Consider the following 72,089-nt stretch of genomic DNA (forward strand, 5'->3'; position numbering starts at 1 on the left):
CAGGGGACAGAGCAGGTGATTCCTCCTATTCCCTCCTCATCCTGACCTTGGAGATGGGGAAATGGGGCCCAGAGAAGATAAGTGACCAGACTGTGACCAGATTAGATCCCAAGTCCCTTGCATCCCACAGATGAAAGCAAGAATATAGAATATTTTGCCAAGGGTGTTGGAAAGCCATGGCCATGAGACACATATTACAAAATGGCAACTGACTTAAAACTGCACATAAGTACAGATGCTCTTAAAAGCCATTTTAGCTGCCCCATCACCCCAAGTGGTCCCTAGCCTTCTGCCATCTTGAAGTCGGCTTTCTCCTATACTTTTTCCTCCTCTTCCTTCTCCTCCTAGCTTCTCTTTTCCTCCTTCTCAAAGATCTGAAAAATAATCTTTCTCATTTTCCCACATGGAACAGCTTAACCATGATTTTTTTCATCGTTTGAGGATCCCAAGAAGACCAGTACACCTTCTCTGTATTTAAAAATTCCTGCATCTTTGAGACTCAGACAAGTTATACCTGCCTCTCTCCACCTTTGTTGTAACCTCCTGGAAACTCTCCTTCATTCAATGAAATCTTCAATCCCAACTTACTGACTTCATCCTGAATGATTTCAGGTCAACTGCTGATAGCCACATGCGAGGAGGAGGTAAGAGGTGTGGTGAGAGTGGGGAAAGCTTTAAAATTAAATAATTGATGCAAGTCGTGGAGGAATGAGTCAGCTAGAGAAACACATGTCCAGCTCTGGAAACTCCAGTTGAGTTGATGATAGATATGTCAAGAAATGGAGAATCCAAGATGTGAAGAGTCATTCAAGTACTTTCTTCTCTAATCTCTTAATCAACTTTGTTAGTTTCCAAATTGCTGGTGTAACAAATTACAAATTTAGTGGCTTAAAACAACACAAATATATTATTCTTATAGTTCTGGACATGAGAAGTTCAAAGTGAGTCAGGAGGCTCCAGGGGAGAATCTCTTTTCTTGCCTTTTCCAACTTGGGGATGCCACCTGCATTCCTTGGCTCATGGACCCTTTTGGTTAAGACATGGATGTCTCTGGGAGCGCCATTATCCTACCAGTCACCCACTGGGAGGGTCGCTTCCTGAACTTTATCATCATCTGAGACTGCTTTATCCAAACCCACTAATCCATGCACCCCATTCCCCCTGAATCCTCCTCTCCACCCAGCTTGCCCACCCAAGCATCCCACTGCAACCATCCTTCAATCTCATCAGGACTTTCAGTTCATCCACCTCTCCTCTTCTCCCATCCATGAGCCCCTCCTGCCTTCCCTTTCCTCACTTCATCAGCTGGATCCTATGATCTATCATTACTCTGCTGCCTAACTCCTCATCTCTCTGTCACATCGATTGGCAGTAATGCAATCCTGAGTGAATTAACCATCTTCCTCCTCCATGCTGTCCCTGGGGAACCCCGGCTGGGCAAAACCACACAACGGTAACATGTAAATCTTCAGTGTCCAACACTAACTTCACCATGAGGGCAAAGAGAAGCCAATGGAGGGATTTAAGCTTAGAAGTGAACAAATCGGATTTATGTTGTATCAACAGAAAGATCATTTCTGCAGCAATGTGGAGAAAGGATGAGAGGAAGGAAGTAGAGAGATGAAGGATGCGCCCTCTTCACCACAACACCACAGCTTATTTTCAGTATTTCACGGTTAGTTCACAATCAGCATTCTACTCCTTCCTTATCTCTAACGTTCATACAATCCCTCATGTCATTTGTATACATGTCTGTCTCCTTGGCTACATAGGCAAGAAGTTTAGGCAGAGGATTCAAGTTCAAATTTAATCTCTTCACGGGAGATTATCATACTAAGTGAAGTAAGTCAGACAAAGAAAGACAAATATCATATGATACCATGTATATGCGGAATCTAAAAAAAAGAAAGATAAAATTAACTTATTTACAAAACAGAAACAGATTTACAGACTTAGAGAACAAACTTATGGTTACTGGGGGGAAAGGTGGGGGGTGGGGATAGATTGGGAGTTTGGGATTGACGTGTACACACTGCTATATTTAAAATAGATAACCAACAAGGACCTACTGTATAGCACAGGGAACTCTGCTCAGTATTCTGTAATAACCCAAATGGGAAAGGAATTTGAAGAAGAATAGATACATGTGTATGTAAAATAAAATAAAATCTGAAAAAACAAAATTTAGTCTCTTCACTGATAAGCTGTGTGAATTTGGTCAAGTTGCTTAACTTCTCTGAGCTTCAATTTCCTGCACACTCAGGAAAAATACTGAATGGATAATACCTGTGATCAATAGCATTATAACATTCACCCAAAAAAAAGCCTTGCAAGCTATTTAACACCCTATAAGTATTACTTATTATCATTATCCCTAGTTTATAACTCCTTTGAGAATAGGGGTCATACTTTCTCTGTGTTTTCATCCATCCCTCCCAATGCTTCACACACTGGAAGCAGTCGATAAATGCCTTAAGAGATTTAAAAAAAAGCTATTGCCTATCACACTAGTGATCATTTAAAGAGGCAGTAAAACATTACCAAGAATGCCCTTTTAAACCTCTTTCTCCCTCCATGATGATCTTTGCTCTGGTTTGATTTTCTCTCTTCTGAGAGATTCCCCCTGACCCACATGCAAAAATTAGTCTATTTACAGAGAGGCACCGGCCTCCTGATGCCACAGCCCAGATGACCAGACAGTGAAGTGTTAGAAGGCCCTGGCAAAACATCAGGATCTTGAGAATTTCTTTTTGATGCATTCAACAGGCTAATCCAGTGCCTCTTTGTTCAGACAGTTTGGTTTATGCTGCTCTTCTGAGATTGTTGTCCTTAATTACTTTTGAAACCAGGCCTCCTCTCAGAGCCATCTGGTATCCCATGTCCCTGAAGCAACCCCCTTTTCCCAGCACAGGCAGAAGCAATCACTCACATGTCTAGGCTCAAATATTGCCTCAGGATTACTTGTTAATTTTAAAAGACACTGAGGCACCTGGCCAAGGAAGCTGTCACAATCTATAACAAAGGGCCCTAAAGGATGGGTTGTTTGCTATTTCGTGGGGAGGAAGAAGCAGATAGAACTAAGCCGATCCCCACCCCAGGACTAGAGCTCTTGCAACTTTGAGGCTTGGACCTGCTGAGTGATGCTACGTCTAGAAAATTCACCTCTGGGCCTCCAGGAGTCATCGCTCAGCTTTCACAGTCATCACTTAGGAGGGCACTACAGCTGTATTGTACTGGTTTGTTGCCATGGTGGTCAGAACAGTTTGGGGGGGTGAGGGGACACACCCAGAGAGTATAAAAAAGCTCATGAGAATGGCAAAGGCCACCTTCTCTCATAGAGCAGCGGCATCAGCAAAAGTGGAACATCCCTGTGGGAAACTCTGGGGGTCCTAGAAGCCTGTGCATCTCTTTGGGAATGTCTTGTCATGTCTCATGCTTTGTATAACTGGCTTCTCTCCCTGAAATTTAAACCTTGAATAGAGGGATAAAGAAACTGCAAAACTATGGGAGTCCATCCCATCTGACCCTGTTCTGCTTCCTACCCTCAGGAGCTGCCTTGATTCTTACACCTGGTTCTCCAGCCTCCATCCATCTGGAGGGCTCCAACAGCCTCCCTTCTGTGAGAAGTAGCCAGAGCTGTTTTCTGAACCTCATAATCCAGTCCTTGGGGAATGTGTAGATGGTATAAACGTCCAGAAAAGAGGATGACTCCTTGAACATATTTGCCCCAAATGATGTGGGACTGGACTGCTTCGCCTCTCCCTCTGCAGCAGATATGCCCTGGGTGGAGAATACACGCTCTCTATCCCAGATCCCTAGTGGCAGGACAGAAGTTGCTGGTAGAGCTTCGAGCTCACGGATCTTTGCCTGCCAAGAGGATCTTCAGTCCTACTGTCACCTGTTCGCATGGTGAGCAAGAAGAGTGACTCTCAGAGGTAGAACCATTTGCCAAGAGAAATTCGTGGTCTTTAGCTATCCCTGAAGGAATAATGTCTATCCTGCACCATTGAGATATGAATTCCTGGAGGATGGAAAAATGCAACTCTCACCCACAACTTGGAACAATTATTCTTGCCCCAAGTTCTTTCTATCCACCTCAAGGGGCATACAAAATCCCTTTAACTGTGTTTAATTTAATATATGTGGAAGCAGATCTGAACTCTCCAGCTCCACACTTCTCGTACCCTGGTAGAGAGCCTACAGCTTCCTTAATGAGCTCTGAGTTGGGAGTCCAGTCCTTCCCCCAGCAGAGAGCCCAGGGGTTCCCCAGGAGGCCCAGGAGTTCCCGGGGCATTCTGCACACTTCCGCTTAGGGCACTGTATCAGTCAGGGTGGGATAACTGACGTAAGAAACAACCCCCAAATCTCAGTGGCATAATACAATAAAGTTTGTCCTTCACGTCACAGTACAACCCAGGTCATTTGGAGATGTGGAAATTTCTACTCTCTGCAGTCATTCAGGGACCCAAGTCCTTTCCATCCTGTGGCTCCACACTTGTCTCAGTGCTTGGAGTTCTCTCCATTTATCCAGTGGATGGTGAAAGAGAGAGTGTATTGAGAATTGCAGAGGAGATTTTTACGGGCCATGCTGGGAATCATGCTACATTGCTTCTGCCCACATTTTATTGGTCAGAACTCAGTCACATGGTCTCACCTAACTGCAAGGGAGTCTGGGAAATGTAGTCTAGCTTCATGCCCAGGAAGAAAAGGAATGGGGCTTGGTCAACAAAGAAATGCCACTGATCCTTAACGTTTGTGTTGTCACGGATTAGGGTCTGCCTCCCCTGGGCTGTGAGCTCCTCCAAAGAAGGAACTGCATTCATATTCGCTTCTCTGAGTCATGAGCTCCAGGTTGCAAACCCAGGCTGGGTGGTCCAGAAGGTGGCATCCCAGAGGTGGACATCACAGCTGAGCACACCAGCACTAAGCTGCCAGGCACCTGGCAAAGACAGGCAGATCATGACCAAGGCCACCAGTTAGGAGCCTGACAACCACAGCAGACCCTGAGGGCTTAGGGCAGAGACAGGAAGAGAGCCTAGAAGAACCCTAAGCCAAGGAAACAGCCTTCAATGGCAGCAGGGAGAGTTCTGGGAAGGGCAGCAACCAAGCCTGGATTTAGGGTTTATAAAGAACTGTCTCACTCATCAATATATTAACCTTCACCACAAAAGAGGTCGGGCCTTAATGTACCTACTTTAGAGATATGGGAATAGAAGGATTTTCCCGCCAAGTCTCCTGCCTAAGGGACTACATGAACCTACCATACTATTCTTTATGTTACTAACCCATGAACATTCCAGGGCACATCGCTGTGGGGACTTCTGGGGAGATGGGAAGCCCCTGTCTCTCTCTCTCTGGAAGTGCTCTGTGCTGTGTCCTGCTTCATGTTACTGGGTGACCACGTATGCCTGGCAATGAGTTACATCACCCAGATGTGTTTGAGGGATCTGTCTCTAGTTCTCAAAATATTTTACATCATTGACTACATTTTAAAATCAAGACATTTTACCTAATGGGGAGTCCTGGCTTTTCTTTTTTAAAAAGTCAAGAGGTCCAGCCACCATGGGTCAAATTCCCACAAGGTGACAATCACTCAAAGCTGAGTAACAGCTGTGCCATTGACAGGACGTGTGTCTTTCATGTCCCCACAACTCCCACCTTCTGATTTTTCTTTTTTCTGAACTGTGTTACTCATTTCACCCTCCCCCTGGCTCTTGTAGGCATTTGAGTTTATAATCTCGGTCCTGTGCATTTTCAAGCCTTCAATCACTTATTCCCTCCATCAGGCATTCAGTCCGTCAGCAGGTGTTTGCTGAGTGGTTGTTCTGGGCCAGGTTTGTGCTAGGCAGTGGGCATGAAAACAAGATATGGCCCTGCCCTCAGAGAACTCATAGTCTGGAGGGAAAGATAAATACAGAGACACAACATTGCAGGGAATTTCCTGGTGGTCCAGTGGTTAGGACTCTGCACTTTCACTGCTGAGGCCAGGGTTCAATCCCTGGTCTGGGAACTAAGATCCTGCAAGCTGCACAGCGTGGCCAGAAAAACACACACACACACACACACACACAACGTTGCAAACAGGGGATGTTCTATGGATCCCAGATGTTTAAACTTGTACAGATACACTCGGTGCATGACCCACATCCCCTTGGGGACTCACCAGTCCCGGACAAGGGGGTGGTTTCCTACTACAAGCACCTGCAACTCCCCACTTAGTGTCCTTTGCATGCAGGCTGGAAATACTGAAGAATAAATGTCCCCAGGAACAGCCCTCAAATGACTGACCTGAGTTGGTGGATAAACACCCCAGTTCCCTCGCCCTCAGGCGGGATGACCGTGATGTGGGTTCTACGCTACCTACCAGAAGTTCCCCAACAGCCAAGGCATTAGCTTGCTCATTAAGGCACCTTATACTTTCCCTTCCCTGTGCCACTACCTTGGTCCCCTACCGTCGCTTCCTCAGATCACTTCCCAGGGAAATCACATGCATTCACACCCTTATCTGCTTCTGGGGGAGCCCATTCTGAGCCGTGTGCCCATAAACAAATGGGGTGCAAAGCCCTTACAGCCTTGCAGAATCCACTGACCTCAAATGGAAATTGACTGTCAATTAGTCTGGAATGGGATAAACCCAAACAATTCATTAGCTTTCCTTTAAAAATAATCATTGCAGTAATCATGCTAAAAAATAATGAAATGTAATAATTATATTAAACAAACTAATATAAAAGAATAAATAAATAATAAACAGAATAATAAAAAGGCTGCTTGAGCAGGTGCACTTGGGTCTGCTGGTTTTTATCTCTTTGTGATCTTGCTACACATTAAATCAGCTCATTCAGTCCCTCTGTAGAGGGGCCCGTAGCTGCTGTGAACTTCCTTTCAGTTACCCACTTCACTGGTTCTTCTCAAAAGAAGGAAGGCCTGTGAAAATCATGGAGGAGATCAGGACTCAGGAGGGACTGATGTTTGGGAATCATTCCAGAAACTTTCTGTGTGTTATTTCATCAGTTCCTCCCAACTTCCCGTAAGGAAGACAAGATCATCTTCACTCTCCTGGTGCAACAGGGACTCTGGGGCGTCAGGTGACCTGCCCTGGATCACATGACCCAAATCCATGTGACTCAAAACCCACCCTCTGGCCTTCTCCTCAGGCTCTGTGTGTGTGTGTGTGTGTGTGTGTGTGTGTGTGTGTGTGTGTGTGTGCGCGTCTGTTGACTAGGACGAGGAGGGAGGGAAGAGCAATAAGACCTAACCTTGGGTCTTAGAGGAGCCGCGGTGCTGGGAATGGCCATTCAACCTGCAGGTTGCTGCTTCCCTCTGGTCTGGAAAGTGTCCAAAGGAGAATAAAGGCAGAGCGTAGGTGTGAGATAGGAGGACCAGAATCTGGAGCAGAAGACACAAAGGGAAATCTTCCTTCCTTCCTCCCTCCCTCTCTCTCTGTCTCTGTGTCTCTCTCTTTTTCCTTCTTCTTTCCTTCCTTCCTTCCTCTCTCTCTTCCTCCCTCCCTCCCTTCTTTCTTTTTTCCTTTCTTCCTTCCATCCTTCCTTTCCTCCCTTCCTCTTTCTTTTTCTTTCTTTCTTCTTTCCTTCCTTCCTTCCTTTCTTCCTTCCTTCCTTTCTACCTATCTATCTATCTATCTATCATGAGCAAGGGCTCAAGGGAGCCCAGAAATGTCTGAGGGCTTATTTAAGAGGGGTTAATTCTTTTTAAATAATCTGATAAAGGCTCATGCACTAATGCTTTGGACAGACAGAGAAAACAAAATCTCTTTGTGTCACCTCATTACATGGTCACAGGTAGGTAACACAGTGCCCCCCCTTCTTGGGCAATGCAAGGACTAGGTGGCAACAGCACAGGGCCTGGCACTTAGGAATGGCTCATTGCTCACTCCTTCTCACCCCTTTCCCAGTTCTAGCAAATGAGAGGGTCCCCGGCTTGATTTTTGAATGCTAATGTCTGCCTTACAGGATCCCGTACTGCCTGCTTCCATCAAGAAGCTAAGTCAGGGGCTTCCCTGGTGGCGCAGTGGTTGAGAGTCCGCCTGCCGATGCAGGGGACACGGGTTCGTGCCCCGGTCCGGGAGGATCCCACGTGCCGCGGAGCAGCTGGGCCCGTGAGCCATGGCTGCTGAGCCTGCGCGTCCGGAGCCTGTGCTCCACAACGGGAGAGGCCACAACAGTGAGAGGCCCGCGTACCGCAAAAAAAAAAAAAAAAAAAAAAAAAGAAGCTAAACCAATATTTCCAATTCATCAACACTTAAACACGAGGCCAATTTGTCCAATACACTGTCTATTTATTTTCCAGGCTGCAATCTTTATGACGCATATTCCTGAGGCAGTTAATTTGCTCTTGAATACATCTCTTTGTGTATTGGTTACCCATTTCATTAGCAGCGATATTGAGACCGGCTGGGACATGTGGGGGATTTTTCACTGAGTGAAAGAAGCTTTTTAATAAGCCCCATCATCGCTGGCTTTATGGTTCCATTTGATGAGCAACAAATGTATTCATTTAGCAGCTGCATTCCTTAATCAGGTATTCACTGGGTAACAGCATATACAAATATGGAGAAACACAGAATTTAGGGGGCTGAGTGCAGTCATTTTCCACAGGGATTGGAGCATTGTCTGTATTCACCATCAGTTGTCAAGCAAGAACCTCTCCTTGCTGGATGTGAAATTCTGTACATAAGCACACGGGGCCCAGCTATGACTCACTGCCCTCTGTCAAGAGCGTCCCTCCCCCACTGAGGGGCCAGACCCTCCAGAGGACTCTTGTTCCCTCTTCTGCATCAAACAAGTCCCCAGACATTTGGTTTCTTTGATCGATGGTACTTTTAAACCTTTCCTGTGCCTCCCACTCCATTTGCCCTCAAAATGCCCCCAGAGAAAAAAAATTACTAAAGTACATTAGCTCTTTTTAAAAAAGCAACAGCTCGGGCTTCCCTGGTGGCGCAGTGGTTGAGAATCCGCCTGCCGATGCAGGGGACACGGGTTCGTGCCCCGGTTCGGGAGGATCCCACGTGCCGCGGAGTGGCTAGGCCCGTGAGCCATGGCCGCTGAGCCTGTGCGTCCGGAGCCTGTGCTCCGCAACGGGAGAGGCCACAACAGTGAGAGGCCTGCGTACCGCAAAAAAAAAAAAAAAAAAAAAGCAACAGCTCATTGAGGAATAATTGACAATTAAATTTGTGTATATGTAAGGTGTACTGACTTGACATCTTGATAAATGTATACACTGTGAAAGGATCACCACAATCAAGCTAATTAACATATCCATCACCTCACAAAGTTACCATTTTCTTCTTCTGTGTGTGTGTGTGTGGTGAGCACACTTAAGATTTACCCTCTTGACAACATTCGGGTATATACAATACAGTGCTGTTAACTACAGTCATACTGTTGTACATTTGATCTCCAGAATTTATTCATCTTGCATAAGTGAAACTTTATACCTTTTAACCAACATCTCCCCATTCCCCCCTCTCCTGCCCTTGGCGACCACCATTCTACTCTCTATTTCTGACTTTGGCTATTTCAGATGCCACATATAAGTGAAACCATACAGTATTTGTCTTTTTCTGTCTGGCTTATGTCACTTATCATAATGTCCTCCAAGTTCAACTATGTGTCATAAATGGCAGGATTTCCTTCTTTTTTATTTTAAGGATATTTTTCCTTCAATGGTCAATTGCTTTTTTTTTTTTTTGGTTGCATTGGGTCTTCGTTGCTGTGCGTGGGCTTTCTCTAGTTGCGGTGAGTGGGGGCCGCTCTTCGTTGCAGTGTGCGGGCTTCTCACTGTGGTGGCTTCTCTTGTTGCAGAGCATGGGCTCTAGGCGCGCGGGCTTCAGTAGTTGTGGCACATGGGCTTAGTTGCATGTGGGATCTTCCTGGACCAGGGCTCGAACCCATGTCCTCTGCGTTGGCAGGTGGATTCTTAACCACTGTGCCACCAGGGAAGTCCCAGGATTTCTTTCTTCTTAAAGGCTGAATAATATTCCATGCCCCATCTTTATCCATTCATCCTTCCACATTTAGGTTGCTTCCATATCTTGGCTATCATGAATAATAATACAATGAATCTGGGAGTGCAGATAATCTCTTTAAGATCCTGATTTCAGTTCATTTGGAAATATACTCAGAAGTGGGATTGCTGGATCATATGGTAGCTCTATTTTTAATTAAAAAAAAATCTTTTTTTGGAGAACCTCCATACTGTTTGCCATAGCGGCTGCACTAATTTACTTTACCACCAACAGTGCACAAGGTTCCCTTTTTTCTACATCCTTGCCAACACTTGCTATTTCTTGTCTTTTTGTTAATAGCCATCCAAACACGTGTGAGGTATGTTTCTAGGAATTTCTTTTGTTTCCCGTGGGCCTGGGACAGAGGCCACTTCTCTGAAGATGGTGAGATTGGGTTTCTCAGGAGGTTGAAGACCAGAATGTGTGTGTGCGCGCGTGCACGTGTGTGTGTAAGTGCTCCCATCGATAAGATTAGTATAATACATCTAGCTAGACTGTCAGGGCAGGAACCATGCCTGTTTACTGCTGTATCCATGGACCCCAGAGCAGTGTCTGGCATACCAGGATTCTTAGCATATGTTAAAGAAAGGGTTAATCAATCAAGGGCCTGTTTCCTGTTCAGCTAGTTCTAGGCTGTAAGTGGAAACTCCCAGATATGCCAACAGAAGATGGCTTAGGAGTAAGCAGAAGACCTCCTTCCCCTACACAGGCCAAGAGTGGCCTTTCTGAGACAAAGCCCCCATGCTGTGAGCCCCAAGGGAAAAAGGGGGCAAAGAAAGAAGAATGGCAAAGGAGAAAGGGAGCAGATGGAGGAAAGCTATCCCAGCTGTTGGCATCCATGAACAAGGAAAACCAGTCTCAGTTTGGAAACCATAATGTTTGTAAGGACTTGGCCAGGATTATAATTAAAAGAGGAAATGCACTAAATGTTGTGGAAATAACACACATTCTTTTCCTCATATCTGGAACTGCCTGAACCTCTCGTTTTAGTCATGGTGTCAAAACAGACCCTGGATCAGAAAGAGGCAGGCTAGGATCTCTAATATGTAGGGGGCTGGGAGGCTCAAGGCCATGGCCAAAGGAACATGGTGGGCTCAGGTGTGGATAGTCTTGTCCAGAGGCAGGGCACCCAGACATGGGTCCAGGCAACAGGAGGTAAGATGTCACAGCAGCCCTGGGATTCTTGCTTAAAGGAGTAGGGAGGGGGTAGGAATCAGGAGATACGGTGCTGTGATAGACCGGCAGCTCTTCTCTGCCAAGGAGACTTCCCTGACTTCCTCTCCAGGAGCAAGTGCCCCTCCCCAGCCTCCCACATCCCCCACAGTGAGCTCTACTTACGACACACCACACTTTACAATCGACAGCTTTCCTGGCTGCCTAAACCACTGAGATCTCCTTATTGGCAGGAATCACATCTCACAGGAGGTGCAAAATGGAATGAAAAGGGAAGAGCCTGCCATTCGAGTTGACTATTTGGGGAGGAAAAAAATCCCTCTGGAACCAAAAGACAGACTAGAGCTTTGCCACTCAAAGTTTTGCTATTCTGAGGACCAGCAGCTTTGGCACCACCTGGAGCTCTGTTACAAAGCCTGTGTCTTAGGCTCCACCCAAACCTCCTGAATCAGAGTTTGCATGTTCACAAGATCCCCAGGTGACTCACATGATCATTATAATTTGAGAAGCAATGGGCTAGAGAGTTGAACGATCTTTGGGACCCTAAACTCATACCTCTTTGAACTCCCACATTTCCATGGTGCTTTGAAAGTCATACAGCACTCTGATATATTTTCTCTTTATGCTTCCCCAGCCTGAATTGACTTGAGCAAGGGAGGAAGAGAATACTGTAAAACAAAACAAAAACAAAAACCAAAGAAACAAAAAAAAACTAGAACTCACTAACAGATTGCCCACTCTAAGCCAATCACAATGCTGAAAACTGTCGTATGCGTTCTCTTATTAAGTCACTAAAGCAAGCACTGAAGTTAGGAGAATAATGGGCACCATTTTCCAGATGGAGTGAGACTGAGAATGGTTAAGAAACTTTACCAACTTCACTCAATTTGGACTTGTTCAGCTGCAAGAAACAGAGACCATCCTGGTCTAACTCAATCAAAGAGGTTCTTATAAAGAAAATAGGTGACTCGGAATCCTAGCATAGGAAATCCAACAAGACCAAATGTTATGGAGCCTGAAAGTAGATGGCAGTCAAGAGCCAAGGTATGTCTTTTGTTCCTTGGGAATCCAACTTGCCCTTGAGATGGGAATTCTTGTGTAAGTGATTACTGAGGGAAGCTCTCGGGAGAAAGGGAGAGAGGGAAGCAGGACAAGGAAGGGGAGAGATGAAATCTAAGCAAGAATGTCATCTCAGGTGGACACCAGCTTTAGCCCGATCCCCAGGGAGCTCAAGGGTATGAATGGCACCACAGAGTTGGCCTCATCTTGAGTCAGGAGGCTGGCCTTTTGTACCATGTGAGTCAGTCTTTGGCAGCTGGTTGCTGGGGGCAGAGCAGCGGACCAACCTGGCTGGGAAGCTGTGAGGTCAAGGGTTTCTCTGGGGAAGGAACAACTATAAGGTGTTAGCAGCCAACATGCAAAGAAGCTTAAGGTATAAGGGCACCAATGAAGGGCAGGGTCACCAACAGTGTGTGTGTGTGTGTGTGTGTCTGTCTGTCTGTGTGTCTTTCCTTCTTAGGGACAACCTCTGCTCTAGCACGAGGCATCTCTGTCTCTCTCTGTGCCCTGCTCCATTCTCTCCACCTCTGAAAGCAGTCCCCCAGCTGCCCACACGTGTCCTCCACTGCCTTCTAACCCAGGCTTGCACCTGACCCCCAATGACCATTCCAGTCCAACAACGCCTCTGGACCAGAAGGTTTTAGCTCCCACCCTCACTGCTCAAGCCTCTTAGCCAAATGCCTGATAGTGAAATCTGATTGGCCATCTGCGTCATGGGTCCCAGCCAACAGATGGAGCACCCTTGAGTCACATGTCCACCTCAGTCCAATCAGCTGAGGCCTGGAATGACATAATGGAACATGACCAGGAGAACTGGGGGAGGGGCCTGTTCTTCTCAGAAAAACTATGGGTGGAGCAGGCAGTGATGGAAATGTCTAGTTCTGCTCATTAGCTGGAATCCAAATTCACATTTCTCTGACTCCAAAGTTTATATTCCTGCCACATTGCTTCTCCTTAATAATGTGGTTGTTCAGAACAAAACTGCCTGGGTTAAAACCCCAGTTCAACCACTTGCTAATCACGAAATCCCAGGCAAATTAACTTCCCGGTGCCTCCGTTTCCTCATCTAGGAGGTGATAACACCTCCTAGGCTGTTACGAGAATTAAATGAGTTAATATGTGCAAGGTGCTTCGAATTATGCCTAACACATAGTAAGCATAATAGAAGTGGTTGCCAAATAAATGAATATAATAGATGAATTTCTCAAACTCTCAGCAGGAGAGAGAAGGAGCTAAACAGGCCTGACCCCGCAGGGTAGAAGCTGGCCAGCACCCCAGGGACTGTTGGCACGTTGAGCTGTCTGGGATGGAGCCCTGGGAGACAGACAGGAATGTCACCATCGTGGCTCAGGCAAGAAAGACATTTCTGACCCCTTTCCAGGAAATCAGTGCCATGGCAACTCGAGATGGCCCAGGGCAACATGACACATCAAAGCTTGCAAGGATCATGGTGATAATAATGACCAATATTTCTAGCATTCTGCTATGGATGCTACAGGTGCTTGTTATGGATTGAATTGTGCTCCCCCTCCCACCCTCACCCTCCCACATACACACATACAAATTCATATGCTGAAGTCCTAACCCCCACTACTTCAGAATGTGACCTTATTTGGAGATGGAGTCTTTACAGAGGTAATCTAGTTAATGATGAGGTCTTTAGGGGGTGTCCAATCCCAATATGACTGGTGTCCTATAAGGCAAAATTTAGACGCAGACACATCGTCTTCCTAAAGGGAAGACGATGTGAAGAGACACAGGGAAAAGACAGCCAAGGAGAAAGGCCTGGGACAGATCCTTCCCTACCAGCCCTCAGAAGGCACTGACACTGCCAACACCTTGATCTCAGACTTCCAGCCACCAGAACTTCAAGACAATATATTTCTGTTGTTTAAGCCACCTAGTGTGTGGGTTACAGCAGCCCCAGCAAACTAAGTCAGTGTCTTTCAGTCTGCACCAGGCACCGTGCTAGACACTTCACGGGCTTTAGTTCAATTAATCTTCATACCCGTCCTGTGGGGTAGACATTGTACAGTCTCACTTTACACATAGGAAACTGAAGCTCAGAGGAGGTGAGTGGTCTGTCTTCAGTCATGCAGTTAGTAAAAGGCAGAGCTGGACCTTGAACTCCCGTCAGCCTGAACAATGCTGGGCACACAGGAGGCACTCATCTAGTTGCTGGGGAGTCTTGAGACACTATCATTAGACCAAAGGCAAAGCTGACAACAAATCCAACAAAGCTTTGAGGAGGAGTCAGAACTGTCCCCCTGATTGCAAATGGGTGCAGCCCCTATGGAAAATAGTAGGCACTTTCCTCAAAAAATTAAAAATAGAACTATCCTATGATCCAGCAATCCCACTTCTGGGTATATATCTGAAGAAAATGAAAGCACTATGTCAAAGAGATATCTGCACCCCGATGTTCACTGCAGCGTTATTCACAACAGCCGAGACATGGAAACAACATAAGTCCCCACTGATAGATGAATGGATAAAGAAAATGTGGCACATATGTACAGTGAAATATTATTTAGCCATGTAAATCACTTCCCATTTCCTGGTTAGCCATGTAAATCCTGCCATTTGTGACAACATGGATGGACCTTGAGGGCATTATGCTAAGTGAAATGAGTCAGGCAGAGAAAGACAAATACTATAAGATCTCACTTATATGTGGAATCTAAAAAAGGGGGGGGGAATCCAAACTCATAGAAAATGAGATCAGATTTGTGGTCACCAGAAGCAGCAGGTGGGGAGAAGGGAATTGGATGAAGGGGGTCAAAAGGTACACACTTCCACTTATAAGATAAATGAACACTGGGAATGTGAATAGCATACAACATGATGACTGCAGTTAACACTGCTGTCTGGTATATTTGAAAATTGCTAAAAGAGTAAATCCTAAAAGGTCTCATCACGAGGAAAAAAAATTTTTTCTTTTTTTTTTTTTGTCTTGATATGAGATGATGGATGTTAATTTATTGTGGTTATCATTTTGCAATATATATAAGTCAAGAGTCAAGTCATTATGCTGTACCTCTTAAACGTATCCAGTGCTGTATGGCAATTATATCTCAATAAAACTGAAATGAAAAAAAAGACTGTCCCTGGGGAAGATCAGTTAAGAAGCCAGACCCCAAGGAGAAGCAGGTCTTCCCTGAACCCCTCCCTGTCTCGGGCTCCAAGAAGCAGAGGGACCAGGAATAGAAGTCTCTTTAGGCACTTCCTGTTTCCTGGTTCCTGCCCCCTCCTCCAGCATCACTCTTTGCTGAACAGTTCCTCTCCCCCCATCTCAGTGCAAGAGCCCCTCGTTCCTGGGAGAACAGGAGAACTGCTCTTAATGATCACCCTGGAGGAAAGCCCATGTTTGAGGCAGGCTTTGTATTCCTGGTAGAAAACGTTCTGCCTCACACCAAAATAAACTCACTGACAACGCCTCCTGGGGCTTCATATCTGAGACGTAGAATAGACAATGTCATCCCTTTGTGTGTGAGACGAGAGATCCACCAACAAAAGAAGCCTGGCAGAGAGAAGTCAGAGAACAAAGGAGAGGTGGCTGCAGTCACACTACACACATGGCTCTCTCTCCTAAATTACTTCTTTTAATGTATATATGGTGAGTTTTTCTGATTACAGGGGGAAATAAATGTTAATTTGTAGAAAATTGGGAAAACATACAAAAAAGCATAAAGAAGAAAATTTAAATCAGCTACAGTCCCAACTCTTAAATAATACCACTGTTTATACAGGAAAAAAAAAAAGAATTGTACATATAGGTACACATAGATGTGTGAAATTGATCATGTTTTTTCCCTCCTTTTTCTACTTAATATGTTGTAAGGTTTTTTCTGTGCCGAGTCAGAGTGCTGTTTGTTCTCCAATCTCCACTCTCCCATTCTCCCTTTAGTAACAGAATCCACCAAAATTTTTTGTAATTGTTCATGATATTTTTAACACTACACTTCCCAGCAACTTAAATGTCCATCAACAGATGAATGGATAAAGAAGATGTGATACATATATACAATGGAATATTACTCCTCCATAAAAAAGAATGAAATAATGCCATTTGCAGCAACATGGATGGACCTAGAGATTATCACACTAAGTGAAGTAAGTCAGACAGAGAAAGACAAATAGCATATGATATCAATTATACATGGAATCTTAAAAAATGATACAAATGAACTTATCTTCAAAACAGAAATAGATTCACAGATATAGAGAACAAACTTAAGGTTACCAAAGGGGAAAGGTGGAGGAGGGATAAATTAGGAGTTTGAGTTTAACAGATACACACTACTACATATAAAATAGAAAAACAACAAGGACCTACTGTATAGCACAGGGAACTGTATTCAATATCTTGCAATAACCTATAATGGAAAAGAATCTGAAAAAGAATATATTTATATATACATATATATAACGGAATCACTTTGCTGTACACATGAAACTAATACAACATTGTAAATCAACTATACTTCAATTTTTAAAAACCTACACTTCCCAGCCTCCCTTGCAGCTAAGTGTAGCCATGAGACCAAGTTCTAGCCAGTACAAGTGATGCATATACTACTTCCTGATGTTGCATTGAAAGAAAGGGACGTGCCTTCCATTGTCTTTTTTTGTTACGTTCAGCTACCCCTCAGGAAGTGAGGATGAAGTATGGACTGTCTTGGACCATGCTCTATAGATGGCAGAGCAACAAGATAGAAGGAGGCTGGGTCCCTGAGTGACCTCATGGAGCAGAGCTGCTGCAAGTCCTGGACTGACTATTTCCAGACTGCTGCAAGAAGGAGAAAGAAACTTCCATCTTTTTAAATTCATTGTTAATTTAGGTCTTCTTTATAGCAGTTGAATCTATATCCTAATACATGTTTCTGTATCTTTTGCTACAATATAGTTTGAATGACTGCATGTTTTTCTATCATATGAATGTTCAGCATCAAAATTTATTGAATCCAGAAAAAAGTTACTGAATAGAACTAATTATAAATTCTTGGCCATTTGTATTTCTTTCAAACTTTTCTTTATAATAAACACCACTGCAATAAGAATCCTTGTACATAAACCTGTGGGTATATTACTGATTATTTTTTAGGTACATTTATAGAAGCAGAACTCCTAGGTCAAATAATACAAATTTTAAAATATTTTTTTCTTTCATGATTATCATGTGTTTGTTGTAGGAAGGTATCCTGCTTGAAATTCCACCTGAATGTTCTCCTATACAAATTTTTATTTGTATAGGTTTGTAAGATTCACTTTATGTTTATGTTTATTTTTATTACCTTCTCCCTCCCATATGGATAGGAAGAAGTATAATTAGTCATGCAAGCTCTGGAGTCAGATTTCCTAGATTTGCGTGTGTGTGTAACCTTGGGGAAATTTCTTAACCTCTCTATATTCCACTTCCTCATTAAAGAAAAAAAAAGGCGTTCTAACAGTGCCCACCTTATGAAGATATGAGAATTGAGTTAATACAGGTAAAACATTTAGTGCCAACCATATAGGAAGTGCTCACTAACCATTCACTATTATTTTTATTCTTTCTAGGATTGTTTATGACATTTGCTTTCTGTTCAAAAAAAGTTTAGATTTATTCTAGGCATAAACTATTTCAATTCTTACTGCCCACCATTGATAACCTGCATTTTCCATTCTTAAAGTGTTTGTTTCATACCTTGACATATTGAAATGCATTTTCCAGTCTTTTTTTTTCCAGAAAAAAATATATACAAGCGATATAATCACTGTCTCTGCAAACCTATGAATGTTTTTACATTGTCTTCCAATATGAATGACCTCTTGTCTAGGCATAGAATTGGGGGGTAAATTTTCCTTCAAAGCTTTGACTCTAATTCTTTTCTTCTTCTGTAGAGAACGTTGAGGAGAAATTTGCTATCATGCTGGTCTGATTTTTCTCCCTTTGTTTCTTTTAAAAATGTTGACCTTCAAGTGTACTCATATGATTGTTTCCTCATCCTTGAAATTTAAAATCTTCCCTGGCAGTGACTATGGGATGGTTTCTTTTTCTTATTTATTATATGAGAAGATTTCCATCTGTAGATTCAAGTCTTTCTTTAGCTCAATCAAGTTTTCTATAACCACACCTCTAGGTACTGTTCCTTCTACAACAAGTACGGGTGCTATTGTTTTCTCTTGCTGAGAACAATGTTCTATGCTTCACATCTCCTCCATATTCTTTATCCACACTCTGATCACTTTAAACCCTTGTGTTCTGGAAGAACCTCCTAGTCATGGAGTTACAATGATTTCCTCTCCTGAATACTTCTTAAGTCTCTCTACCTCTCTCCATCCCAACTACTCCCATTCTAACAGGTCTTCCTGCTTAGTCCTGCACCTCTACAATTCATTCCCCACTGAGCAGGAAAAAAAAAAAAGCATCTCTTTTAAGATGTAAATGAAGTCATTCTTCTCTCATCTTGTAAAATCCTTCACTGGTTTACAGTTGCATTTAGAATTAAACACAGTGGTGGTGGTGGGGGGGGGCCCTGGTGGCACAGTGGTTAAGAATCCGCCTGCCAATGCAGGGGACACGGGTTCAAGCCCTGGTCTGGGAAGATCCCACATGCCACAGGGCAACTAAGCCCGTGCACCACAACTACTGAGCCCGCGCTCTAGAGCCCGCGAGCCGCAACTACTGAGCCCACGCGCCACAGCTACTGAAGCCAATGCACCACAACTACGGAAGCCCATGCGCCTAGAGCCCATGCTCCACAACAAGAGAAGCCACCACAATGAGAAGCCCGCGCACAAGGAAGAGTAGACCCCGCTCGCCACACTAGAGAAAGACCGTGCACAGAAACGAAGACCCAGCACAGCCAAAAATAAATAAATAAAATAGAATTAAATGCAGTCACCTCAAGGCCTCCAACAAACTGCATGGTTTGGCCCTGTGGTTCCTAAGAGCCGTCCACCAACCTATCCCACAATGGTCTATTGGGGTTGACAGCATTCGAGGATGGGTGCAGAGTTTGGAATGGTAGGAATATGCTATCTCTTATGAAATATGCCCCAGGCACAGCTATCAGGACAAGGATAAAAAGAGGAGAAGACACAGGAGGTGAGAACACAGTATGGAGGAAGAAGTCATCACAGTTTTGAGGGGCCAGTAAGTTCCAGGTTCTAAAAATCAGACCAGGAAGGTAATAAAGGGCATATTTATTGAGGACCCACTATGGGCAAACACTGTTCTATATATAGCCCATTTAATCTTCCCATCTTTATTAATTATCCCATTTTTCAACAAAGAAACTCTGAGAAAGTAAGTGACTTGACCAAGATCCCATGGCTAATAAGACATGGGGACAAAGATAAAATTCAAGTCTGCATGATTTCAAAGTTTCCGATTTTCCCTATATCCTGTGGCCTCCCTAAAAGGTGAATTCCAACATGGCAGCTGGGGATGGAGCCATGTGGAAGTGGAAGGCTTTAATAGGCCCCCAAGTTGGAGATAAACTCCTTGCTCTGTTCCAGGAACTTTCAACCTTTATATTAGACTAGGCTAAGTTTGGCTAAAGCAATACAAGCAGATATTCCTGGCTGGAGGACAGCGTTTTTCCATGTTCCCTCCTATGGATCCACCATGCTTGTCATCATATGTGTCCATCTAGCATAAGGAGGCTCTTTCCTATCTGCTCTTCATGGTCCTTCGAGATGGCAGAGCCAAGAGGTGAAAGGAGCCTGGGTTGCCAAGTCACCACATGGAAGGTTGTCCATCAAATGCCCAATTGCACTGTGTCATATGCAAAAAAACAAAAACTTTATTGTTGAAAAGTTCACTGAGATTTTGGACTTCTTTGTTACAGCAACCAGCATTGATTACACTGACTAATACAAGTAATATCACAAGTTTAAAAACAGGCTGCAAAAGCCAAGGTTCATATTTGAGTAGACTCATGTCAAACTCAGGGCTCCTTTCCCCATGGCACACTGCCCCTGGTGACCTGAAACTTGTCCGGGTTCAGGCTCTAGCTCTCTATGGAACTCAGGGAAAGTCACTTCTCCTCTCTGGACCTCAGTTTTCCCTGTCTGAAGAATGACAGGAGCTTTGACCTGGATGGTGGCATGGGGCACTTGCTCTTTGAAGGCAAGTCTTACTGTTGCCTGCAGCCCAAATGCAGTATATTCTGCAGTGACCCCACGCACAGTCACCACCCACAGTTCTTGGGTCATCAAGTCATTCATTGCAAAAGGAGGGTCAAAACTTTTCTTTTTCCCAAAAGATTCATCCCAGCTTGTTATATAATCATCTACATTTAGAATGCCTTTACAGTAACCATGGAAACCATGACGTGTGCAGTTCAAACTTTGTTCAAAATCTGCTGATGAGGATAAAGAAATGGTTCCTTATGTGGACCTTAGAGGGACCAACATGGTTCCTCTCTTTCCTCTGTGGGACTTGGCTTGACTTCTGGCTGTGGGGAGCCAAGACCAGGAAGAGAAGGGATTTCCTTATGGAGCTGACCAATACCTGAGCTGAATTTTGCCAGATTAACTGAGGCTTTCTAGGCACAAAAGAGATGCGGGGAGCTGTGGATGGGAGATAGAGCGTGCGCAAAAGCCTGGAAGTGTGAAAGACCTTGTTATGTCTAGGAAACAAGCAGATGGTTGTTTTTCAGGCACAAGTGTGGAAACGGGGACAGTGAAGAGGAGGAAGCTGGAAAGGTAGAGTGGAGGTAGGTCATCAAGGCGTTTAGGTGCCAGGCTCAGGAATTTAGACTCCATTCTGAAGAGTCGCCAGGAGGGTGGGAGGGGCTTTTGAGGGAGGTGAAAGGCAGAGAGATGCTCAGCTCTGCCCGCCCCCTCGCCTCCAGACCTACATAGTCAGCATCTCCCAGGGTAGGACCCAGATATTTATACTTTTCAAAACCTTTCCAACAGTATGGCGGTCCCTCAAAAAATTAAACACAGAACTATCGTACGATCCAGCAATCCCACTTCTGGGTATATATCCAAAATTATTGAAAACAGGGTCTCAAAGAGGTATTTGTACACACATGTTCATAGCAACATTACTCACAACAGCCAAGGGATGGAAGCAGCCCAAATGTCCATTGACGGATGAACAGATAAACAAAATGTGGTCCATACATACAGTGGAATATTATTCAGCCTTAATAAGGAAGGAAATTCTGACACATGGTATGACATGGATGAACCTTGAGGACATTATGTCAAGTGAAACAAGCCAGTCACAAAAAGACAAATACTATATAATTCCAGTTATATGAGGTACCTAGAATAGTCAAGATCATAGAGATAGAAAGAATGATAGTAACAAGGAGTATGGGGAGGGGTAGTGGGGAGTTGTTATTTAATAGAAATAGAGTTTCAGTTTTGCAAGATGAAAAAGTTCTGGTCATGTGTTGCACAACAATGTGAATATAACTAACATGAACATGAGCAATGGTTAAGATGATAAATTTTATGCTATGTGTTTTTACCACAATTAAAAATACTTTCCAGGGGTATCTGAGGTCCCACTGCTGGGAGCCCTGGGGAGCCACCGATAGAGCTATGGATGACTCACTATTAGGGGCACTATGTGGTCAAATTAACATTTCAGGAAGAACAACCTAGCTGGAAAATGGAAGAGTGGATCAGATGGGATCAAAACTGAAGGTGGGAGAGAACTCCCTGGCGGTCCAGTGGTTAGGACTTGGCGTTTTCACTGCCTTGGCCCGGATTCATTCCCTGGTCAGGGAACTAATATCCTGCAAGCCACATGGCTCAGCCAAAAAAAAAAAAACAAACTGAAGGTGAGAAACGAAGCGACCAGCTGGGAGACTGTTGCAACAGTCAGCCGAGAGGAACTGGGGCTCTAAAGGGGTTGAGAGTGGGGAGGGAAGGCTGAGAGATGCTTCACCTAATCAGGTTTCATGAGCCCCATTTTACAGGTAAGAAAATGAGGCTCAAAGTGGTAACTACCTTGCAGCAGGCCCAGAGTAGGTAGGAGTCACACCTAGGTAAGTCTGGTTCCAGGAGGTCAACCACACACAGTTCACTGCCCCTTAAGTCCAGAGTTCATCCCCTGTCCAAGAAGCATGCTGAAAGATACATGTAGACCTCAGGAAAGGAAGACTCTCTTGCTGGAGGAAATGGCTGGATGGCCTCCAGGCCACAACACGAGACCTTGGACCAAGCCCCGTGCGGGGAGTATGACCATGTTGAAGGCGGTTGTTAGCTTCAGGAACCAGAGCTGCCCCTGCTTTGGGCCAGAGGAGGTAGCAAATGCCAGCAGGGATTCAGCCTCCTCCCAGGCCCCAAGGATATTTCACTCTCCCCACCCACCTCAGGGCCCTTGCACTGGCTTTTCCTCTACAGGGAAATTCCTCTTTTCTCTCACTTTCCCACACCTGTTTAACCCTCACTCATCCTTCAGATCTCAGCTTTAACCACAAAGAAGCATTTCTTCACACACACACACCTGCACACACACATGCCAGGTCAAGCCAATGCTCCCTGTCCTCCCTTTTCATAGCTCCCTATACCCCTATCAACTCATTCTGTCTCCCAGATGGAACAAACAGCACAGCTGAGCTGAGTAGCTGAGGGGAGACGTAGAGAGGAATCATTTAAAAGACGAGCAGGGGGCCTCCCTGGTGGCGCAGTGGTTGGGAGTCCGCCTGCTGATGCAGGGGATACGGGTTCGTGCCCTGGTCCGGGAGGATCCCATATGCCGCGGAGCGGCTGGGCCCGAGCCATGGCCGCTGAGCCTGCGCGTCCGGAGCCTGTGCTCCGCAATGGGAGAGGCCACAACAGTGAGAGGCCCGCATACCGCAAAAAAAAAAAATAAAAAAAAATAAAAAATAAAAGACGAGCAGGGTGAAGGGAAACACGAAGGCTCGTGCAGTGCTCCAGAGTAGAAACAGGGCGGCACCATGAACAGCCCGGCCGGAGGCCCAGCACGGGGGAAGGTGTACTGAACCTGAGAGCTGGGTGGAGAGCTGCGGCCTTCAGTAAGGACACAGTCAACAACCAGTGATCTGGGGAAATAAATACCTCGACTGCATTTTCCTCCCTCTCTCTGGTCTCCGGCCAGGCCCCCCCTTGGCCCAGTCCAACCTGACAGCTGAGAACAGAAGAGCCATTCGATGCACATCACAGCAGTCAGCCCCCAGGGAAGCACGGAGGAAGGTGGAGGTGGACCCAGAGAGGCAAACGAAAGGCACAGAGCACATGTCCCACCTTGTAATTAAGGGAATGTGTAAGTGTGTGTGATCATTCAAAGCCTGCCTGTCCCATTCAACCTTGAACCCCATGAGGGCAGGGGCTGGGTCACCATTTTATCCCTTGCAGTTAGCATAGCACCTGCACACAAGGCACCCACTGAATATTCACTGAGTGAATGAATGAAAATATAAGTGATTGGATGAATGAACAAACTCCTCAGTATGAAGAACGGACACTCACAGAGGGAAGGCCTCGGGATCAGTCCGGACCAGCCATTCCTCCTCAGAGCCAGAAAGCTGAGGAACATTGTCACTGAGCATCAGACATGACCTTCAGAGCCTTGTCATCCAGCCTGGGCCTCAGCCCTGTCCTGGGTGCAGGACCTGGAGTAGGTGGTGCTGTCCTGGCATACTAAATCCTCCCCACCGACTCAGAGCTGGACCCCACTGCCCCAGACTCAGTGTGGGACCCCAGAGAACCCCAGCCCTGCTACCCACAAACTCCCTAGAGAAGCCTAGCCCTGCTACCCAGGTTCTGCCACCAGCCCCCCACCGCCATGACTAACCCCTACATATGGACACCTACCTGACTGTCCTGAGGTCACCATACCTCCTCCATAGTGTGGTAGGACCACGCACTGTCCCCCACCTCTACCATCTGCCCACCATTTGGTCCTACAGCCATTTTACACTCTACTCTACCAGGCCACACCTAGCCCAGTCTCACTGTCTTCCCTCTTGGCTACTACTAAGTCCCAGCATTCCAGATGGGAATTTCTACATAAAATCCAACCAATCAAGGTGGCTGGGGGCACAGGGCATCTAGGATCTGTAGGCTTTGCTCCTGAGTCAAGTTTCAAGCCAGTAAGGTCTAGCTCTGCCTTCCTGTCACCTCCCTCTACATGGAGAAGGATACCAAGTCTGCTGTGTATGGTTGTAAGAGTTCATCACACAAAGGTGCCCAGCTGGATGGAACAGTGTAGGTTGAAATCCAGCCCATGCTCCACTGGCCAAACTGTGCACTTGGCATGAGCTGGGACTCCCCAAAGGAAGGTGTGCCTTTTTCTAATTTGAACAAAGATGCTTATGGGTTAAGGGTCTACCCTAAAACTGACACTACATGAAATCTGGGCAAAAGAGCCCATACCCAACACAACTGGGGCCTGAAATATTCTCTTTCTACCTCTGAATTTCATGAAGTCGGATGACTTCAAGTCCAGTCCTTCCTGTGGAAATTCATTACACAAAAAGAACTTCTGGAGTAACAAAAGATATCATTGCAATTACATTTATCAAAAAAAGCATGGATGGACGTCCCTGGTGGCGCAGTGGTTGAGGGTCTGCCTGCCGATGCGGGGAACGCGGGTTCGTGCCCAGGTCCGGGAAGATCCTACGTGCCGCAGAGTGGCTGGGCCCGTGAGCCATGGCCACTGAGCCTGCGTGTCCGGAGCCTGTGCTCCGCAGCGGGAGGGGCCGCAGCGGTGAGAGGCCCACGTACCGCAAAAAAAAAAAAAAGCATGGCAATCAACGTCTCATGCACAGACCACGTTTCAAATGCCCTTAATCAATGGCTGTGCTAATTACACATTTATTGCAATTAATTTCATTTCAATTATGCCTTAATTACTAACCTTGAGTGAGATTGGGCAGCTCGGAGAATTTGTGTCACCACAGAACTAGGACCCAGAGATAAGTTGCCGTCCTTCGATTGAAAGATGCTACTCCATTAAAAGTTAGTTATTGGATCCAAGCTTTTTGGGGGAGGAGGGGGCTGGTTTCTCCAGGGAGGCAATTCATAATGTGAGTCTGAAATTGACTGTAGGATGGCAGGCAGCTGTGCTTACTAATTAACTGGAGCTGGTGTTTAATTTGCTTCTTATTGATGCCGATTCCTCACTGGTTTGTTAGCTGTGGTCAGAGGATAAATGCCTTCAGTGTTTATGCTTTTGTGCTGTCCTCAGCCTCTGGTTCAGTGCCACTTGTTCACTGTCTTCCCTCCAAAGGAGGGCTCTTTCTCAGTACCTTCTCACATCTAAAAGACTCAGCTCTGCATTCCTGGGGCAGGGCCCAGGATAGAGGCTCCTCATGTTGGCCCAGGGAGAATGCCATTTCAATAATCCAGACCGGGGTGTTGGGAAAGAACTTTCCCTGTGGCAGAGAAAAAGCAGCTTGTTTGGTAGACAGAATTCAGGCTCTGGAATCCCTCAGAGCAGGGTTCAAGTCCCAGTTCTGATATTTTCTAGCACTGTGGTCTTGGGCAAGCCACTTAATCACCCTAAGCCAAGTAAATGAAAAACTGAAGTGCCCAGTCCTTGGTAGGAGCTCAAAAAGTATCAACTGCCTTCCACAATAAACCCTTCTCTAGGACTTACAACAAGCCTGCCTCTGGGAGATTTACTTCCAAAAGATCTTTCTGTAAAACATCTTTTTAATCATTTCAGGAAAAAGGAAGTGTAGAAATCTGCTAGTAGACCTTCATCTTAAAGATGGGGAAACTGAGACCAAACAAGGGGATGCCAGAGGTCACACTGTCAGCTGGTGTCAGAATTAAACTAGAATGGGGTCACCTGACTCCTAACTGTAGAACTTCCCTGCTATAACACAAGATAGCCTCTTTAGAAAGTCATATGTCAGTATCTGGTAAAGACTGAAGATATACAAATATCCCATGTATGTGCTCCAGGAGAGAGGTATATTGATGTTTACTGCAGCATCATTTGTCATCAGAAAAAAAAAAAAAAGTATCAGCAACCTAAATATCCCTCAGTAGAGAAACACAGAAGCAAATGGTGATGGATTCACAGGATGGAATACTATACGGCAGTTAAAATGAATGTACTTGATCTATATTATCAGTATGGATAAATTTCTAAAACATATTGTTTGAATTTTAAAAAGCAAGTTGCAGAATATTTTCAGCATGATATCACTTATGTTTATTTTTTAAATTTACAAAGGCAAAAAGAGAGACTATAAGCCGATCCATATGTAATTTAGGTATTAGAACATGAGCAGGAAGAATATATAAACTAGAGGCAGTGGCTACCTGGAAGAATGGTGAACAGGATTGAGGAGCGGTACAAAGGGGAACTTACAGCAGTAAGTGTAGCATGTTACTTATCTTTTTAAAGAAATATTTAAAGCAAATATGGTTAAATGTTCACATGTGCTAGCTTTGGATGGTAGGTACTTGGCTTTCTTTCCAAATTCCTTGTTCTGTTTGAAATATTCCAACATTACAACAAAAACATACAACAGTTAAGCTTTGATATAGGTTTTTCTGTCTAAAAAAAAACTGAATGATCATCATTTACTGAGAACAGAGACACTTAACTTTGAGATGGTTCCAGGTTAACACTCAACAGAACCAGAGGTAAGGTGACCACACATCCCAGTCTGCCAGGCCTAAACCCAGTCTATGGGACATTCATGGGTACTCAATAAATATTAAATGAATTGATTAATTAATTAATTAAAATATAGTGGATACGCAAGGAATGCATGTTCTCTCCTTTGCTTATAAAGGTTCACAGGAAAATCAATGAAACGGGGCAAAGTGAGACATGCAGATTGATGACAAGCCCATTGCCTTTGTCTGGGTCCTAGACTCTTGGAGAAGGATGTTGGTGGCTGGGACTAGGGAGATGGTAGTGGAAATGGAGAAAGATGGACAGATTTCAAAGATAATTAGGAAATGAAATTAGTAGGATGTGCTGACAGAACAGATGTGGGGATTGAGGAGGAAGATCGATCTAAGACCCTGGCTTCACTACTCCCTGGGAGAGGACCAGGTTAGAGGGAGAGACCTTGAGTTCCATCTTGGATGCAATGAATTTAAGGAGCAACCCAACCTTCAAAGAGGAACACACACCTTTCACTTCTGCCTCCAAGGCCAATAATATCTCTTTCCTGGGGCTCTGTGTGTGGGCTCAGCCCTCCACGATGGCAGGGTGCCCCAGAGGGCTCCCAGCTTCCATTCCCTGGGTTTTCGGGAAGGTTGCAGGGACTCAGATATTAGTTAGCAGGCCTGTCAGATGGGCTTTGAAGCAGCAGGTCAGCCTAAGCCCAGCAAGGCTGCATTGTCAACATCTGCGTTGTCAAACTTAAAACAATTAAAAAGATCTGGGTAAGAGTGTGCCCCCAACCCCACTACTAGGCTTTCATCCCAACTGGATCCCAAAAGGGATCTGTGCCAAGAGCCTGTCTGTCTCCTGGGGAACAGGGGCCAGTGCCAGGTACATAGAAATATAAAAAGGGTCTGGCCCCCAAATTCCCAGGGAAATGCTCTGCTCTGACAGTGCTGGCATATAGCCAACAGTCAACATCTGCCTTCATAGCCCTGAAAAGAGAACATAGGGGAAAACCCTTCTGTGAGTGGAGGGTTTTACAGTGCCAGTGAAAATTATGCACAGAATGATGAACATAGTCAAAATCTTTGTGGGCCATGCTGGAAAGCCCTCTTGTTTTAAACATCAGTCTTGCTCTTGGGTCTCGTTCATTTTTTTCGGTCCTAAAGAGTGCAGAAACCTTGGCTTTATCCAGGTGGACTGGCTGAGGCTGGGTGGCTGCAAATGGACTTCCCAAAGGCTATACGCAATTGCTTTTCTTTCAGCTTTTCTTAAAATTTTTCATTTATTTTTCTCCCATCCTCACCCTGGCCTAGGGCCAGTGCTTTTGGGTTGAATAAATGTAAATGTCATTACTGATAATGTGAAAAGCCAAGCCCACCTTTGAGCCATGTTGCACGATGTAACCTTTCCAGATGGGAGGATTATAGGCCTTCAATAGCTCCACTGCCACTTATCCATCAGTGCACCAAGTCCCAGGCCAAGTTCTGTGCAACTCTAGGTGTCTCCAATGATTTCAATGACTCCTGCAAACCTCTCAAAATTTTCTCAAAACAGATCGAATTTTCATTCAGTATCCAATTAAAAATAAGTACACATCATGCAAGATTTTGAAGCGGGGCTTCTTAACCTGGGTTCTACAGGTCTGTGGATAGAATTCAGTGATCTAGGAACGTGGGCAGGAAAAAGTTACATCTTTTATTCACCAACCTCTGATTGAAACTTGGAATTTTCTTCCATTATGAATAAAGAAAACAAACCACAGTGGTATTAGAAGGACGTGGGCTTTCACCAATTAAACTCATGAATATTTTCATACCACCTAACAATTGCTACATATTTCAGATATTTTGAAACATTTATATTCAGCACTACTTTGCAATCACAGTATTTATTAAGCCCTCCACTAGGTTGATAGTTAAAGTGTTAATAAAGAAGCACATTTATCACAATATCACAAAATTTTTTCTTAACATTTGGATAACTATATTTCAGTATAATTGGTTTCCTTTGGAACCCTATGTATTTGTTATGCATTCAAAAATTTTATACTTGAACAGAGGTCCATAGGCCCCACCAAACTAATGAGAGGGTCTGTGTAGATTAAAAAGGCTAGGAATCCTGCTTTGGGTTGGGGAGTGAGGAGAAAGAGGAAGAAAATGAAGGAAGAAATTTAATAATGATGGACAGAGAACCTATTAATGTACCATCTGTTCTGAGCTTACCACTGGGGGAAAGGCATCTGAAGATCAAAACAACAAGATTCCACCCCTCTTCCTAAATCAACACTTCTCAAACTTTAATTTTGTGTAGTAAAGAATTTAGCCTTGCCCAAAGAAAAGTCTAGCCTTTGTTCCCAGCACCTGGAAGTTAACCTTTAAAACCTTGAAATTTCCTGAGTGACAGGAGTAAGACTTTGGGGATGGTTTGTTATGCAGCAACAGCTGACTGATATACCTCTGGACACTAGTGGTTACCCCTATCTGACTGAACTTCCTGCGTCCCCATCTTCTCTAGGTCAGTTCCCCCAGAATCTAGCTCAAGTCAGGGGCAAACCCTGTGCCAGTTCCCAACCCTCCCCCTCCACCTTCTCTGTTCCTATTTTGCTTCTCATTAACTGTGTGATCTTGGGGAAAAAATATTTAACTTCTCTGAGCCTCACTTCTTTGGATTTGTTGGGAATTTTGGTTGTAGATGTTAACCCACTTTCTAGGACAACTCTAAGGCATCTGGAAGATGTTCAATAAATGGTAATAAGTCAACAATTCCAGACTGATTCCTGAGAAATTCCTCACTCCATTGAGATGTTAGAGAAAGAAAAAAACCATAAGCTGGATGGATGGATGGATGGGTGGATGAGGATGTCATACCTTTGGAAGGACAGATAAACAGATGGGTGGATGGTTCATAGATGGACAAATGGAGCCCCTCATCCCTGGGGATGCCCAACTGCCTCACATTTGCTTCTTTTCTTCTCCCATCTAGCTCCCACTCATTCCTCTCCTTCAAAATCAACTCCAGGGTTATTTTAAGTGTCCTTTTGAACAAATCACAAATCTCAAATTGGCTGGTGAGGGTTTCTAGCATTCTAATTGTGAAACATGCTTCTGAATGACTTAGGAGCTGAGGGGAGCTTGAAAAAAGCCCAAGATGCTGAGAGAAAATGAGAAACATGACATTTTGAAAAGGAAACCAATTTTCTTTAACTAAAACTGTTGCCTCTGTAAACCATATTATACATCCAATAAATTCACATAGTGCTAAGTCCTTCACAAAAGAGAGAGGGGAGAGGAGAGGAAGAAAGAGAAAAAAGGATAAGAAAAACCTTGCAGAGATTTCCAAAGTCATATTTTCCCATTAAAAGCAATTGCTGGGCTTCCCTGGTGGCGCAGTGGTTGAGAGTCCGCCTGCCGATGCAGGGGACACGGGTTCGTGCCCTGGTCTGGGAAGATCCTGCATGCCGCGGAGCGGCTGGGCCCGTGAGCCACGGCCACTGAGCCTGCACGTCCGGAGCCTGTGCTCCGCAACGGGAGAGGCCACAACAGTGAGAGGCCCGCATACCGCAAAAACAAAACAAACAAACAAAAAAAACCAATTGCTTTGATCCTTATGATAGTTATTAAGAGCCAGACTATCTGGATTCAAATACAGGCTCTACCACTTAAAAGTGGAGTAACCTTGGGCAAATCACTTAACCTCTCCATGCTTCAATTCCTTCATCTACAAAATGAGGATAATAATAATACCTACTTCATTGGGTAGTTGTGAGGATTACTGAGATAATATAGGTAAAGCTCTTAGAAATCATCCAGGCACGTGGTAAGTGCATGGTAAACGCAAGCAAATATTATTACTATTACTCCCGAACACACTCACTAGGCGAAGAACACAGCTGCAGGACCTGTGTAACCTAGGGAATATGAATAGATTCAGCACTGCAGTGACTACTTTGAAGACCCTCATTGTCCTTTACAGCTTCATATATTGATATTCTCCACCCTGATTACCCATAATAATCCTGACACTAACTGCTCACAAGTTCGATCACAAACATCATGTAACCCAAGTATGGATGTGGACCATATGGTCCAGCCCAGCCCAGTGTTATACTGCATGAAACAGTCCAGCAACCAAAAAAAGTAATTTAAGGGACTTTCCTGGTGGCGCAGTGGTTAAGAATCTGGCTGCCAATGCAGGGGACATGGGTTCGAGCCCTGGTCTGGGAAGATCCCACATGCCGTGAAGCAACTAAGCCCATGCGCCACGACTACTGAGCCCGTGCTCTAGAGCCCACAAGCCACAATTACTGAGCCCTCGTGCCACAACTAGTGAAGCCCACGTGCCTAGAACCCGTGCTCCGCAACAAGAGAAGCCACGGCAAGAAACTGGCACACTGCCACGAAGAGTAGTCCCCACTCACAACTAGAGAAAGCCTGTGTGCAGCAACGAAGACCCAACACAGCCAAAAGTAAATAAATAAAATAAATAAATTAATTTTTTTTAAAAAAAGTAATTTAAAGCACTTCAAATATTTACTCAATCTCCCAGAGAATTTCAAAGGGAGAAGTATTATACATTCTTAACACACAACAAACATCTTTAAAACCTCCGCCATCACTGTGGCTTTCAATATCCCATGCATATTATTTTCCTAAAACCGTCTCTCTCCCTTTCACTCACTTTTAACCTCCAGATCTTGAGGCTTTTCTATTTCTAACCCTCTCCATATGTTCGCACGTTAGTTCTTTCTTTATTGGGTAGATCAACATAAACTTCTGACAGCTTTAGTGGTTTCTTCCCGTTTCATACTTTACCTAAATTCTGTACAACGAAGGTGAGCCCAGGAGCTGACCAAGTAGGACAGAATTCTTCCCTATGGAATCAGGGAGAAAGCTAAAAATGCTCATTCATAATTGTCCCTGCGACACCAAGTTCTCCAACATCTCCATGGCTTTGCTCAAGCTATTTCCTCTGTAGAATGCACTCTACTTTTCTTGAGTAGATTTTGGTTGGACTGGCATCTCTGTTCTGAGAGCTGAGAGTGAGGCTGGGTTGGTATGGAGGGGTACGGGGCTGGAAATGTGAGGTCTAGTTTAGGCAGTCTGACTCACCTCCAAGCTGGTTTGGAAATGCATAATGTGTTCCCTCCTAGTCTGGGTGACCACTGGCCTCACATGTGGTCCAGAGGACATAATGGCTAGTAAAGAGTTGGACTAGCTGACCCCAAAAACTCAGATTACGTGGCATTTAGAGCAAAAGAGCCCCTTATGGGGAAAAAGCAAGTCAACGTTCACCCTAAATTGCTATAGCCATCAACTGCCACCCACTGGTCCCTATGAGGCAAAAACCTCAGACTTGGAAGACAGTTCAAGGTTCTCCAGACCAGTAGGTCCATCGTGGCATCTCTGAATACTAACTTCCACCCCCTAACATGGGGCAAAGAACCCCTAGACCAGACCTTTGGAAAAACACCCTAGAAATCTTACCCTTTACACAGCAGTTTACAGTTTTCAATGGACTTTTACCTATGCCCTCACAACCCCATGAGACAAACAGGAGCTGAATCCCAGCTCTGACAATAGTTTCATGTGACTTTGGGCATGTCACTTCCCCTCTCTGGAGCTCAGTTTTCTTACCTGCAAAAAATACTCAGGATAAACTAAGCTATGCTACATAACAAACTCAAACTCGATGGCTTTACACCACAAAAGTCTATTTCTTGCTCATAATAAATATCCAAGGTGAACCTGTGAGAGGCTCTGCTGTACACAGTCTCACAGACTGACGGTCTCTACCATCTTGTAGCTGATCCATCTGGAACACAAGGCCTCCGTATTCACATGGCCAGGGAAGAACTAAGTTAGAGCAGGCTTTTAACCATCACAGACGTGACACACGTGACTCTCACTCATATGTTATTGGCCCTGCATAACTCCAAGGGAGCCAGGAAATATCAGAAAATAAGTGGAATCTTCGGTAAACAGTGTCACTGCCACAGGATATGATAATAATACCTCCCTTGCTAGGTGACTAGATGAATTAGATGGAAAATTATATTTCAAAAAGACTTTCAACATTTAAACCTCAGGTAAATTTGACTGTGTAGCTTCTGTCTGCTAGGCCCTGTGATTAGTGCTGAGAATACCATGGTAAGCCTATCCTCATGGAGCTTATAGTCTAGTGCATGAGGCAGCCAAAAATCAGATAACCACACCAATGTGAGTGTAATGAAACACTGAGACAGATGCACTGTCCGAGAGATGCATGGTGATGAAATGGGGATCCTGGACTCATCTGGGGGCCCAGGAAGACTTCCCTTAGAAGGTCATTCTTGGGTGAAGATCTAAAAGATGAGTAGGCATTAAGTAAATGAGCACTGAAGAGAAGGTGGTATGAAGAGCAGTGTTGGCAGAGGAGAGTATAGACAAAGGCCCAGGGGCAGGAACCCCAGATATTTGAGGGACCCAGAAAGAGTCCAAAAGGTTCAAGTACTGAGACGAAGGGGTAGCTTGGGGTAAAAGGGGTCATCGAGTTCAGCAGGGACCAAACCTTGTAGGCTGCAACAGGGATTTATTTGTCCTTTATCATCAAGGCAAAGTGATGTCACAGTTATAGTGTTCCCCTTTGCAGAAGTGGAAATTGATGCTGAGAGAGGCCAGGAGACCCACTTGGAGTTACGCAGCTATCCAAGGAGGAGCCAGAAGCCTGATTCAGGCCCTAACTACTGTGTGACCACCTGCAACAGCCTCAGGAAGATTCAAGACTAAAAACATTCTCCCCCACCATGAGAAGAACCATTTCCTTCGTGGGGCACGCTCCTCCCTGCAGCCAGTGATGTAGGCAGACGGTGTAGCTTTGGCCTGAGGTGGGCCAGGTTGAGGCAAAGAGCTGGGGAAGAAGATTACGCAGACCCAGGCACTTCCTTTCCATCTCAGCTGAGCCAGTTTTACCAGGCGAATCTGAGTGGGCAATTTCCCCCTTTCCAGCGATGTTTCCCCATCTCTGAAATGAAGGCATTGAATCAGATGGTCTCTGAGGTCCCTTCCAGTCACAGGAGTCCTAGGTGTGTTTTCCGGCTGAGTAATTGAAGGGGGAAAGTGAGTAGACTCCAAACCAGTCTTTATCTGGAGAACCGCAATTTGCCAAACAAGAAAATCAAAGGGAAATTGCAAAGATGATGAGAGATGGACCTTTTTTAGGAACAACAACCTAATCACAAGTCACTGCTGGAGAAGAGATGTCACAAAAACCTTGATTTGCAGCTTTAGGGAGCGACGTGCCACGGGAGCCAGGCAATTAACAATGTGAGATGCTTCACGGAGGCACAGATGAATCACGAAAGGCAGCATCTATAGGCTGCAAAGGATGCCAGACCGCACGTGATTAAAATCCTAGTCTGATTCATGAAGTCCTTGTGGAGCTGCCCCACCAAGAAGTCAGTCTGTGCCTTCCTGGTCCCCTCTTGTGATGGGGACCTTCATACCCATTCCCCAGCAGTGCATGGCACATAGCAAGAGCTCATCACATATTTTTGAATGAATGAATGAATGAATAGCTCTGGTGCTGCTCCAAGAACGCTCGTGACACTTTCACCCATGGGTCCTACTGTTACCATCTGGGGCACCCTTGGTCTTATGACTGCCTGTCTTAGGAAGGGAACCCCCAAAGCAGGTCCTGATTTTGGAGGGGCTTTTAGGAATCCCCAGTTGGTGAACAAGAAACCGAGACAGGGAAAGGAAGGAAACTAATATGGGGGGTATTAATGAGCATGTTACCACTGTGGACAATTACAGCTTAATCCCTCTGGGAAACCTCTGGGAGATAATATACAAGTGTTCTGGCCAGCACAGCAGCTACTGGCCACGTGGGGCTATGGAATACTTTCAGTGTAGCTAGTCCAAATTGAGATGTGGAGTAAGTGTGAAGTGCACGTTGGATTTTAAAGACTTTGTATTTTTTAAAAAAGGAGAATATCTCATTAAGGATTTTTTTATATTGATTATGTATTGAAATGACAATATTTTGATATATTGGGTTAAAATATAGTATTAAAGTTGATTTCACCTGTTTCTTTTTACCTTAATTTAAAAGTACCTGTATGGTTCCCATTTATGGTTCCCATTATATTTCTATTGTTCAATGCTGTTATAGAATACAACTTAGAACTATCCCACACAAGGGGTGAGGAGGTTGGGGTTCTGTCCACCAGTTTCCGTGCATCATCAGTTGAGTGCTGCTCTCAGGACAGCATTTCAACCTGTCCCATATACCCCAGCGAGCTTCAGCAGCCAAAGAAAACTCTAGGAGTTGAGGGAACTTGCCACTGGAAGCCATTAGCAAGTTCAAGAGCCTCGCGTGTAGAGGGTGTGAGCACGGGGCCAACAGCACCTGATACTCTGCCCTGCAGTCATCTGAAAACACATGGGTGTCCTGTCCCACCACCCCAACCTCTCCCCGCCAAACTGAACAACACAATTTCTCTCTATATGTCCTTCTCAGAAAACATGCTCCCTGTCCCCCCAGCTTCTGAGTTGCCTTCTCTAAATATATACCAATTGGCCATTGTCCTTTTCATAGGGTGTTGATTGAAATTGTCTATCATTCACACAAGCTTCTTAGCCTTTCTACATCTGGGATCCCTTGAGATTCTGGTAACTTTATGGAATTTCTTTCCTGGAATTAAAAAAAAAAAAAAAAAAAAAAAAAAAAAAACATGCACCACACTCACAAACCCTTGCATTGCCTTTCCAAAGAGTTCACAACCCCGATGTCCAGACATAGGCCTGCAGACCCATGATTGAAAACCCCAGTTCTAATTCTTGCCTGTCCAACTCCTATTCTCCTCCACTACCTAGATTCAAATCTTCCTCTCTGGGTTCTTCCAAGTTTCTCACCAGCGGAGGAGAGGAATTCCTAAAGCTGTAGGTGGAGGCAGGCACTCTCAGAGGCATCTGCTGGCTGTAGAGCCCCAAGCCCTTGAGGTTAACCCCCCACTGCAATCCCCAGCGATTCTCTGGTTCCTGGTAAACAGCCAATATGGTGACGATGAGCATCACAGGTGACCGGGATACCAAGGCAAGAGCCCCTGCCCTCACGGCACAGAATGTTAAGGCCAGAAAGGGCCCAGGACATCAGCACGTCTTATGCATGCCAGCAATTGAGAGTTTACATGTCATCTCAGTGACCCTCAGGACAACTCATTGGGGGAAACAGGGCTGTGGTCTTGATTCTGCAGATCCAGAAGGTGAGGCTCAATGGAAAGGCACTTGCCCAAGAGAGCATAGCTAACAATGGGGGAAGCTAGGACTTGAGCCAATATCTTCTGACTCCCAATCCTGTGTCCCTCCATCTACATCAAGTTGCTCTTTGTGGGGGAGACTGCTAGCTGTCCACCCAAATGCATTCCCCCTTTGTTCCCTAGGTGTTGTGATTGCGACATGGCCCTCCAGCTAGGGAACGCATTTCCCAGCTTCCCTGGAGGTTAAGGAGGGCAATGTACCCATTCCAGTGATGGAATATGAGTGAACACATGTGCTGTTTCTGTCTCACTTGCTTACCAAGAATTTATGGCCTTGATGGCCCTGGATTTGCACACTTTTTTCCCTCCTACTGGCTGGATGGTGATAACCAAAGTGACCTTGAAGATGAAGATGGCAGAGGCACCATCAGCCTGGGCTCCTGAATAACTGTGAGGGGCAGAGCCACCTCCTGACCTAGAGCGTCACCTCTGACTATTGTATGGGAGACAAACTTCTACGATCTTTAAGCCACATTATTTGGGGTCTTTTGTTAAAACAGCTGTGCCTTTTAACTTAACTAATACACACCCCTAGGAAATAACACGCCAAGTTCCCTTACTATACAGAGTCAATTCTCCCTCTTGTTCATTAATTCATTCATTCATCTAGAAAGAAAGCATCTGAACTATGGGAATGCTGGCACACCAAGACAGCCATTGGAGATCGTATTTTATCAGTGCCTCAAAGGAGAAAAGAGGAGAAGAAGGGTTTGTGGATTGTTAGCAGAGCTCCTAAGGTGCTGGGTCCGGTACCCTGGATCAAAGGAAGAAGCAGAGGATGACCTCGGAGGTGAGAGGATGGAGGTACCCAGGCTTGACCCTGAATGGTGACCTCCTACCTCGCCCAAGGGGAACTTGGTCTGAGCAACTCAAAGGTTTAATTGGGGGCTTCCCTGGTGGCGCAGTGGTTGAGAGTCCGCCTGCCGATGCAGGGGACACAGGTTCGTGCCCCGGTCTGGGAGGATCCCACATGCCGCAGAGCGGCTGGGCCCGTGAGCCATGGCCGCTGAGCGGGCGCGTCCGGAGCCTGTGCTCCTCAGCGGGAGAGGCCACATCAGTGAGAGGCCCGCATACCACAAAAAAAAAAAAAAAAAGGTTTAATTGAATGAAACTGAGACAGCATTTCCATTCTCCAGAGAGCCTAACATGACAGCTGCCAGGCATGGCTGAGGAGAGAGTCTGTTTTAACCATCCCCTATTCACCTCGCTGGTGAGGGAGAGATTCCTGCTCTAGGGTTACAACAATAGCCAAATAACACTCAGCACTGAACAGTTATGATGAACAGACTGATCGCATATACTCAGAACCTGGGTGAGGAGAAGGCCACGCAGGCATTGTACTCCAGAACACAGAGAACCAGGGTCTGTGAGAGGCAGGCTTTGTAGTATCAAGAGGGTGGGATGACCCCTGGTTCCCAAGAGAGGAGGTGATTTGCTTGTTCGAATAATTCCATGATCTGACAGAGAAAAGAAACCTGCCACGTGGGGGATAAGCAGGAACTGTACCTGGTGCCTTTGATAGGGAGGGTTGTTTGATAAGAGGACCGTAACTAACTGCAGGAGCAGAGTGGGGAAAGAAACTTGCAACTGGGCCATTCAAGGTCCCTCAGTTTCACCAGATAATCAAAGCAGTCCATCAAACTGTGCCTCAATTTTAGGCCTTACACCACAGAAGGCTCCCCGAGGATCAAAACTTCAGCAACCACAAAACTTATCAAGTGGGCGACATCAGCTCAGGGAGCCTCAACATCTACAGGATCTCAACCCAGAGATTCCAGAATCTCAGAACCTAACTCATTAGTGTTCAGTGCTGCCCAAAGTGGGCTCAGAGCTGAGCATCAGCCAGAGAGGGGCAAGTGACAGAGACACCCTGTTATGTGCACCTTCCTGAGCCCCCTCCTCCCTGTAAATCACCCTGCCTCAGCTAGGTCAAAAATCCCCACCCCCAGCTGTTTAAATCCCTCACCTTCCTTCATATCTCCTGCATTTGACACAAACAGACTTTAATATATCTACCCTCTGCTCCTATAAGAAAATGGGCTCTGTAACCAAGACAACTAGTTTTGACCTGTAGCACTGAACACGGAAGGCAGCAGGCTGTCAGAGATAAGGGTCCATCCTGGGACCCTCACATCTAGACCCCTACCTCCTGTCCTTCTGTGCTAGTCAGAGGGCCGTGTTTGCTTTCTGCTCTGGCCTTTCTCAACTTCTCTAATCAATTCCTGCTTTGAGACACCATCTTGGCTGAACCCACAGAAAGAGGTGAACTTTGTTCTGCTTTGGTTCAGGTATCAGCTAAAAATGAGCTTAAAGCCCTATACCCCGCAGAAATGATTCCCATGAAGGCACGTAAGACCCTGTGTGGCTACTCTGCTATGATGGGGACTTCCAGCTGTCAGAGCTTGAAAACCCACCTCAGCTACCTGCTTCCAGCTTTATTCTGGAGATCAGGCTCCACCCAGACCCTCAGTCCCTGTCCAATGTGATGAGGAGTGATGTCTGGGCACCATCACCTCACCTCCTGGACCCCAAGCGTCTAAAAGTATTTCTAGGGTACAGCCAAATCCATGATGTTTACCAGAATGTCCCTGCTGGTAGCCTTAGTAAATCTATTTTCCCTCCCTTAGAAGCTAAAAGGTGAGTCAGAGCTGCCACTTTGGGCACCAGGGACAATAACCCCTCAGTCCAGATGGGGGCTGAGAGAATCCATCAGCAAGACACTAGAATTAGGATTCAACTTCCTGGAGAAGCACAGAATGCTGTCAAAGCTTTACCATGAGTTATCTGGTGGGGAGTCCTACTGGGAACTTAAATCATGTTTTTGGTTTTGGTTTTTTTCTGCTTCAGGCAGAAGTCACTTTCTCTACCCTTGGCTAGCAGGGGGTGCAGGTTGTGTAGGGAGTGACCCTCTGAAAGGGAGAAAAGAAGGAGAGGCCTGGGAAGTTCTGATGACCAGGACCCTATATTAGTTTGCCAGGGCTGCCACAGCCTGGGTGGCTTACACAATGTAATGAAATGTATCTTCTCCCAATTCTGGAGGCTAAAAGTCCAAGATCAAGGTGTCAGCAGTGTTGATTTCTCCTGAGGCCTCTATCTTTGGCTTGTAGGTGGTCGTCTTCTCCCTGTGCCCTTATGTGGCCTTCCCTCTGTGCATGTGCATATCTGTGTCCTAATTTCTTATGAGGACACTAGTCCTACTGCATTAGGGTCCACCCATATGACCTCATTTTACCTTAATCACCTCTTTAAAGGCCCCATCTCCAAATACAGTCACACTCTGAGGTACTAGGGGTTAGGACTTCAACATATAAATGTAGGGGTTTGGGGGGGAAGACACAATTCAGCCCCTAACAGACCCATTCCCTCTCAGTGAGGGTCAGCAAGCTCAGCGTGCTTCTAGGGCGATGCTTTATTTTCTTAGGAGATCAACAAGACCCACCTTGGGAGTAAAGAATCAGAAGAAGGGCTTCTATGTGAGATGGCCTAAAAAAGGAGCGGGCAGCACCCTGAGAAAGAGTCTTGGGGAGGGGGCACTGGGCTGGGGGAAAGGAGATCTGGTCACCAGGTTTGACAGGGATGTGAATAACTTCACTGTGCCTAGGGAGGATGGCCGGGCTGCGAAGAAGCTTGCAAGATAATAGGGGACATTTAGCTTTAAGAATAAGGGACCCGATCTCTGCCTTTACCTCCCTGCAGAAGGGTAACCAGTGTGCCCCAGAGGACAGAACCAGGTCCTGGGGGTATAAACCAAAGAAAGGCATGTTTCAACTGCAGGAAAATAAGAGCATTCTAGGCATTGAAATATTCAACCTTGGAGTAATCTACTACGACAAGTAGTGGGTTCCCTTTACTCAGAGCATTTCAGTCAAGCTGGGAGATCATCACGGTGCTTGGAGGAGAAGTTTTCCTGAAATTCTCAATTTTTGTGATGGATCAAATAAGAGGGTTGGAGTAAATAATGTAGCTCAAAGCCTGCTCTTGCAGTCTTCGTCTTCTGTAACCCTTACCAGCCTCTGTCTTTCAGACTAGATGAATTATAAAGGGAGTAGCTAATGACACATAATTCCAGCATGGAATTCAGGATGTCCACCCAAAATGTCCAAGTTACCATACGTTTATAGTAACTACCACTACAAATGAACAGATCTTCAAAAACGCACACATGTAATAGCAGAAGGGTAGTTTATCTAAAAAGTGTAAAAGAACCTCTGAACTCTGTCTAGAAACTAAGGCTTTTAGAAAACTTTAGCTCTGTGATCTATTGGGTCAGGAATTAAACATCACTCTAGAAGGGTGTGGTAGGCAATACAATGATTCTCCGCCACCCTCGAATGAATGAATTCCGCATCCTAATCCCCAGCACCTGAGAATACGTTTTTTTTTTAAATTGAGGTAAAAATTCACATAGCATAAAATTAACCATTTTAAAGCATACCATTCAGTGGCATTTAGTGCATTCATGATCTCATGTAACTACCACCTCCATCTAGTTTCAAAATCGTTTCATCATCCCAAGAGCAAACCCCATATCCATTAAGCAGTCACTCCTTCTTCCCTGTCCCCAGACCCTGGCAACCACTACTCTACTTTCTTTCTGTCTCCATGAATTTACCTATTCTGGATATTCCATATAAATGGAATCATACAATACGTGACCTTTTGTGTCTGACTTCTTTCACTTAGCATCATGTTTTTGAGATCCATCCATGTTGTAGCAGGGATCAGTACTTCATTCCTTTGTATGGCTGAATAATACCCGACTGTGCTGAAATCCTGAATAAGATGCTTCTCGTTTTCACTCTGCACTGGGCTCTGAAAGCCTGAAGCTGGTCTGAGCTGGCTCTGACGGGCTGTGGGAGCTGGTCACGCTCAGAGGGACCCCTGCCTGCCTCTCCTCCCTCCACGTACCCTCCACCATGCAGCTGAATGGTCTTACTCAGGTGAAGTCTGAGGGTGCCATCTCCCTGCTTAAAATCCTCCCATGACTAGCATGCATCAGCCTCCATCCCGTCCGGGTCTCAGGCCCTCGGCCACAGGCTCCAGCTCTCTGAAGGGGCCCGACTCTGGTGACCCTCCACCCTCAGCTGGGAAGGCCCTCCCTCTGCTTCCCCCACCTCCTCTCTCAAATTGGTCCGAAGACTGTAACTCTATGATTCTAAGGTCCTCATGTTCAAAAATAAGGCTAAAGTTGTGAAAGGGCTGTGAGATCAGTGGTGAGAAAGATACAATCTACTTCGAGGCTGACCTTACAGGAAGACTGGCTGAGAAATTGATGAGTCCATTTAAGCTTTTACACGGACACTTTGGGGGATCATAGAGCTTACTTATGAGGGAACTTCTGTAACCAATGAGATATAAATAAGCACATTAAAGTATTCCTGCTTCAGCCCAGCTTAATGGCCAAAAAACTAATTGTCAGAGATTGGAAAGGGTCTGAAATATTTTAAATATGGCTGGAGTGGCACTTGGTATCATATAAGGAACCTGGCCAAAGAAGTCAGAATAATGCAGGGAAGCCGAGAGGATGCTTCCAGACGTCCAATGGGTGGTCTTCATTTGGGTCATTACATTTTCCACTTTTTCGCATCAACCATCCTTAAACAGTAGCCAACACCACCCTGATTCTACTTCCAAGAGTAAGGAGGGTGAGTTGGTGGCTGGAGGTTGTGAGGGACACTGGAAAGCCTGGGATCTGGAACTCACCCATCTGGCTTGTCCTCTCAGTGGTCAGTGTCCCTACGGTCAGAGGTCTCGACCATGAACAGGGATGTCACAGGTCAGCCTTTGTGTCTGGGCCCAAACTATAGGCTGGGTCCCCCACCTGTCAAAGCCAGCACCTGCCACCTCAGTCCTCCCCTTCTCCCCTACCTGGGCCTGGGTCACCACGTCCAAGGTCTCGCATCAGGGCGATCCTCTCCTATCCTCAGTCTCTCCCCCACCACAGATTCCTTCGGGCCAGCCTTCAAACGTGCTCGTCTCCCCACCTGGACAAAAGCCCCGGCCTTGGCTCTGCGTCTCTCCCAAACCACTACCTCCTCTCTCTCCTTCCACCTGCCACCAAACATCCACACCGGCTATCTGTCCTTCCTCCTCCTCCCCCCAATCTCCCAGCTTCCAGCCTCACATCACATGTCCCTCCCTCACAGAAAGACCTTTCTGAAGCATAACAGAACCCAACACTCCCTGCCTAGACTTCCGGTAGCCTTTTAACCCCCAAGAGGAAGCCAAGTCTTAAGCTGATCATGCAAGGACCGTCTTGGCCTGGCCACCTCCCTGCTCATCTCTTGTCCGTGACACACCTGCACCACCTCCTCCCACCTATCCCAGGCTCCAGGCCTGCTCACCCTCCCCCAAATATACCTTCCTCCCATTCACGCACCCCTCCCCTATCTCCTGCCTTCCACCTCTATGAGCCTCGGTTCCTCTATCTATAAAAGAGATGGGTTTGGATCAGCTAATCCCAGAGGTTCTTCTCTCCCGATTCTAAAAGAAAAATGCAGCACACAAACCACTTAGACTTTTTTCTGAGTATCTAAGTGCTTTCCATGGAAAACTCAGGAACAGCCAGCAAGGATCCCAGCAGAAGCAGCGGACGTATTCTCTCTCACGCTTTTTTTCTCTCTACCTTCAATGTATTTCACCATCTCATGAACAAAACTAGCCTAGTTTGATTCCCTGAGGAAAAAAACAGAAAGGAAGCTGAGAGTCAAATTAGTGTCCACTCTCAGAAAATCAAAAGAAAAAGCAAAGAGAGTGGAATAACAACAACAACAACAACAAACCCATAAAAGATGTCAGAACCACAGACTGACCAGACAACCTAGCTCCCTGCAGCTGGGGATCCCGATGGGGCCAGAGAGACCGGGGAAGCTGAGGCAGAAAGAAAGCTTTGCCCAAGGTTCCCTATGGGGTCCTGCTCACAGGTATCATGAACCACGAAGTTTTAGAGCAACGGTGACACATGTCAATTCAGGTCAGATGTATAATCAATCATTCCCTTCTCATTTGGTTTATCAGTTCAAAGTGTTCACCTGCCAATGAGTGGACTGATCCTCAAAATGTAAAGTGTATAATTCTTTATATTGGGGGAAGTGGTCAGCTAATCTTTGTATTTTGCTTGGTCCTTGGGGCAGCACTGATGTAAGTCTGGCCTTCTGAGGAAGAAGAAGGACAGAGAAGTGTGTCTTAGTATCCCTGAAGGCTGGGACCCCAGCTTTCACCTCTGGGTAATGGGCCAGGGAATGAGCAATGAGAAAAGGAACTTTCACTTCTGTATGTTTGTCATGTTAATTGTTTGATTCTTTTTCAATTAGCATACTCTGAAGTTTGCTTGGGTGTTTTGTTTTGCTCTGTTTTGTTGTGTTTTGTTTTGTTTTGCTAACATGCACGGAGATGACAGGAGAAGTTTTATTCCTCAAGTTGTTCAAGGTAAAAAAAAAACCAACCAGCCCTGGAAGGCCAAATTACCTGGTCGGTCATCCCCAGTGTATTAAACTATCATTTATAGCGTGGTCTTCAAACTATGGCACGCAAGCCAAATCCAGCCAGCCATTTGTTTTTATAGGGTCTGCAAGCTTAGAATGCTCTTTATATCTTTTAGTGATTTTTTTTAAAATCAAAAGACTATTGAGTGACATGTGAAAATTATATGAAATTCAAATGTCAATGTTCATAAATAAAGTTTTATTGGAGCATAGCCATGCACATTCATTTTCATACTGTCTGTGGCTCCTTTCACACTGTATAGCTGTACAGCCCACAAAGCCAAAAATGTTCACTGTCTGGCCCTTTCCAGAGTTTGTCGACCCCAGCTCTACACTCCCACATCCCGTCATCCCAAGCCTTAAAGAGTTAAGAATATAATAAAAACTGAAATTTTAAGCAAACATCTGTGGAACCTTGAATATATTCTTGAGAAACACCATTTGAAAACATACTTAAGGACTTCATAATGTGGGTTTTTTTTCTCTTTAAATTTTTCGTTACGGAAAATTGTAAACATATTCAATAGGACACAGAACGGTACAACTAAGCCCCCATGTACCCATAATCCAGCTTCAACGGTTCTCCATCTGCAGCTGATCCCACCCACTCCCTGCTCCTGCACTATTCTGAAGCAAATCCCAAACCGTACAAATTTCATCCGTAAATATTTCGGAGCATATAATGTCTTAAAATGAAATTTTACAACTGGAGGAGACTGTGACAAGCTGTTGGTCATAAGGAGTTTGCAGCTAAAGAATCATAAGGCTGTAGGGGGTGGAACCAGGAGACACACTTTATAACTGGTTGAGAAATGCATGCCAGGACCTCATCTTCCAAGCAAAACTCCCAGCTGGCTGACAGTCACCAGCCACTGGGATAGGGCAGCCCTTCCTCCCCCCATCTATTGTCATCAAGGAAAGGGGGCTTGTGAACGTAATTCAAGACTGGTAAGGAGAGGCCGGAGGAAGATGGCGGAAGAGTAAGACGCGGAGATCACCTTCCTCCCCACAGATACATCAGAAATTCATCTACACGTGGAACAACTCCAACAGAACACCTACTGAACGCTGACAGAAGACCTCAGGCCCCCCAAAAGGCAAGAAACTCCCCACATACCTGGGTAGGTCAAAAGAAAAAAAGAATAAACAGAGACAATAGGATATGGACGGGACCTGCACCAGTGGGAGGGAGCCGTGAAGGAGGGAAGGTTTCTACACACTACAAGCCCCTTCGAGGGCGGAGACTGCAGGTGGCGGAGGGGGAAAGCTTCGGAGTAGCGGAGGAGAGCACAGCAACAGGGGTGTGGAGGGCAAAGCAGAGAGATTTTGGCACAGAGGATCGGTGCTCTCAGGCACACACCAGCCCGAGAGACTTGTCTGCTCGGCCGCCAGGGCGGGCGGGGCTGGGAGCTGAGGCTCGGGTATCGGCTTTCAGTCGGAGCGCAGGGAGAGGTCTGGGGCTGGCGGCAGGAAGAGAGCCTGAAGGGGTTAGTGCTAGCCCGGAGGGAGTCCGGGGAAAGGGTCTGGAGCTACCGGAGAGGCAAGAGACTTTTTTCCCTTTTGTTGCCTGGTGCGCGAGGAGAGGGCATTCCCCTCCCTCCCCTCTGCCTGAGTGAGCCAGAGCCCCCGAATCAGCGGCTCCTTTAAACCCGTCCTGTCTGAGCGAAGAACGGACGCCCTCCGGCGACCTACGCGCAGAGGCGGGGCCAGGTCCAAGGCTGAGACCCGGGAGCTGTGAGAGCAGAGACAGGGAAATCTCTCTGTGCAGCCTCCGAGGCAGCGGATTAAAGCTCCACGGTCCATTTGATGTGCCCTGCGTCTGTGGAGTGCATGAATGGACAGCGAATCATCCCAAATTGAGGAAGTGGACCTTGAGGACAAGATTTAAGACTTTCCCCCCCTTTTTTTTCCTCTTTTTACAACGAATTATCTCAAATTAAGGAGGTGGACTTAGCAAGATTTCAGACTTTTCGCCCTTTTCCTCTTTTTACAACGAATTATCCCAAATCGAGGAGGTGGACTTGGAGAGCAAGATCTTTGATTTTTCCCCCTGCTCTCTTTTTGTGAATGTGTATGTGTAATCTTCTGTGTAAGATTCTCTCTGTATAGCTTTGCTTCCACCATATGTCCCAGGGTTCTTTCGGTCCGTGTTTTTTTTCAATAATTACTTTTTAATTTTAATAACGCTACTATATTTCATACTTTATTCTATTTTACTTTACCTGCTCTTTCTTTTTTTCCTCCCTTCCCTTCCTCCCTCCCTCCCTCCGCTCCTCCTTTCCACTTTCTTTTTCTTTCCTCCATCCCTCCCTCCCTCCCTCCTGTCTTTCTTTCTTTCTTTCCTTCCTCCCTCCCTCCCTCTCTTCTTCCATTCACTCTTCCTTTTGCTTTCATTCCTCCCTCCCTCCCTCCTTTCTTTCCTTTCTTTCCATCCTTCCTCCCTCCCTCCTTTCTTTCTTTCTTCCTTCCTTCCTTCCTTACTTCCCTTCTTCCTTTCTTTCAATCTCTCTTTCTTTCTTCTACTAATTATTTCTTTCTACTTTTTCTCACTGTTATTCTGAGCCGGGTGGATGAAAGGCTCTTGGTGTTGCAGCCAGGAGTTAGTGCTGTGCCTCTGAAGTGGGAGAGCCAACTTCAGGACACGGGTCCACAAGAGACCTCCCAGCTCCACATAATATCAAGCAGCGAAAATCTCCCAGGGATCTCCATCTCAACACCAGCACCCAGCTTCAGTCAACGACCAGCAAGCTACAGTGCTGGTCACCCTATGCCAAGCAACTAGCAAGGCAGGAACACAACCCCACCCATTAGCAGAGAGGATACCTAAAAACATAATAAGGCCACAGGCACCCCAAAACACACCACCAGACGTGGACCTGTCCACCAGAAAGACAAGGTCGAGCTTCAACCACCAGAACACAGGCATTAGTCCCCCCCACCAGGAAGCCTACACAACCTACTGAAACAACCTTAGCCACGGGGGACAGACACCAAAAACAACGGGAACTACGAATCTGCAGCCTGCAAAAAGGAGACCCCAAACACAGTAACATAAGCAAAATGAGAAAGCAGAAAAACACACAGCAGGTGAAGGAGCAAGATAAAAACCTACCAGACCTAACAAATGAAGAGGTAATAGGCAGTCTACCTGAAAAAGAATTCAGAATAATGATAGTAAAGCTGATCCAAGATTCTATTTCCCAGATCCAAAATCTTGGAAATAGAATAGACAATATGCAAGAAACAGTTAACAAGGACCTAGAAGAACTAAAGATGAATCAAGCATCGATTAAAAACACAATAAATGAAATGAAAAATACTCTAGATGGGATCAATAGCAGAATAACTGAGGCAGAAGAACGGATAAGTGAGGTGGAAGATAAAATAGTGGAAATAACTGATGCAGAGAAAAATAAAGAAAAAAGAATGAAAAGAACAGAGGACAGTCTCAGAGACCTCTGGGACAACATTAAACGCACCAACATTCGAATTATAGGGGTTCCAGAAGAAGAAGAGAAAAAGAAAGGGACTGAGAAAATATTTGAAGAGATTATAGTTGAAAACTTCCCTAATATGGGAAAGGAAATAGTTAATCAAGTCCAGGAGGCACAGAGAGTCCCATACAGAATAAATCCAAGAAGAAATACGCCAAGACACATATTAATCAAACTGTCAAAAATTAAACACAAAGAAATCATATTAAAAGCAGCAAGGGAAAAACAACAAATAACACACAAGGGAATCCCCATCAGGTTAACAGCTGATCTCTCAGCAGAAACTCTACAAGCCAGAAGGGAGTGGCAGGACATAATTAAAGTGATGAAGGAGAGAAACCTGCAACCAAGATTACTCTACCCAGCAAGGATCTCATTCAGATTTGATGGAGAAATTAAAACCTTTACAGACAAGCAAAAGCTGAGAGAGTTCAGCACCACCAAACCAGCTTTACAACAAATGCTAAAGGAACTTCTCTAGGCAAGAAACACAACAGAAGGACTATACCTACAATAACAAACCCAAAGCCATTAAGGAAATGGGAATAGGAACATACATATCAATAATTACCTTAAATGTAAATGGACTAAATGCTCCCACCAAAAGACACAGAGTGGCTGAATGGATACAAAAACAAGACCCATATATATGCTGTCTACAAGAGACCCACTTCAGACCTAGAGACACATACAGATTGAAAGTAAGGGGATGGAAAAAGATATTCCATGCAAATGGAAATCAAAAGAAAGCTGGAGTAGCAATTCTTATATCAGACAAAATAGACTTTAAAATAAAGACTATTAGAAGAGACAAAGAAGGACACTACATAACGATAAAGGGATCGATCCAAGAAGAAGATATAACAATTGTAAATATTTATGCACCCAACATAGGAGCACCTCAATACATAAGGCAAATACTAACAGCCATAAAAGGGGAAATCGACAGTAACACAATCATAGTAGGGGACTTTAACACCCCACTTTCACCAATGGACAGATCATCCAAAATGAAAATAAATAAGGAAACACAAGCTTTAAATGATACATTAAACAAGATGGACTTAATTGATATTTATAGGACATTCCACCCAAAAACAACAGAATACACATTTTTCTCAAGTGCTCATGGAACATTCTCCAGGATAGATCATATCTTGGGTCACAAATCAAGCCTTGGTAAATTTAAGAAAATTGAAATTGTATCAAGTATCTTTTCCGACCACAATGCTATGAGACTAGACATCAATTACAGGAAAAGATCTGTAAAAAATACAAACACATGGAGGCTAAACAATACACTACTCAATAATGAAGTGATCACTGAAGAAATCAAAGAGGAAATTAAGAAATACTTAGAAACAAATGACAATGGAGACACGACGACCCAAAACCTATGGGACGCAGCAAAAGCAGTTCTAAGGGGGAAGTTTATAGCAATACAATCCCACCTTAAGAAACAGGAAACATTTCGAGTAAACAACCTGACCCTGCACCTAAAGCAATTAGAGAAAGAAGAACAAAAAACCCCCAAAGTTAGCAGAAGGAAAGAAATCATAAAGATCAGATCAGAAATAAATGAAAAAGAAATGAAGGAAACGATAGCAAAGATCAACCAAACTAAAAGCTGGTTCTTTGAGAAGATAAACAAAATTGACAAACCATTAGCCAGACTCATCAAGAAAAGAAGGGAGAAGACTCAAATCAGTAGAATTAGAAATGAAAAAGGAGAAGTAACAACTGACACTGCAGAAATACAAAAGATCATGAGAGATTACTATAAGCAACTCTATGCCAATAAAATGGACAACCTGGAAGAAATGGACAAATTCTTAGAAATGCACAACCTACCAAGACTGACTCAGGAAGAAATAGAAAATATGAATAGACCAATCACAAGCACTGAAATTGAAACTGTGATTAAAAATCTTCCATCAAACAAAAGCCCAGGACCAGATGGCTTCACAGGCGAATTCTATCAAACATTTAGAGAAGAGCTAACACCCATCCTTCTCAAACTCTTCCAAACAATATCAGAGGAAGGAACACTCCCAAACTCATTCTACGAGGCCACCATCACCTTGATACCAAAACCAGGCAAGGATGTCACAAAGAAAGAAAACTACAGGCCAATATCACTGATGAACATAGATGCAAAAATCCTCAACAAAATACTAGCAAACAGAATCCAACAGCACATTAAAAGGATCATACACCATGATCAAGTGGGGTTTATTCCAGGAATGCAAGGATTCTTCAATATACGCAAATCAATCAATGTGATACACCATATTAACAAGTTGAAGGAGAAAAACCATATGATCATCTCAATAGATGCAGAGAAAGCTTTCGACAAAATTCAACACCCATTTATGATAAAAACCCTGCAGAAAGTAGGCATAGAGGGAACTTTCCTCAACATAATAAAGGCCATATATGACAAACCCACAGCCAACATTGTCCTCAATGGTGAAAAACTGAAACCATTTCCACTAAGATCAGGAACAAGACAAGGCTGCCCACTCTCACCACTCTTATTCAACATAGTTTTGGAAGTTTTAGCCACAGCAATCAGAGAAGAAAAGGAAATAAAAGGAATCCAAATTGGAAAAGAAGAAGTAAAGCTGTCACTGTTTGCAGATGACATGATACTATACATAGAGAATCCTAAAGATGCTACCGAAAAACTACTAGAGCTAATCAATGAATTTGGTAAAGTAGCAGGATACAAAATTAATGCACAGAAATCTCTGGCATTCCTGTACACTAATGATGAAAAATCTGAAAATGAAATCAAGAAAACACTCCCATTTACCATTGCAACAAAAAGAATAAAATATCTAGGAATAAATCTACCTAAGGAGACAAAAGACCTGTATGCAGAAAATTATAAGACACTGATGAAAGAAATTAAAGATGATATAAATAGATGGAGAGATATACCATGCTCCTGGATTGGAAGAATCAATATTGTGAAAATGACTCTACTACCCAAAGCAATCTACAGATTCAATGCAATCCCTATCAAACTACCACTGGCATTTTTCACAGAACTAGAACAAAAAATTTCAAAATTTGTTTGGAAAAACAAAAGACCCCGAATAGCCAAAGCAATCTTGAGAACGAAAAACGGAGCTGGAGGAATCAGGCTGCCTGACTTCAGACTATACTACAAAGCTACAGTAATTAAGACAGTGTGGTACTGGCATAAAAACAGAAAGATAGATCAGTGGATCAGGATAGAAAGCCCAGAGATAAACCCACGCACATATGGCCAACTTATCTTTGATAAAGGAGGCAGGAATGTACAGTGGAGAAAGGACAGCCTCTTCAATAAGTGGTGCTGGGAAAACTGGACAGGGACATGTAAAAGTATGAGATTAGATCATTCCCTAACACCATACACAAAAATAAGCTCAAAATGGATTAAAGACCTAAATGTAAGGCCAGAAACTATCAAACTCTTAGAGGAAAACATAGGTAGAACACTCTATGACATAAATCACAGCAAGATCCTTTTGGACCCACCTCCTAGAGAAATGGAAATAAAAACAAAGATAAACAAATGGGACCTAATGAAACTTCAAAGCTTTTGCACAGCAAAGGAAACCATAAACAAGACCAAAAGACAACCCTCAGAATGGGAGAAAATATTTGCAAATGAAGCAACTGACAAAGGATTAATCTCCAAAATTTATAAACAGCTCATGCAGCTCAATAGCAAAAAAACAAACAACCCAATCCAAAAATGGGCAGAAGACTTAAATAGGCATTTCTCCAAAGAAGATATACAGACTGCCAACAAACACATGAAAGAATGCTCAACATCATTAATCATTAGAGAAATGCAAATCAAAACTACAATGAGATATCATCTCACACCAGTCAGAATGGCCATCATCAAGGAATCTAGAAACAATAAATGCTGGAGAGGGTGTGGAGAAAAGGGAACACTCTTGCACTGCTGGTGGGAATGTGAATTGGTACAGCCACTATGGAGAACAGTATGGAGGTTCCTTAAAAAACTAAAAATAGAACTACCATATGACCCAGCAATCCCACTACTAGGCATATACCCTGAGAAAACCATAATTCAAAAAGAGACATGTACCAAAATGTTCATTGCAGCTCTATTCACAATAGCCCGGAGCTGGAAACAACCTAAGTGTCCATCATCGGATGAATGGATAGAGAAGATGTGGCACATATATACAATGGAATATTACTCAGCCATAAAAAGAAACAAAACTGAGCTATTTGTAATGAGGTGGATAGACCTAGAGTCTGTCATACAGAGTGAAGTAAGTCAGAAAGAGAAAGACAAATACCGTATGCTAACACATATATATGGAATTTAAAAAAAAAAAAATGTCATGAAGAACCTAGGGGTAAAACGGGAATAAAGACACAGACCTACTTGAGAATGGACTTGAGGATATGGGGAAGGGGAAGGGTAAGCTGTGACAAAGGGAAAGAGAGGCATGGACATATATACACTACCAAACGTAAGGTAGATAGATAGTGGGAAGCAGCCGCAGAGCACAGGGAGATCAGCTCGGTGCTTTGTGACCGCCTGGAGGGGTGGGATGGGGAGGGTGGGAGGGAGGGAGATGCATGAGGGAGGGGATGTGGGAACAGATGTATATGTATGACTGATTCACTTTGTTATAAAGCAGAAACTAATTAAAAAAAAAAAAAAAAAAAGACTGGTAAGGAGACAGACACACTTTCAGTTGAATGAGTTTCTAAAGTCTGCATGAGTTCTGGCATTCACGCTGGCAGCGGATGAGGTCTGATTCTCCTTTCCTTAACAGTCAGTGTAAACGGGAAGAAAGGAGAAGCGTCCAGACCCCTCTTTGGTCTTCCTCCCCTCTGCCACCCCAAGAACCCAAAGTCACCCCCAAGTTCCCTACCCACAGGGAAAATAAGCAAGAAAGAGAATAGCACGTCAGAGGTCAGGAATGGAGGGGAGGGGGCAACCTTAACGGGGAGGCAGAGGTGTGGGAGGGGAAAGGGAGCCTCCCTGGAGGTCGGATGCAGCGGGTCAGTGCAGCTAGCTAGCTAGATTAGGGATGTCACGCTCTGATGGTCAGCTCTGTACGTCACCCTGACCCGGCTGTAGCACCTAGTTTACTCAATCACGTGCTAATCCCGGTGTTACCGGGCAGGTATTTTGTGGATGTGGTGAACACCTACAATCAGTTGACTTTAAGTAAAGGAGATTACCCTCCATGATGTGAGTGGGTCTCATCCAATCAATCAAAAGGTCTTAAGGGCAAAACTGAGGTGTCCCTGAGGACAAAGAAATTCTGCCTCAAAACTGCAGCATCACCTCCCACCTAAGAGTTTATAGCCTGCAGGCCTGCCCTGCAAACTTTAGACTTGCCAGCCTCCACAATCACATGAGCCCATTGCTTGAAATAAATTTGTGTGTGTCTGTGTGTGTGTGTTTGTGTGTGTGTGTGTGTGTGTATGGAGAGAGAGAAAGAGAGGTATAGGTATAGATACAGATACAGGTCTAGATACATCTACAGATATTTATATGATGATATAGACATAGACATGGATCCTCCCAGTCCTGTTTCTCTGGAGAACCCTGACTGATATACATGCTGAATAGTGCTCTCCCCCCAACTCTATGCATGAGTGATGGTAATAACTAATACCTAACAGCTATTGAGTGCTTAGTACGTACCAGGCACCGTTTCAAGCACTTTGCCTATGTTAACTCACTTAATCCTCATAACAGCTCCTTGAGGGTGAACCCCACTCTACACATGAGAAAACTGGGGCATAGAGAGGTTTTTGGAATGCTGTGAACCTGCTGCAAAGAGCTGATGGGGCCTGGCAGCAAAGATGAGGAAGGCATGCGATCCTACCTTGTAGGCTTACCTGAGATACGGAGTCCAGTTCACTCCACCTGAGACAAGAAGATGCTTACTTGGAAGGAGCCTGGACAGGAGGAAAAACACCAAAAGCCCAAACAGACTGCATGCAATCTCTGATTCTACTATAGCGGCAACAACAAAGCACAAAGTAATCTCAATGAATTATCCCATCACACTTCTGTGATACCTCAGAGAGCATTTTAACACAGTAAATCTTTCCATCTTCCCATTTACACTTTGCCTCCAACTTTGTCTGATTTATGTTTTGCTTGAGGAGTTACTAATTCAATCAAAGGTACCTGAATCAAGCCCTGTGGTTGGGGGAGAGGGAGACAGAAGAAGCTGAAGACATCCATGGAAGCGGGGAGGTGGTCCTCAATGCCCAAGGAATCTTTCCTTGAGGAACCACATCAGGCGGAGTCTTGAGAACCCATGGTCTCTCACTAGCACTCTCATCCGGACGGGTTCTCTGGAGACCAAGCCAGGCCTGTGGATGTTTCCCAAGAAGACTCTGGTGGGGTGGGGGTGGGATTTCTTTTCCCCTCTTCTCCTTGGAAACATTTGACTGCTTTGCCATCTAAACCCAAACAGCCCAACAATGTGCTGAAGTGCGTTGAAACGCAGGGAGCTGAGGCAGGGGAGCTTCAGAGGAAGGATTCCTTTAGCAAGGCCAGCCTGCCGGGAGGAGCCCCCGGGGGCTCTCTGAGTCACAGGGCCTGTCTGCTGGAGAACCTCTGGAATAAACTCGAGCTTCCCAGACATAAAAGAGCTGGACGTCTCGTGATAGAAGGAATTTGTTTTCTTGAGTGGAAGCCTCACACAGACATACCATCCTTTAGCCCACGAGAAAAGTCCGCACACAGTTTGGGGAAGCAGGGGGAACCCCAGCACCACACGTGCTGTGGTGAAGGCCAGGCAGGAGGCCCCACAAGCCGAGGGTTCTGCCGTGGGTGAGCACACATGCTGGGAGTGAGCTTTGGTGCCCTTTCTGCTGTCTCCCCACTAAGTCCTCTCATGGCCCTTAGGCCAGCAAGACCAGGGAAACCTGAAAACAAAGTCTCCTCAGCAGACTTCTCCTCTCCTCTCCCCACCATCCTTTTCAACCACCCCCGTTCTTCCATTCCTTCCACCCGGGATCCCCCTTTCTTTGACCTGACTCAAGCAGCCCTCTGGGTGTGTCCCCATCACAGTGATGTCAGACCGTCTCCTAGCAAGAGGGTGTCCCCCAGGAAACCGAGAGTTCCCTGAGAAGGAGTCCAACCCAGGGAAGCTCTGCCTGATGAGATTCAGTCCCCTCCACCAGTGAACCCCTTCCCCTTCCCCTTCCTCCTCACCCATACCCTCCCCCAACATTCACAGGGAGTTTATTCTGTGGCGGGCATTGCTCTGGGTGCTGGAGAAACAGAAATGACCATGACAGACCCGGGCCGGGCCCTTCTGGCAATTCCATCCATTCATTTGTTCATGCAACAAACACGGACTGAGTACCTACTATGAGCCGGGCACTGTTCCAGGTGTTGGGGATACAGAAGTGAGCAAACAGAACAAAAATCCTGCCCCCGTGGAGTCTACATTCTAGATAGGACACTAAATAAGTCATTACACAGATTGTTAATTACAAGTGCGTAGCTGCTGCAATGGGAGAGCTCAGGACGTTAAGAAAGCACAAGGCAGGGCTTCCCTGGCGGCGCAGTGGATGAGAGTCCGCCTGCTGATGCAGGAGACATGGGTTTGTGCCCCGGTCCGGGAGGATCCCATATGCCGCGGAGCGGCTGGGCCCGTAAGCCATGGCCGCTGAGCCTGCGCATCCGGAGCCTGTGCTCTGCAACGGGAGAGGCCACAACAGCGAGAGGCCCGCATACCGAAAAAAAAAAAAAGCACAAGGCAGAAGAACTCTAACCTGGTCACCCCCCAAGGAACTGCATTAACTGAGGCCTCATGGAAGGGGGGGGAATCAGCAGGGAGAAGGGCGGGGTATGGAGGAGCATTCCTGGCAGAGATTGCAGAGCTGGAAGGCAGGCTAATTCAGACCCAAACAAGACCAACATGAGGGAACAAGGGAAGGGAAGTGGCAGTAAAACTGAAGGACATGCAAGGCTCATCTAGGTAGGGCCTTGTGACTGAGGATCTGGGTCTTCACCCTGAAAGCCATAGGGAGACACAGAAGAGTGTCAAGCAGGGGAGAGACACGATCAGATGTGTGTTTATAAAACATGCTGCTGGTGGCGGGGCTGAGAAAAAAATGGCAGGGGTGTCAGAGTGAAAGCAGAAAGGCAGGTCCGTGAAACCAAGGGCTGTTATCAATTAAATCCCTTAAACTATAACTTGCTTAATAAATAATACTCTATAACCTGCCTTCACTGACTAAGGTCACTTCAATTGTTCTTGCAAATTGCATACCTCCATGCTTAGACAATATATCACAAGACTCCTTTAACTGCCCCTTATAGATAACACCTCTGACGTATGAGTCGTTATAGCAGCTGTTGCTTAAGTTGTTTTTCAGGAACATGGAGCTAGCCTTGCCCAGTTCAAATCAGTCGAGACAATGGACCATTCAACTGGGCCTGTGTGAGTGTCTGATGAATGACCATTTGCAGGTCAAAAACTCCACTCTCAGATCATGCTAATGCCGCCATTTTCTAAACATGCGTCCCACGAGGAAGCACGTAACTCAGCTACACCTATGCAGAACACTGATTACTTCACCTTTTTCCTGTCTCCCAACCCCTTTCCCCACGCCTCAGATCACCCTGCTCCTCTATCCCATAATTATCCTGAGCCCCTCACCTTCAGGGAAGTGGATGTGAGACTTGTTCGCCCATCTCCTCACTAGCCTGTCTCATGAATAAACCCTTTCTCTGCTGCAAACCTCGGCATCTCAGCAAATGCTGAGGCTTGCTGGGCATCAGGCAAACAAACCTGGTTCAGTAAAGCAGGAGTCCAGGGAGATGGTAGAGCTTTATGTTACAGTGAAGGCCATGAAGGTAGAGGGAAAAGATAGACTGAAATAAATTTGGGAGGTAGGCTCCACTGGCAAGGAAGCTGATTATGTGAGTTTGCTAGGGAATAAAGTACCACAGACCAGGTGCTTCAAACAACAAAATGTTATCATCTCACAGTTCTGGAGGCTGGAAGTCCAAAATCAAGGTGGGGTTGGTTTCTTCTGGGGCCCCTCTCCTTGGCTTGTAAACAACTGTCTTCATGTTCACATGGCTTGTTCCCTGTAATGCATGTCTGTCTCCAAATTTCCCCTTTTAAAAAGGACACCAGTTATACTGGATTACAGCCCACCTTAATGACCTTACTTTAACTGGATTACCTCTGTCAGGACCCTGTCCCAAGTAAGGTCACTTTCTGAGGTACTGGGGGATAGGACTTCAACATGAATTAGGGAAGACATCATTAGCTATAACGCTAAGAAAAGTTCAATGGGGAGTGAGGAGAAAATGTAAAGCCTTTCGTGTGTTTAGAGAGACTCCAGTTAAAGCAACTCCTCTTGAATCCTTTTCAGCTGCCTAGACTCTGTCTCTTGGATTGTTTGTTTGTCTGAGGCCATGCTTTAGAGAGAGGACCACGTGTGTCTAAGACTCCCAGTTTCCAGGGATGAAAATCCAACCCCAACAAACCTTCCTGCCAGATACTTTAATGGGGGTGGGAGGGTGGGGAACAAAAAAGGCCAGGCTAGTTACAAACATGAGCCAGTGGAGTCTAAGTAGGGCCATGGGGAAGGCTGAGAAGGGAGCATGGTAGGTTATCTGTCAATTTCTGACATTTTCCTGTCAATATCCAAAAAGTCTGGAACTTTATCTACAGCATTCTTCTCAGGGAACCCCAAATCTGACTCACAGTCACCCTGGGGTACTTGTTAAAATACAGATTCCCAGGCCCCACCCTTGGAGATTCTGCAGTGAGACCCCAGATCCCTGTTTTTCTCATGTGCCCCAGGTGACTCTGGTCTCCAGTGGCATATGGAAGCTGCTTCTACAGAGGTCCCTTCTTCTGATGGGCCTAAATATAAACATGTGTTTAGGGACCTGGGGAACCCAGTGGTTCTGATATGGGGGGGACTGGCACAATTCCTAGCCCTTGATTATCCTACTAACTTGTCTCAAGGCGGATTCTGATTTCCATCTCTATTCCTGCCTCTCTACTCTGATTACTTCAGCAAGTGCCTTTCAACTGTCCCACTCTTTTCTTTCTTAAAGAACAGCCTCCAACTTCAATTTTTAAAAACATACATTTATCAGCTATTTCCTGTGTTCTGGAAGCTTTGTGCTTCCTACCTCTGGGACGTGTTTAGGAAAAGATTTCATTTCTCCTATTTTGATTCCTTTAAGTCAACGAAGACAGACTTACATGACATTTTGATCAAGCCTTTTTATCGTAGATAGAGATGACCCCAGATGGGGTTACTCAAATACCCAATTTGGACTGGCCCCATGGCTGATCCTGTTGGTTCTCTGCCCGTGGACCTCCACACACTGAAGCCAGCTTAGGGCAAACCTTGCAACTCACTGCCTGTGAGTATGGGGGCAGGCTAGGCCAGTGTGCAGGGCAAAACAGAAGCCCCAAGGAGTTCATACCCCAGAAGCAGCCCTCAACCAATTGACAGACCAGGAATTGGTAGATAAATGCTCCAGCTTCTTTGTTTCCACAATGGGATAACTTCAAGACATGATCTACACTGGATCCCAGAGTTCTCCAGCCAAGTTGAGCTCTGGTTGCCCACAGTAGTGATCTGCTAAACCCCCCTTATCGGCTTCCATCCCTTCTCTCTTTCACTGCTTCTGTTCCTTCACAGGTGTTTCCTGGGATCACCTCCCAAGGAAATAACCTGTACTCAAATCCTTGTCTCAGTGTCACATCAAAAGGAACTCAAAGCAAGATAGGCACTGTTCTAAACTGTTCTTCCTGTGCTAGATCATAACTCTTACTCAAGAACTCAAACCCAAGCCTGTACTATATTTTGAATTATATTACAGGATATTTAGGGTGCAACATTGTAGACTAGAGAAGGTCTTTTCTGGCCATGCTCAGATCTGCAATGCAATGAGTGTTCCTCTGAGATTTTGGACCAAACTGGGCTTGAAGCTCAAATAAATTGCCAGCATCTGAAAACCTATTTCAAACAACAAACACCAAAACAGAGTTTCTGGAGGTGGGATTGTTAAATGTTGCAGCCACTTTGGGAAATAGTGTGGCAGTTCCACAAAAAATGTTAAACAGTTACCATATGATCCAGCAGTTCCACCCTTAGTCTATACCGAGAACTGAAAATATATGTCCATACAAAAATCTGGACCTGAATGTTCACTGCAGCAATATTCATAAAAGTCAAAAAAGGGGGAAACAACCCAAACATCCATCAACTCAACTGATGAATAGACAACATGTGGCATATCCATACAACAGAATATTATTCATCCATAAAAGGAATGAAATACTAATACACGCAACAACTTGGATGAACCTGGAAAACATTATGCCGAGTGAAAGAAGCCAGTCACAGAAGGCCACAGAGCGTACGATTCCATTTATATGAAATGCCCAGAATAGACAGGTTCACAGAGACGAAGTAAATTAGTGGTTGCCAGGGACATATGAGGAACGACTGCTAATAGGTATGGGGTGTCTTTGGGAGGTAATGAAAAGGTTCTAAAATTAGACAGTGGTGATGGCTATACGACAACTCTGTAAATATGCTGTAAACCACTAAACTATTCTTTTTCAAGGTGAATTTTATTGTATCTAAATTATATCTCAATAAAGCTGTTATTTAAGAGAGAGAGTTTCTGAAGTCCCTATGAACCTGGACCTCAAAATTGTTTTACAACTTTCTGATTTTCCTGAACTGTCTTTTCAAAGCCATGTTACAGCCTCAGAAGCAAGTGAAGCTAAAAGTCAGGCTGTGAGTCTTGGTGAGGGCAAAGCTGAATTCCAAGCAGAGGCTAGGACTGTGAGCTTCAGTGGGCACAGCAGAGAGGACGCAGGAGGATCTAGCTCCAGATCCCAGTGCGGCCACCTGCTGGTTCTGTGGCTTCAGCAGGTTGTGCCTGGATACAGGGGTTTGAAAACATTAAATGAGATTGCATCTATATGAAAATCTGTCTCAGCCAGGCAGAAATCAGTCTTAAAGCAACATCTGAGGGAAGGAAGTTGCTCACTCATTTGCTCATTCAAGGCACCTAAATCTTGACAGCAATGGACAAGCTGGTTCATATGGCCCCCTGTAACAAAGCAGGAGGGACTCTTTAATCCCAGAACTCTTAAGGCTGCAAAAGAATTCATTCAGTAATACAAAGGGATTTATTGACAAAACAGAAGCAGACTCACAGACATAGAAAACTTAGGGTTCCCAAAGGGGAAGGGGGAGATAAATTAAGAGTATGGGGTTAACAGATCCACACGACTATGCATAAAATAAACAAGGACCTACTGTATAGCACAGGGAACTATATTCAATATCTTGTCATAACCTATAATGGAAAAGAATCTGACAAAATATATATATATATCTGAATCACTTTGCTGTACGCCTGAAACTAACACAATATTGTAAATCAACTATATTTGAATTAAAAAACAAAGAATTCATTCAGGAGGACTGAGGTCCTTCCCTGGGGTGAGGACAGAGCACATGCATGCAGTTAATTTCAACATCATGATGTTTAACCGACTACAAAAGTCTTGAACAAAGTCTGTAAAATGATCCCCATTACAGAAGAGAAACAGAGTCTCAGAGAAATCAGATGAGTGACTTCAGGTCACATAAGTAGAACCTGGTGTTGCTGGGGCTTGGACCCGTATCTCCAGCCATACGGCGCATGCACATAGGCAGAAGTCAGGCAGGACCAGAGCTTGGGTGGGTCAGGCGAAGGTGTTCAAGAGAGCAAGGATGGGGAGGAAGCCAGGGCCACATCCAGAGCTGCTTCTTACATCGGAGCGGCAGTGAGCAGGGCCATCTGAGATGACCCTTAGAGGGAAACGTAGAAGGACCAACCCATTCAGCTTGGTTTCAAAGAGCTGGACGGTTTCTCGTGGAATCCACACAACAGCCCTGCTCTATAGAGCTCATAAGGTAAGTGTGCCGATGAGGAAACAGGACGTGGAGAGGTGATGTGACTCACCCGGGCATTCAGCCAGTGCCTGCAGGAGGCAGAACTTGAACTCAGGTCTGTACAACCCCAAGTCCTGTGCTCTTTGCTCCTTAGTACCCGTTTGGTACTAAGACAGCCCCAAGTAAAAACACTTCCCTTTAAAAACCTTTCTGTTGAACTTACTCAGACGTGGGTGGGGAGGACTGGAGCATAGCCCCCAAAGTAGCAGCTGCTCCTAAACTTGCAACTTATTCATTTTTAGCTATACAATGGAAATAAAACCTATGCCATTGAGCTGCTATGAGGAGTAATGAGTTGATTGACATAAAGTACCTAGCGGGTGCCTGACACACAATAAGTAGCCGAAATGTTGACTCCTTTCCCTCAGTAAGAAGGCTGGTAGTCCAAGGTTAACAGCCTGTCCTCAGTGGAGATAAAAAGACAGAGGCACGGTTGTAGCACACAGAATTACAAGACGGAGTGGGCAGGGCCTTAAGGAACAGCCAATTCTATCCAGTAGATGACAGCTTGAGAAACTGAGGCTCAGAGAGACAGGCAGTAACTTGCCCAGGGTCATCCACGAAGATGGTTAGATCATTTGGAGAAAAATCTATTCTATATTCCCCGGTGTTTTCCCTCAACCCTGAGGAGCAAACATGATTTCTCCTCTCGTAATCCTTGGCAATTCTTAATAAAGACACTTCTCTGGCATAAATGTTAAAATTGCCTAAATATGGCTAACTCTTGGATAATGCTGGTTAATCCTGGCTAATGTTGGATCCTCTAAAGCATCTCTTCCCAGCAATAAACTTTTTTTTGTGGGAAACTCTCATTTGCCTTGTGTTTCTTATGGAAATGTGATTTGCACATACATCCTCCTTGCATAAATATTTAGCTCATCACTGTGCCACACAAATTCCCTGCAAATTAGGTGGAAATCAGCCTCAGCTGACAGAAGCATCTATACTCATCCAGGGGGAAATCATTATTATTGAGAACTTATTAAGCCCCGACAGTTAGTACCGGATGAGCCTGGGAACTTCAATAAATACTGAACGCAAATATAAGCCAAATGCTTGAGCTAAGATTGCTCTTGTAATTTCTAACTGCCAAGCGGCAGCAAAAGGTTGAGGGAAAAAAATGGGTGGGGGCTTCCCTGGGGGCGCAGTGGTTGAGAGTCCGCCTGCTGTTGCAGGGGACATGGGTTCATGCCCCGGTCTGGGAAGATCCCACATGCCGCGGAGCAGCTAGGCCCGTAAGCCATGTCCGCTGAGCCTGCGTGTCCGGAGCCTGTGCTCTGCAACAGGAGAGGCCACAACAGTGAGAGGCCCGCGTACCGCAAAAAAAAAAAAAAAAAAAGGGTGGAAACTTGGTTCTGCCAACTGCACACTGTTGCAACAAGAGCAAACCACTGAGTCCTAGGACTTCCCTGGTGGTCCAGTTGTTAAGACTCCACACTTCCACTGCAGGGGGCATGGGTTCGATCCCTGGTCAGGGAACTAAGATCCTGCGTGCCGTGCGGCGAAGCCAGAAAAAAAAAAAAGACAACACTGAGTCCCTCCTCATCTATAAAATGGGTCTAACCATACCTATCTCACAGGGTTTTTCATTATAAAGATTAAATGAGATAATATATCAATATCTAACCTATTCAGCATGAAGCCTGGCACATAGTACATGCTCAATAAATGTTCATTTCTAACAAACTAATGAACCCCAAGTGATGAGATGTGGAACTATTAGTTCACAGGTTGGTTACAATTGTATCCCACCCCCTTGTGCTACAAACATAATTTACTCCAATCACAACTAGGTTTTATTTGAAGGTTGCAGTTAACTTGCCAATATGACATAAAACTAATCAGAGGACCAGTTTCGTCTAGTGTGAGATAAAAGTCTCCATGTTTATACAAAGTGCATCATTAGACTTTGTAGACAATGCTGTCCATGTCCTGTTATACCCCTCGGACATTTCACTGTGCCCGAGCAGCTTCCATCTGTCCTATCTGTATCTCTGTGTGTAAGGGCTCTTGCTCCAGGAACTGTAGTGTATAAATACCCCAGCACCCTCGCCTCTCGTGTGGGGTCATTCTGAGGCCTGTGTTTCCCCACACACACTTTGCTGCCTCCTTTCCTTCCCTAGTTCACTTCTCCACTGGTGTGACCTCCACTTCCCAAATAAAGTCCCTTCACTTGAATCTTGTTTTGGAGTCCAGGAGAACTCTGAAGGAGTTCAGGACATGGCACCCTAAAATACGTCACTTGGGCATGATGATTCTTTTGAGCTTGAAGGCACTGGAGAAACTGCAGATGTGCGAAGGGTTCTCTGACCTCCCCTTTTCTACCTAAAAAACAGGCCATAAAACTTCCCATGAGAAAGGCACCTCTCTGTACCAGGAAGACAAGAATATCTTTATCACCACAGATTTGGAACAGACACTGAAAGGGGTCTGTACAAACAAGTTTGCTAAATTAATCCTATCTTCCACTAGTCCCCCTTCCACTATATCTCTTAGTTATTTCTCCAAAATTTACTGCCCTTTGTCTTGTCATTTCTTCACAAATTTGTCTTTTTTTTTTTAGCTTCACCACACAGCATGTGGGATCTTAGTTCCCTGACCAGGGATCGAACCTGTGCCCCACTGCAGTGGAAGCGCAGAGTCGTAACCACTGGACCACCAGGGAAATCCAAACTTATCATTTCTTTGTCTAAAAGGTATAAAAGTTTCTGCTCTGGTCACTTCCTCAGGTCTTCATTCTCTTGTCCCGTATACATGTAAAAATGTAATTAAACTTGTTTGCTTTTCTCCTATTAATCCATCTTATGTCAGTTTAATTCTTAGGTCCAGCTGGAGAACCTAAGAGGATAGAGGAGAATTTTTCCTCCTCTACAACCTGAACTAAGTCACACACATGCCAGGTTCTCAGGGCTGTGCCTGAAGCTCAGGATCAAATCAAGTATAATATGGGAATAAAAATAGTCCCCGTTCCCTGAAGGCTGGCCCTCCAGAGCTCCAGCCCCATATACCCAACAGCACACTGCCATCCCATGTGCTCTTTAATTCAACCTGAAAAAGTGATCTCCCCATCTGGCCCACATACACCTAGGAACAGCTCCATCACCCACGCACTCTCACAAGCCAGAAACCTGGACATCATCCTCAGTTTATCCCTTTCCCTCTCCCCTGCCCCCACCACTTCCAGCCACTCACCAAGTCCTGCCAGTTTGATCTCCTAAATCTCTCCTCGATTCAATCACTTCTCTCCATCCCCATAACCACTGAGCCAGACAAGACCACTGCCACCTCTGGCCTCAGCCATTGCTGTGGCCTCCAAACTACTGTCCCCTGTCCACCTTGGCTCCCCACAATCCTCTCTCAGTACCACCATCACACAAGTCATTTTTTGGAACTCCAGGTGATAACAGCAACACTGAACACTTAGTGAATGCTTACTTTGTACTGGGCACTGTTCTGACCCTCTGACTTCTGCACTTAAAATCTTCCACTTCTTGTGGCACTTAGGCCAAAACCCCCAAATCTTTGCTTGAGCCTCCAAGGCCCTGCATGACCTGGCTCCCCCTTTTCTCCATAGCTCTTTCTCTCACTATTTCCCCTGCAGGATTGAAAACAAAAGGGTCTCTTTTTGAAAACTGTGTGCACCAGTTTTCTGCGTTTATTTCTTCGTGAAGACCCTTTGTCAAAGATGGACACAACCAAACAGATTTAGTGACCACTGACAGTAGGGGAAAGTGCTGAGCTCCATTCTGTTGTGTGCAGAGGTGACTGGGCATCTTAAAGGAAGAATGAGGGAGGAGGGAGGAGGAATGGCAGGGGCTTGAACAGAGTCAGGAAAGTGAAAAATTACAAAAAGTGGGAAGGGGTGTTTGGTCCATGTGAAACCCATCTGGGTTTGCTAACTGGTACCTATCGAAGTTAAGCTCCTACCCTCCCACAGAGACTGAGAGTGGGCCCTACCTTCAGGTGTTGGCTGGAACAGTGAATTAATTCATTTGGCAGCCTTGAGTTTTCTCAGGTAGGAACTTCGAGGGGGTGAGGGTCATTACTAGGGATGCAGGCTTGAGCTGTTAGACGCTATGTTAGTGTTTGCTAAAGTCTTTATAGGCCAAAGTTGAGTCCCACCAAGAAGAGGGCTCAGAGGAGGCTGGCTAGAGTTTGGTCAAGGAAAGAATCTTTGTCACTGACTTTGAATGTCTGTCAGTGCCAACTCCTCGTCTCCACCCCAGTCCTACCCGCCATCTTCCCAGACCCTACTCCAAAGCCTATTCCATCAGTAAGAAGCCTTTCCTCCTTGGGGCTCTCATTGGAACACTTGAAATGAGCATGAGATTAAGGATGGTTCTATTTATTCCTTTTAACCATGCACAGGCTCTTTACAGCAAGGACTCTCCTCCACCTCCCACAGGCCTGACACAGGACCCAACACACAGTAGGTGCTCAAAGAATGTTTGTTCATTAATGAAGCCATCTAGTCTTAATCACAAATGTTCAAATGTTCTGGAAGTTTCCTTCAAACCACCCTCCCCCAGGACCTGCAGTTGATTGGACAATTACTCCAGAGCTGGAACAAATCACCCTCAGGTGCTCGATAAAACTATTCAGTGAATGCTGCTTTGACCCTGAAAGTAATTACATGCACCAGCATCCATCTGCCCTCGGGGTGGCCCGGAAGGGGGTCCTCACTTTGGCAGCTCTATCTTCTAAATAAACTCAAAAGAGCAAACATTGTCTCTTCCCCCGGGATCTTTGTTGCTTGCTAGGAATCAAAGGGAGGGCAAGTGAGAGGTGTAATCTGCATATGTTACCGCCTCCCCAGGCTCAGCTGCAGCTGCCTTAATCTTCTCCATCTCAGACACCAAACAGTGTTAGTCCCCTACTCCAGGCAAAGTCAGCAGGACAGGCTGGGATCACATGACTCTTTGCTCTGCCCTCAGCCCATCACTGTCACTTCCGCACTCAGCCACTACTGGCACCATTACCTTCTTACTCCCACGCTGAAAAGCTGGAAGTTATCCTGGGTGCTTCTGTCTCTTCCTCCATCCATCCATCCATTCATTCTCTCTGCAAGCACTTAGCGAGCACCTATGAGAAGCAAGTGGATGGTGCTGGGTTTATACTAACGAACAAGACAGGCATGATCCCTGCCCTCATGCAGCTTACCATCTAGAGAGGGAAATGGAGATTAACCAAATAGACATACAAATGTTCATTTTAAATGAAACACACCAAGAATTCCCTGGCAGTCCAGTGGTTTCACTGCCAGGGCCCAGGTTCGATCCCTGGTCAGGGAACTAAGATCCTACAGGCTTCACGGTGCAGCCAAACAGATAAAAATAAAAAAACAAATAAATAAAACTAAGATCCTGCAAGCCACACAGTGCGGCCAAAAAAAAAATTTTTTTTAATTAAATGCACCTATTATTTGCTGTGTTCTTTGCCTGTCCCTGTAGGGGAGGAATGTAGCATAGAGGGGGAGGTCATTTCCCAAGGTGGCCTTGGTATTCCTCTCAGCTTGACCAAACTTGAGACAGTTTCTTCCTGACTCTGTGTTACTGAACTCTCTTTCCTTAGAGCAGTTACTTTAGAAAACTTGTCCTGGTAAATTCTTTCTCTTCCCCCCTTGAGATGTAAATCTTCTCCCAGCCTCTTACCAGTTTAACAACCCAGAAATGTCCTCTTAGAAATGTAGTCATCAGGGAAAACAGTGCCCCTGTTTCCCAGTCTGTGCAGGAAGGTAAGAGCTTCTTTTTGATAAGCACCAATTAGCAGACACAGGTGGCCTAATCACATAGACCCATGGCCTCCACTATTTTTCTGTTACCCCACCCCAGGGCTTAAAAACTCTCCTGCATTTTGTTTCAGGGTAGTTGAGTTCAATCTCTCTCCTGTTGCAATAGTCTTCAATAAAGTCCTCCTTGCCTATTTCACTCTGTCCAGTGCAATTTTTCTTTGGCATCATACAGAAATGAATAAAACATGGATCCTGCCCCCAAAGAGTTTAAGGTCTGATTAGGAAGACAAAACTTTCAAAACTGTAGTAAACGCTGTGAAAGAAAACCAGAGGAAGCTATAAGAGGGTGTAATGAGGAAAACACATTTAAATGAGAAGGAAGAACTCATGAGGCGTGATGTTTAAACTGGGACAAATATCTCTCTGCTCTAGGCAGAGGGACAGTACACATAAAGGCCTTCAGATCAGTCAGCTTCCTATATATTAAGACCCTGTCCCCCCATCAAGTCCTGTGCACATGTGTCTCTTCTTTCACTTATCAAGCTCAACTCTGACTGTCTGCTCCCTCAGCTCAATAACCTTCCATGAATCCCAGGCACCCCCTGAATGGAGTCCATAGCTCTTAACTTCCTCAGCCTTGAGTCAAGATTATGTCTAATCTGGTTCATTTTACCTCTCTAACCGTATGGAGAGAAAGTGTCCCAGTGAATCACAAGCCTTCTAGGGTGTGACAGAGGAGGGGGCTTCCTACAGAAGCAACTGGAAGACAGCCTAGAAAGTATGAATGCACAGCACTCACATGACTGAGAGTCAATTCATAGAGTTGAAATACACAGAGTTGAAATAGAGTTGAACAGGAAATGCCATGTTCTCCTGTGATGAGCTGGGCCCACGCCCCGTCCACACAGCAAGAAATCCAAGGACCCGAGGCTGGAGCACAGAGCTTGGACTCATGACCAGTGGAGCCCGTACCTCCCTGAAGGCTCGTTGCAGCAGCTGGCAGGAAGGGTGTGCTGGCCTGAGAGCGCCTCCTCAGGAAAGAAGGAGTGGTTGACAGGCACAGCCCACTGCAGCCTTGCCCACAGCTCCCAAGACCCAATTACTGTCCTTGACTATGACCTATCGGATGGTCAACGTCTCCCTGGGAGGAGTGAGAGCACCTCCTCACCACCTCTGCCCAGTCTTTTCCAGCTCTCTTGACCTGCTGGCCCCAAGCACGGGATTGTCTCGGTCAGACCTTCCTCCTGGGTCATGCTCTACATCTCAGAGCCAAAGCCTTTGTCTCTTCATCCACAAAACACCCTCCTTTCTTCACCCCTAGGTCGGGAGGCTGCTTATGCCTCTGAGCTCTGGGCAGGGGCCCAAGCACTCAGCTCCTCCCGTGTCAGAGTCAGAAGCTTCCTAGAGCCAAGCCTGCAGCCTTGACTCTTGCTTCTTGGCCTTGACTCTTGCTTCTGCGATGAGCTCTACCTGCACCCTGTTGAGGGCGATGAGTTACTGTGGAGGTGGGGCAGGACTTTTTTTCTTTAATTCAATTAAGCCACATGCTGACTGTGATTCTTTCTCCGCTATCTAAGGCAGCAGGTTCCTTTGCAATTACTTCCCCTATGCTGAGGCTGCACGTCAGCAGGGGGTCTCCAGGCAATAGAGATGAGGCTGTAGAATCACAAAGGCAATGTGATGGGGGAGAGGACAGACCAGGAAGACCGGAGGACCAACCAGGGAGTATCTGAGAGAAAGATCAATCAGGAATGGGAAGCACAAGATGGCCCTGAACAAACCATACCTGGGAACCATTGGAGATGTGATTTCCAGCTGCTTGCAAGGGACTTCGAAGTGAGGGGCTATGTTTTAATTGGGGCTTCCCCAAAAGCAGACCCAGAGACAAGGATTTGGGTGCAGGCAGTCAATTCGGGAGGTGATCCAAGGAAACACAGTGAAGGAGTGGGGGAGTGAGACAGGGGAGTGAAGACAGTAAAGTCCGCATTAATGAGCAGGTCGGTCACTGGGCAGGTGGAGCTCAACCCCACTAGGAACTCTCTACGAGGCTATGTAGCACACGCCTGAGAAGTGTCCCCAAGGGGCAAGGAAGCCAGGTGTTCATTCACTGGAGTGGTTGAATGATAGTCCTCAAAAAGATGTCCACATCCTAATCCCCAGAGCCTATGAATGTGACCTTAATTGGAAAAAGGGTGTCTGTCACCATAATTAAGGATCTTGAGATGAGAGCACCCCGGATTACCCAGGTGGGACCTAAATCCAATGACAAGCATCCTTAGATGCACAGGGAGAAAAGGAAAAGGCCACGTGAAGTCGAAGGCAGAGATTAGAGTGATGCAGCCACAGGCCAAGGAATACCAGGAACTACCAGGAATTCAAAGAGTCAGAAAGGATTCTCCCCTAGAGCCTTTGGAGAGAGCCAGTCCCTGCCAACACCTTGATTTGACTTCAGACTTCTGGCCTTAAGAGCTGGGAGAGAAGAAATTTCTGTTGTTTTATGCCACCCAGTTTACAGAAATTCGTTAGAGCAGGCACAGAACACGGATACATCCACCAACTCCCATCCCTCCTTGGTTAAGGGTTACTCCTGGGGTCAACCTCCCAGCATTGCCAGGCTGCGCCACCAAAGGCTGAGCCTAAGAAAGACCTCGGGCAGAGAGACACCTGTGCTTGTGGTAGGACGCCGTCATTGAGGATAAGAATTGCCCACTGAAACTGCAGTTGACCTGACCTCTGTCGGGGAGAGGGTTTGAGGAGGGAGGTGGGCACTGACAGCACCTGCTACAGGATGGCTCGAGTTGGATCAGGGCCACCTTCTGGTCTACCTGTGTTTTCCAAGGGGACCCCTATCAGGAAGCAGGCTCCTCCTCAGAATCAACCCTCAGGTAGGAAAAGAAACTCACATTAGGATGTGCCAGCTGTGTGCCCACATGCACATCCCCCCGAAAACACCCTTCCAATGCCCCTATGAGATATGGAGCATGTGGTGGGAAGAATAATGCTCCCCAAAGATGTTCATGTCCTAATCCCCAGAACCTATGAATATAGGACCTTACATGGCAAAAGGGACTTTGCAGATGTAATTAAGAATTATGAGATGGGAAGATGAGCCTGGATTGTCCAGGTGGGCCCAATGTAATCCCAAGGGTCCTTATTAGTGGAAGAAGGAGGCAGGAGGGCCACGAGGTCAGAATCACAAGCAGATGAAGATTCTACCTTGCTGGCTTTGAAGCTGGAGGAAGGAGCGTCAAGCCAAAGAATGCAGGCAGCCTCTAGAAGTTGGAAGGGATTCTCCCCTAGCACTTCCAGAAGGGAACACAGCCCTGTTGACACCTTGATTTTAGCCCAGTGAAACCCATTTCAGACTTCTGACCTCCAGATAAGAGAATAAATTTGCATTGTTTTAAGCCACTGAGTTTGTGGTAATTTACACAACATTGGACATTAACACGTTTTACAGACTTAAAAAAAAACGGGGGGGGTGCTTCCCTGGTGGTGCAGTGGTTGAGAGTCCGCCTGCCGATGCAGGGGGACACGGGTTCGCACCCCAGTCCGGGAAGATCCCACATGCCGCGGAGCGGCTGGGCCCGTGAGCCATGGCCGCTGAGCCTGCGCGTCCGGAGCCTGTGCTCTGCAATGGGAGAGGCCACAACAGTGAGAGGCCCGCGTACCGCAAAAAAAAAAAAAAAAAAAAAAAAAATTGGGATTAGCCCAGGGGCTGTGAGCAATGGGATGACTGGGAGAGCACTTCTGAGATATTAGTTGAAGTTTTCTTTTTCCTCCTCGTAGTTCACTCTTTTGCATTCTCCCCTTCCCTCCTCCCACCCCAATTCAAGCCACCAAGCCTCTGAGTTCACTGCCTGTGAGAAGGGGCAGGACGTGACCCAGGTCGGGGAAGTAGAAACAAGACACCTGCCTGGTTTGGGTCTCCACGAGCCTGTGTCCTTGGGGGACATAAGCAAAAGTGTGAGAGGAGCACGACCAAATGTCCTCCACCCCACCAGCCATGAAGATAATCTGCTCCTGGGATTGAGAAGGAGAAACACAGAGATCCTGTGGGGGAAGGGTCCTGCACCTGCACCCCAGGGAGGCTATAGGAGGCTAGAAAGGGAAGGCTGGGTGGGGGGGTGAGCCCAGGTGCGTGGGGCTGGGGGTGGCTGAGAATCCACAGGGCTTGCACCTCGTAAGTGGTACAGTATTTAAGATGGAACAGGCCCGACTTGGGGGAACATGCTGAGTACCTTGGTGATTGTGGTCAGAGCTGGGGGTCAGGCAAACCCCTGTGGATGGGGGAAAGATTTCCTCTGAAGGGCACAGCTGTCTCTGCCATGATCCCAGGGCAGGATATTAGGGCATCTCAGACTGGGCAATCAAAGGATGTCCCCTCCCTCTCAGGCCAAAGAGGAAATTTGGCAGGGACTCCAAACCTTGTGAATGCCTGGGTGTACCAGCTTCTGGGGGCTGAGCTGCCCCTGCCCTGTGGTCTCCACAGGAGTCTGCTCCTGGGGTCTCCTGTTCCTGGGGTCTCCACAGTGGTGCTTGGGTCTGCGGGCTGCAAGAGCAACTCCCCAGCCCCACAGCCTCAGCCAAGGGAGTGAAGGGGTGTGTGGACCCCAGGAGACCAGTGAGGGGGATTCGTGATCATCAGTGACAAAGACATCCCTGTCCCCAGGGCAGACTTCTCACCAGTGTCCCTAGCAGGAGGGCAGCCACAGCAACAGAGGGTCCTGCCAAACCCCTCCCCATACCCACAAGATGGCAGCAGAGAAGTCCTCTGAAATAACGGAGGGGACTTCAGAGGGGCTTTACCACCAGCAAGAGGCCCAAAAGGGGCTGATGCCAAAACCATTTAATTGTAGGCGGGATGGGTGATCTCATTTCACAGCCCGGGGAGGCTTCCAGCTTACAATTGTAATAAAACATTTTACGGGGAACAAACAAAATGGGAGCAAATTTGAGTGTAAGAACAAGCAATGGTTTAGAGTTCTGTATCATTAGCAGAATTAGATCAATTCAAAACATAAACCAGGAATAATAAGCCGTCTCTCTCCGGGTCACCCTGTGTATTCAATGAGATCTATTGTGTGCAAAGGACCCACCAGAGCCAGTCATACAGTCAGTCTAACTACATAACCAGAGGGTCATTTTTAACACCCTCCACACACACTCTAGGGCAAAATTATTCCCAGGAATAATCATGGAATAATCAATAGTAATTACTTTTTTGATTCATTCTTTAGTTTTAAAATCACTGACAGTTATCAATTATAAAGGAAAAAGTCAATGTTACATATATTATTTAGATTCCATAAAATATTTACTATAGGAACTGAAATTAGCACTTACAAAACACAAATTTTTCCAGCTCACAATGTATACCCCATTTCACTGTTCTAAATTCTAAGCATAAATAAAAACTCCAACTGGTCACATAGAATGATAGAATTAAAGTAATACATTAGTGTTTTTCACCATTTAATTGCTGGCCTATCACTGTTATTATTGAGTCAACTGTTTAAATGCAGGAATATGTATAACACAGGCGTTAGAGACCTGAATTGGGCCCAAAGAGAACTTGAATGATTCTGAATCATTAGGAACTTACTTTTACAATGAACATGTATAGCTGAGCCCATAAATCTAGAGGGATGACTATATAACAGGCAATTCTTTGGATTAAATGCCATGTAAAATACAATGTTTATGAAAGGATAAGTGATTAAAATATGTCAGTTTGAAACATGCATGTATATTAAAACTGGATGGTAACCACAGCAATTTAGATTGTAGTTCAACTGAATATTTCAGGGTGAGGGCGGGTTTGATACAGTTTAGAATTGCCAGTGTATCATGATGATGAAAAACAGACTGGATAAACAACAAAGTCCTACTGTATAGCACAGAACTATATTCAATATCCTATGATAAACCATAATGGAAAAGAATGTAAAGAAAAAAGAATATATATATGTGTATAACTGAATCACTTCGCTGTACAGCAGTCATTAACACAACATTGTAAATCAACTATACTTCAATTTAAAAACATTTTTTAAAAACATATATATATGGAATCTTTAAAAAAAATGGTCCTGATGATCCTAGGGGCAGGACAGGAATAAAGAGGCAGACGTAGAGAACGGACTTGAGGACATGGGGAGGGCGAAGTGTAAGCTGGGACTAAGTGAGAGAGTGGCATGGACATATATACCCTACCAAATGTAAAATAGCAAGTGGGAAGGAGCTGCATAGCACAGGGAGATCAGC

Source organism: Hyperoodon ampullatus, assembly GCF_949752795.1.
Source record: "Hyperoodon ampullatus genome assembly, chromosome: 14".
Lineage (NCBI taxonomy): Eukaryota > Metazoa > Chordata > Mammalia > Artiodactyla > Ziphiidae > Hyperoodon > Hyperoodon ampullatus.